The sequence below is a fragment of the Schistocerca nitens genome, chromosome 11 (genome assembly GCF_023898315.1).
Source record: "Schistocerca nitens isolate TAMUIC-IGC-003100 chromosome 11, iqSchNite1.1, whole genome shotgun sequence".
NCBI lineage: Eukaryota > Metazoa > Arthropoda > Insecta > Orthoptera > Acrididae > Schistocerca > Schistocerca nitens.
Window position 1 is genome coordinate 97165426 of NC_064624.1, and position 72089 is coordinate 97237514.

The 72089-nt window shown below is 40.0% G+C and overlaps 1 long non-coding RNA gene across 1 annotated transcript; it reads left to right on the forward strand.

Moving 5' to 3' along the window:
* The first annotated feature begins 21309 nt into the window (after positions 1-21309).
* LOC126212922 (uncharacterized) lies at positions 21310-59330 on the forward strand. Its single transcript, XR_007541002.1, has 3 exons — positions 21310-21415; positions 52716-52784; positions 59179-59330. It is a non-coding gene; the product is annotated as an uncharacterized LOC126212922 (long non-coding RNA).
* Positions 59331-72089: the final 12759 nt, after the last annotated feature.

Sequence of the window (72089 nt, forward strand, 5' to 3'; positions counted from 1 at the left end):
GTCCCTATCTAGGGGTCTGGATCGACCACAAGTTACTATTCCGCTGACATGTGGTGTATGTAACCAACAAGGGGCAAAATTTGACCAGGGCTTTGTACCTCCTCTTTCGCATTAGGGAACTTAACTTGCATACCAAACTCCGCATCTACTGAGCAGTTATCCTGCCTGCCCACACCTATGGCTCCGCTGTATAGGCCACAGTTAGTGTCACCAGGGTGCGGTCGTTGCAGCACTTGTAGAACAAGGTTCTCAGATGCAGCATGCATGCCCCACCACTCAAGAGAATTGTGACTCTCCATGAGGAAGCAGATATTGTCCCCCTCAAGACAACCATATGCAACAATGCACAGTGACTCTATGAGAAAGTGAATGCCCTGCGGTACGCTGTCCATGGGCTACGCCATGTTCGGACCACACTTATACACCGCTGGCATCGATATCTGGTTCCTCTAACCATCCTTGAGGAATCGGATACTGATCTTGGTTAATGATAGACCTGGCACACCCACTGCAGCTACATTCTTTGGTGGTACAAGCCCCAATTCTAAACCCAATGCTTTCCCACCCTACCCACCAATGAAGGGCTATGTTTTTCTGCCTGACTGATGTAGTACTGTCACCATTGGAGGGTGGTACAGTAAGTCCCACCATCACACCTCCAAAGTGTATTGCAGTGATGCAGCATCACTGCCGTGTGGATAAATTTACTGCCTCACCAACACAGTTAGACCTCGAAAGACCGATGGTGCTGTATTGTAATATATCACATATGAAAAAACATCCCTTACTGGATACGAGGGTTGGATCCCCTCAGTTGCAAAGAGTAGAATTACGCTGTTTGGGCTACAGTCAGGGTCTAATCGTGGCTTTGGAAGAGCCCCTGCCATTCCCATCTGTCTGCTGGCCACTGCCATCTGTCCGTCCGCTCACCATCGCTGCTACCCATCACCTGCCACCTGACGCTTGCCGCCGCTCTGTGCTCGCCACCATTGGCCCCTGTCTTAGTTCTTTTCCCACTTTGGCGACTCCTGTCGCCAGTGGACACTGCCTTCAATCATGGACACCCCCACTACCATCATCATCTACACCTCCCCTTCGCCTGCACTCACTGTAACCTCGTGGGCCAAACCCTTCTACTCCAGCTCCCCTCTTCAGTCTCCTCCCCTTCTATCTCCTCCTCGTTCCTGTAACACCATCAGTATGATGCTCCTGCTCCTGCCCCCCCTCCCAACTTCTATCGCCAACCGAAACGACTTCCTCCCCCCACCTGCCCTGCTACAACTACCCATGCTTCCCCTACCTGAGTCACCACCTGCAGCACCACAGTCGCCACCACATAGTGCCCCACCTCCATTCCCAGTGCTGTCACCTCACAAGAGGGGCCTGCATCCCACCACCCCATCCATCCAGTCCCTCACCTCACCTTCCAGGCCACACCCGGCAAAAAACCTCCCAAGCACCCAAGTGGTGACCTCATCTCCACCCCCTCCTCCAAAAAACCACTGCCCACCCCACTTCCCTCTGATCCATTCATGGATGCCACCCCTCCTCCTGCCTCCCGAGCCTCCACCCTGCATACCTTCATCCTTGCCAACTGAGATCCGAAATCCATAGATGCCCACTCCCCCACCCTTGAAATCTGAAAATACATCCCCAGTGCCCCAATTACTCAACTTATCCCACACAGAGACTCTGTTCTCATCAAATCCTCCTCTTCCTCTTTCCATACTGATCTCCTCTGGCACCTTCCCCATATCACCTTTGCCCCCATACATCCCTCACCCCATTTCTTACATCCTCTTCTCCTCAGCACCCCCAACCCCCTCGTCATCCGCCAACCCTCACCACTGTGATCACAAAACTCAGTCCTGTGATCACCGAGGCGGAGGTGTTAGCGGAACTAAAGACCCATCTCGCCCTGGAAATCCGCTCAGCCTGTTCTATTAACAACTTCTCTGGCACTAACTTCCATAGGCATATCTGTACTGGGTCCGCCTCCTCCATCAACCACCTCCTCACACAGGGAGCCCTGCTTTTCATCACTACCACCCCATTGACCTGTCCCGTTCCCCTCCTCAATCCTACCACTTCCAATGCTGTCTCCTGTACAATGACCACCTCACCAAAAACTGCAAGAACCCCCACCCCCACCTGCCCCCATTGTAAGGCCTGCCACTTACTTAAACAGTATCCCAGCCTCGCCTCTCCTCCTTCCAACGACACCTGTGAGCTGTGGTAAAATTTGCTGCTTTGAATAGCACGCCGCAGCGCATAGTGTGAAGCAGTCGTCCTCCATTTCTGGCGGTGGCGTCGCTGTGGCAATCACAGCTTTGGTGTCTCCCTCTGGTGGGAAAGGTTGCCTGTTCACGTGCATTTAAGGGGTGCTATGAGCTCGGCAGTCGGTCAGTCTGTCAGTCTCAGGAGTCTGGAGTTGGTCAGCCGGGTCAGTGTGTGGCAGTCAGTGTCTGTCTGTCGTCAGAGTACTAGTATGGCTGCATTTTGGATCAAACTTTAAAGCCGGAAAATGAGAGTCTTGACACTCCGTCAGTAACACAACTCAGCTAGTGGTCACCCGGTCGGGGATGTGTTCCTGCATCTGAGTCTGCGTGTTAGGCCACCAGTCTGCTCGAGTTGCTTGGGCAACAGTTATTGGTGGTTGGATCAGTCGATTGGTTGGTCACACACTGAGACACAAGATGACTAGTCCGCCTTGAGTGCCAGTGCATGTGAGGTCCCCACGTGAGTCCAGTGGGCCGCGCCGTATAGAAAGGGGTAGTGGCTTCGTGGTGGACACGAGAGCAACAAGAGTCAAACCATGACATTGGGTTGGCTGGGGCGAGCTGCGACGCCATGAGATGGGAGATCGGTGCACCTTCCTGCGTCCGTTGAAGCGGCTGGCAGCGGACGATTTGGGAGAGTGTTGGGGGTGCTGCGCCAGGTCTTCGACAGAAATCACAGTTTATTAGAAGTTAAGTGAGTGGAGATATGTTGTTTCATTTACTTGTTAAATTCTACTTGTTTTCTCGGTGAGGTCATCAGCCGCTTTGTTTTGGGGTTGTCCCACCATTCTTCTCCATTTGCCCACCTGCAGAAAGGTGGTTATTTATGAATTTGGTGGTCCGTTTTCCCTTGTGGAGTTGGGGCGTGTTAGAACAAGCTGCAGTTTGGGTTGTTCAGTAATCCCCCTGTCAATCTGCCATACGTTAATAGCTGCCTCTGTCATGTTTGTCAGATTCTATGTTAACGAATTTATAGAATTAAAGTGTAAAGGCAAAATTCTTGAAATATGTTTTTATCTTGCCTATCATCTTGGGAGGTGGTATATGTGTAATGTAGAGCATGTTGGTACACTTTATGTAAAACTGCATTTCATGGATTTTATTTAAATGGTCATTTTAGTATATAAAGTTGCCACCCTTCCACCGTAAGGGCTCTTTTAAACACAAGTTGCACTTTCAGTGGCAAATAATTTTTATTAGTATTTTGTACCATTTCCATCCCTCTTACAAGGTGCATAGTTTACGTGTTTGTGTGAGTTGTTAAAATTTTTAGTTTAAAGTAATCTGGTGTGTTGCAGATTTGCACCAGTGTAGCCTTTCATAGGTTGTTGTGAGTGGTCGTGACTACAGCTGTGTTAAAAGGGAGCGGCAAGGTTCTCAGCCCAAAAGCTCATACTATCAAAAACAAAAAATGTTATTTCTGCCTCTGAATAAATTGTAACTTGATATTTACAGGGTGCTTTCTGATTATAATTTTAAATCTGTTTAAAAAAAAAAGGCTTTTAGGAAAAAATTTCCATTGATTAAAAAAAATTAATTTGTGTCTTCAGTTACCATTGGCAACTACTTCCACACTCACATAGTGTGATTAAATGTGTTAATGTTCTTGATGAATCGCTAGTAAATAAAGTAAATTCTTAAGAAAATGTTTTGAAAGTAAATTCACGGTTCAATCTGCAATGAACCCCCACCCCACCTACTCCTCCAAATGGAAAGCCAAACCCACTACCACCAACCCTGAGCTCACTATCCCCATTCGCCCCATTGACCAGCCCATCCTCCCCAACAATTCCGAACGCCCTCCCCCTATGCCTGAAGACATAATCTAGTCCCAGACCATCATCCTGCAGAGCATCCACCACTTCCAATGCCCCCACACCCTTCAGCAGATTTCCCTTTCCGCCCGTTCTGGCCTCCATCTGAATACCTACGCCACCTACTCCCACAACCAGGCCCGCTTTACCTTGAATTGCCTAGACACCCTCGTTTAAGTCCCTCTCTCCTCCTCCCTCTCACATCCTGGTGCATCAACAGTATCATCTCCTCTATGTCAAAATTCGCTTTCTCCCTGTCAACAAATACCTCTTCATGCATACTCTATCCCAGCGCCAGGTCGACTCCTTCATCATTAATGAAACCTTCCTCCAACCTCACTATGTTGTCTGCACCTCTTCCTATCCTCTTCACCACACTGACAATCCTCACCTGAGGTGGAGTTGCTGTTGGCCACCTTAAGCATCTCCCTGTCCAGCCAGCCACAACCCCCACTCAGTGACCCAACTGAAAACCTTCTTCCCCAGCATCTTTCTTCCCTCCCTCCCCATCACCTGTGCCACCATCTATATCCGCAGCCCCTCCCCCCCCCCCTTACGACTTCATTTCCCACATTGATCATACCTTCTCCATCTATGTGATTGCTGCTGACGTCAACATCCACAGTTGTGACCCTGCCACCGTTTGGCAGTGGCATCAGTTCCTTGGCACTCTCCATGGTGACCTTGCTCCATCCATACAACACACCTGTCCTGAAAGTAACTCCACCCCAGATGTTCTCGACCCCATTGGTAGTGACCACCTCCGTGTCCTTCTCACTGTCTCCTCTGCCCATGATCCCCCCTCACAGCCCACTGCTAAGTTGCCCCTCCAAAGTTCATCCACAAGTACTGCCACACTGACTGGGATGCCTACTGGGAATCCATTGTCTCACGGGATGACAGAAACCCATTCACCTTTCCCCATCCTGCTGACATTATCCACGCCTCTTCCTTCCTTCAGAAGACCATCACTGATGCTGTGGGGGCCCATGTTCCTACCAAACTCATCCACCCTCACCGTCCTGCACTTCCTCCACAAGCTGTCCTCCTTCTTCGTGAATACTGCAGGCTCTACCGCTCCTTCCTCCACACTGATAACCAGGATACACTTATCTACCACCGGAAATTACAGCGACACATCTGGAACCTCCTTACAGCAAAGAAATGCCAGGACTGGCGCCAGACATGCACATACCTCCATCCTCCCTGTCATGTCCTCAAGTAATGGTCAGCCTTCCACCACCTTACTGGTAGCCATCCCACCCCACATTACCCTATTCTCCATGATAATCACCCCTTCCCTGAAAACCTCAGTAAGACTAACCATTTTGATTCCCACGTATCTGAGGTCTTCCCACTGTCCTTGACACAACTGATATCTCTCTCCCACCACTCGCCCCTAGTTTCAAGTACTTCATTTACTTAATGGAGCAGAAACTTTAAATTTAAATAGAAAGAGGGATATTGAAGAAATTCAAAAGAAAGAAAGATAGATTATCAGGAAAACATTAGGCTCACAGTTACTGATGGAGAAACTTATAGGCTGAGAAGTAATAAGGAAATACAAGACTACATGAGAAAACAAAGACTTAAATTTTATGGGCACATTAAAAGAATAGCACACACTAGGTTGACAAAAAACAAATTGCAGAATTCTATGAAAACAGAAGTAAGGCCAAATCTGAGCCAATTAAATGGATCACAGTAATTAAGGATCTTAAAGAAGCTGGTATAATTCAGGCATATGATAAAGATAGAAAAACATTCAGACAAAAGATATTTGATTGGAAAGCTGGTCAGAGGGAAATTAGAAAACAGACTGGAACACCATGGTCTGATGAAAGAAAGCGACATCATTCTGAAAGGATCAAACGAATTTGGACATAAAGGAAGGCCAACCATAAAAAGTGCCAAAGATGGATTGTACCTCACATAGTCTTATTGGACCTGTATGTGAATAATAATAATAATAATAACAATAATAAATAATAATAACAATAATAAAGTAAGTATAAAATTCATTGCTTGTTCTGCATGTTTGGCATAAACTTGGGGTGATAACTGTTTGTTGGCTGAATTATATGCCTGAAATTGATAACAGTGTTTGAAACAATTTTGTATGTATGTCAAAATAACTTGATGTGATAATTTTTAATTTTAATATCTAAAGTCTGTACTGTTAACAATGGAGTGATTGTTCAAAAGCAACTGTCAGAGTGTGAGTTAGTTCACTAGACAGCACTGTTAATCAGAGGATCTGTAACAGACTAGCTGTGCCACTTTGAGCAATGAAAATGTAATGAAAAGCATAAAGGGACATCTGTAACTTAATCCACATAGCACACTAAATGAACTTTAGAGCTGAATCCAGTTCTTGTGAAGAATTTCAGGATAATGAGCAAGAAAACAAGATAAGTAACCTAGTTACATCCGCCATACAGGCTGTTCACATTTCATCAAGTTTAAAATTGCAGCAAGCTCATATCTTTTTTTTTCTTTTTTTTCTTTTTCTTTTTTTTTTGTCAAGATGAAACTACATTTAGTTCAGAGAAAGAAAGAAGTTACTGCATTGAACCATGAAAATGCTGCTATGCCCCTTGCACTAGCTCCAGGCCGTAAACAAACATGTATGCCCCTTGCATGACTTCATATCCTAATCTCAGTATGCCTGGAAAAACTGAGTCAGCACCCCCAATGATGTAAGAGAAGTTGAGTTCAGGAGAGTGACAACATATTACTATGAAGCACTGTAGATCTTGGCACATGATTTTCTTGCAAAAACATTATATTGTGATCATACTTTTAGATTAAAGAAGACCACTCACCAAAAATCAGAAGCGCTTAGATGGGTTGGATTAGGTCGTTTGGGGGAAGAGACCAAACAGTTATGTCATCGGTCTCATCAGATTATCGGAAGGAAGTTGGCCATGCCATTTCAGAGGAACCATCCTGGCATTTGCCTGGAGTGATTTAGCGAAATCACAGAAAAAATAAATCAGGATGGCTGGACGCAGGATTGAACCATCATCCTCCGAGATGCGAGTCCAGTGTGCTAACCACTGCGCCACCTCGCCCAGTACACCCACACACAAAAAGAAAGGAAATGTGCTACAGTAAACACACACACACACACACACACGTGTGTAGTTTGCGTTACGTATGAAGAATGTTTATACTGTCTTTTTAAACAGATATATTTTAGTAACATTTTTTAAATTTATTTCATTATGAGCAATACTGTTTTGCGTTTGTTTCTCTGTGGTGAATATAAGTCCAAACTGGCACTTCCTCCATGATTATGAATAGAAGTGTTGGTGAGATACTGAGAAAAGTTTTCCCTGATTTACACAACACATTGGTAGATTTACTCCTTGGTGAGGTAAGGATACCAACTTTGTTACTTAGTTCCATACAATGAGGTTGGATTATCTGATTTTTTGATAATCCTGATGGCCTATGGTCTCACCTAGTCTAAATAACTGACGTCTCACTGTAACTGTGCTTTACTGGTTCATGAATCTGTACAGGAGGTAGAGTTGGGTAAAGAAAATATTGTCATTAATAGATTATGTGAGATGGTACAATGATTCCTGTCTAACATGAAGTGAGGCCACTACCTGTACCATCCCACGTTACATGGTTGCATAGAAAATGGAACTATAATACTATGAAACTGGTACGCGGAACAAATGCATTTGGTACATGAACAATAAAAATGGGAAGGACTGAACAGAAACAGCCAAGAAAGTAATGGGTCAGTCCAGTGAAACTGGAAGGAAGAGGTGAAGAAAGAACCAAGTCTGCATTTAATTCTTTACACTACAAGCCACCTTGCAGTGGTGTGTGGCAGAGGGTACTTCTGGGATCATTGTCAATTGTCCCTCCACCTGTTCCATTTGCAAATAGTCAAAGGAAGGATGGCTCTCAATAAACTTCTGTAGGAGCTCACATTTCTCTAAGTTTCTCATTGTGGTCATTTCACAACATGCATGTGGGAGTAAGTAATTCAATGCTTTGCTGTTCTTGGAATATACAATCTCACAATTTCAACAGTAAACACCTCCACGATCCACAACAGCTTTATTCTAGACCCCCCCCCCCCCCGGTCTCTCTCTCTCTCATTTTGAGGTAGAAACCACCAATGCTATTGCAAGATAGAGACATCGGTAGAAACCACCATTGCTATTGCAAGATGGAGAAATCTAATGGTATACTGAGGTACTTCTACAAATATAGTGCATTATCACTCGGTGTTTATTAACCAAAGTGGCAATTCTTCTGGAACCCCTGGAATTCTTAGGGAAAAATTTGAGGCATCTCATGGAATTTTGTAAAATGTTGGGGAATTCTTTTTTTTTTCGTTTTTTTATGCAGTACTGAATTTTAATTTTATTGAGTTTTATAAAACACAAATTTTAAAATACTTAGTTGTTTCTAAATGTGTTAATTATATGAATATTATTCCATATAAATTATTGATGTTTAAAAACTGCAGTTGAACAACAGATAATATATTTTAGCTGAGAAGAAAGGTACATCATTATTGTGTCCCCCCCCCTCCCTCCCTCCTGTTCACCATTGATTTATCACGAACTTCTTATGGCACCATCTTCCCCCCATACCTGGAATTCTCAGGGATCTTTTTTCCCAGGTATGAGTAGGCACTGTGTTAACAAAACTTGCTGTTCATATGTTTGGCGACTAGTTTCAACCAACTTTTTCATTCTCAAGGTTGACCTACTGAGGCTACACTGAAAGTTCCTGATCTTCATAAGACACATCCGAGTCGCAGTATGTGCTTTACAAAGTGATCGCAGATGACTCTCACACTCAACATGCCCCTACTTAGCATGTCAGAATCAAACTTACAGGCGATGTTTGTTGTGAAGATCAAGCACTTTCAGTGCAGTCTCAGTAGGTCAGGCTTGAGTATGAACCATCTGGTTTAAAACTAGTTGTCAAACTATGTACTGCAACTGTGACTGATCTGTTAATAAACACTTAATGAAATACCGAAAAAAACATTGCTCGTCATGTATCAACAAAATGTTGAAACTGAAAATTGTGCATTATACAGAATTTAAAGCACCAGTCAGCACACAGATTGTGCTTTGCTTTGGGACTGTAGGAGATTGCATCTCTTAAGTTATTATAATGTAACATTATCTCTCTCTCTCTCACACACACACACACACACACACAAACTGTATCTCTCTCTCTGTGTCTCTCTCATGCAACTCACACACATGACTGCAGTCTCTAACAACTGAAGCCACACTGTCATATGTGAGAGTTTTGTGTGTGTGTAGGGCCTATTTTCAATGAAGCCCTTGCTGGCCGAAAGCTTATTTGTGACAGTGTTTTTGTTGTGCCTATCTGCGACTCCGCATCTCCGCCATGTGGTGAGTAGCAACTTTCCTTCCATATTGTTGTACTGTAAATTTAATTTTATGCTACTGCTTTCACGAGTGGTTTCAAAATGAATTTATTACATTTTATGCCTAATTTTATTGTTATTTTGGACTATAGTTTGTTTTAGGCATTATGAGATCATGAGTGTTTGGAATGTCGGATCATGTCTAGGAAAAATGTGATATTGCTTTCAATATATCACTTAAAATAATGGGTGATTAAAATCATATGTCCCATTGGTTCCAAAGTGAAACCACCTGCTTAAAACAATTGACTGTTTACTTTTTACCCATTTCTTCTTATACTCATTGCTTACTGTGATAATAGAGATTAATTATATGAAAAATGTTTAAAAATTATATTCCAAAGTCAAACCACCTCTTGAAAACAATTCATTGTTTGCATTTGCCGATTTCTTGTCATATTTGTTGCTCATGACAACGATAAAGGTTAATTTTGTTTAAAAAATAGTTTTTTCGTATTGTTGGACTGATGAGAAAATAGTCCAGAATTGCTCATACAAATGTTCTGTAAGCCACTCCTTTCATGGATCAATCAAATATCCTTACTATTTTTTGAACGAATTTCAGCCTGGCATCAGGCTTTCCTACATTTAATTTTATATGGTCAATCCAGTTTAGGTCATTGTATAATGTTTGGTCTGTGGTATGCCAAGTTTGTTGATTTATATGGTGGCTTGTCAACAGTAGTGTAATTGGACAGTAGTGAATCTCTCTAGCTATTTACACACAGAATGGTGTTATTTGCATTCTGGGCCAACTGCAAGTCTGTACACCAATAATGGATTCATTGCAAGACTTCTTGCACTTTACTACAGCTTTCTGGCATTTCGACCTTCTTACAGAGAGCAGCATCATCTGAAAACAGTCTCACAGAGCAACTGGCATTATACAGTAGATCGTGATTGTATACTGTAAATAGCAAACATCCTTGGAGATTGAGCAGCTGCTTATGGCAGGTGCTGTGTCACATATTGGTGTGGACCCAATTGATTCTGTTAGCAGATGGGATTATACTAGGTACAGCCTTCGCCTCAGATAGAAACTCAATGGTAAACTGGCTGGTAAACTGGCTGGGCTAGTAACAGGGGACTTAAGGGGGGGGGGGGGGTCACACTCGTGAGTGGCAAAACACCAGTGCTTACTGGTGTCACAGCAGCACATTTTTTTAGGACAGGAAATTCAGAAAGAAATAGTTTTAAGAGAAGTTAGGATGAAAATAGACCTTCAGTTTAAGAAAGACACTGCATCAGCACAAACAGTTGTTGGTAAAAAATTTTCAGCAATCAGCAGAAATTTTATTTCCAACCACTTACAAAGGGCTGACAGATAAAAACTGAAAGCCCACTACAATGGGACCATGGAATGGTTCCATTCAAAAGTAATCACCTCACAAATCAAGACACCTATATATATACTAAGATGGTATCTGTTCTTTCAGACATGTCTGAAAGAACAGATACCATCGGTCACCATGCAGCTCGTTAGAATGAAGTTATAATCAAATGAACACCCTTAGCTGCTTACAGGCACTGACATACGTCAACGGGGACACATGAAAATGTGTGCCCCGACCGGGACTCGAACCCGGGATCTCCTGCTTACATGGCAGACGCTCTATCCATCTGAGCCACTGAGGACACAGAGCATAGTGCAACTACAGGCATTTATCTCTGGCACACCTCCCGCGAAACCCACATTCTCAACGTATTGTCCCGCACTACATTCGTAGTGCCCCCACCCATTATACTCATTTCTCACGGTGCATTGCCTATTCCTGTAAGAGTTCGGGCACTGTTTGTGCATTCGCACAGAAGAAGTTAAGGCTCACCGGCCACTTGACCATCTTCTTCTTCTGTGCAAATGCACAAACAGTGCCAGAACTCTTACGGGAATCGGCAGCGCGTCGCGAGTAATGAGTATAATGGGCGGGGGCACTACGAATGTAGTGTGGGACAATATGTTGAGAATGTGGGTTTCGTGGGAGGTGTGCCAGAGATAAATCCCTGTAGTCACACTATCCTCTGTGTCCTCGGTGGCTCAGATGGATAGAGCGTCTGCCATGTAAGCAGGAGGTCCCGGGTTTGAGTCCCTGTCGGGGCACACATTTTCATCTTTCCCCGTTGACGTATGTCGATGCCTGTAAGCAGCTAAGGGTGTTCATTTCATTGTAATTTCAAGACATCTATCACATTGGCAGAAAAGATCATCAATTCACGTTTCACAGAACACAGTGGGCTGCTGACATATCCACAACCTGACCCTCTTGCACTTCCTAGTCTGACTGAAACTGATGTCCACACGTATTTCTTCAGGTCATCAAAGATGTGAAAATCACAGAGTGAATTCAGAGAACCATAGCCTTCATCTGATTGGAGGTGTGGGGGTGGGTGTTATCGTGCAATAGGATGATTCGGTCAGACAGCATTCCTTGATATTTTGATGTTATAGCACGTCACAGTTTTGGCAGAGTGTCTTCCTGGCATTGCACATTGTTTGTGGTTCCACACTTGAGGAACTCAACAAGCAGAGGACCCAAGGAGTTGAAGGAGGAGGTTATCGTGACCTTACTGGAAATTGTGTGAACAGCTTTGGATTTCTTAGGCAGGGGAGACGTGGGATCTTTCCACTGTCTGTTTAACAATTTGCCCTCTGGCTGGAATCAGCCTTCTGCACAATAATGCCTGCCGCCACACCACCAATCGGACCAAAGCTGTGCCTCAACAATTTGGTTGGGAAATACTACAACATCCTGAACACAGTCTGAATCTTTTGCCGTAAGATTTTTACATCTTTGGCAATGCCTTATTAAGTTTGGTGATTACTTTTAAATGGAACCATTCCACGTGTTCAGTTTTCGTATCCCTTATATATTTAAGTCATCATATATTTGAGTACTAACAACTAAAATTAATGAACTACAGTACTTATCTGCCTTGGTGAATAACAGTCATCAAATCCATCTGACATAATTTACCTCTATGAACATTATGTGCCCACTGATACATAAGTGTTAAGTGTAACAGGATTTAGATTAGTCTCTTGCTTCTGTAGAGCAGAAATGGAAACAGAAGGAGCTGCTGCAATCATCAGGAATTGTCATCAGCCTAAAGCAGCTTGTGGAAGCATGCAGGACAGAACTAGAATTTCATATTAAATCATTTATAATGGTAAGGGTGTACTGAACGCCACTGGGTAATTTTAATCTGTTCATAGATCACATTGATGTTCTATAGGCCTATGTAACAGCAATAAAAAAAGATAAACAGTGATTCTGATAACTTTAATGTAGATTATCTTAAAGACTTGTCCAGTAAGGATTTATCAGTTAGTAACACTATCATTCACGTAATCCATACTGTCAACTTCCAAAATAGGGTAGCTAATTGCTCAAACACAGCTATTGATAACAATGCACTATTAATATTATCTGCAGGGTCATTTATATACAACAGGAACAGCAAGGTCCCAACACAATTTCCGCACATCTGAAGATACTTCTACATCTGACGATAAAATTCTATGACTTCTCTACCAAAAAGTCCTCAACCCAGTCATAAATTTTACTCGACACCCCATAAGATCGTAGTTTTGATAATAAGCATAGATGGGTTACTGAGTCAAATGCTTTTCAGAAATGAAGCAACACAGCATCTTCCTGACACCCTTGATCCAAAGCTTTCAGTAGGTCATGGGAGTAAGGAGTGAGTTGGGTTTCACATGACTCATGTTTTCGGAATACATGGTGGTAGGCAGTGAGGAGATCATTCTGTTAAAGATGCCTCATTATGTTAGCGTTCAGACTATGTTCTAATATTCTACAACAGATCAGTGTGTGGGATATTGGACAGTAGTTTTGTCGTACATTTCTACTACCCTTCCCATATACATGTGTGACCTGTGCTTTTTTCCAAGAACTGAGCGAGGATTTTTGTTCGAGGGATCTGCGATATATGAAAGTTAGACAAGTGGCCAACTCGGATGCGAGTGCAGTCAGACCTGCAGCGAGGAAGAGAGGAGACGAGGATGAAGGGAGAGATGTCAGAGAGAGTAGCTCAGGGATAAAGTGCACTGCCAGCTTCAGTGCAGAAATGACACTGGCACAGTTAAAAGTAAAGATAGATTAGAAGGAAGAGGAATGAATAGTACAATTAGGAACTATGACAGTATAAGGGGTGGACAGAAAGAGGGCAGGTAGGTAAGAGAGTGAAGGTGGACAATAAAAGGAGAGAAAAGCTTAGTGAAAAAAATTAGGAGGAGGGATGTGTTAATGAAGATTAAGATCAGGATAGGATGGTGTCGAAATGTGAGGATGTCACAGATGGGCAGCTCCAAACTATGGAGTCCAGGAAAACAGTACCAGGTGGGGACTGGAGGGGGGAAAGGGGGGGGAGGGAGATCCAAATGACCTGTGTTGTGTAGCACCCTTGAATCATGTGGTGGAGTATATTGAGCAACTGGGTACTGGATGTCCTAAAGGCAGAAAGTTCTTCCATGCACATTTGTATGCTCCACCAGTTTAGTGATGGTCAGGTATGTATATGACACAGTGCAGTGGACACAAGTTAACTGATAAACAACATGCACAGTTTTGCAAGTTGATCTGCCTTTGATATTGTAGGATTTACTAATGGTGGAACTGGAGTAGGTGGTGGTCGGTTGGTGCATGGAGAAGGATTTACACTATGACAATCCCAATGGCAGGAACTCTGGAGTGCGGGTAATGGTTTGAGAATGTCATATAGTCTGACTAGGATGGTACGGAGATTAGGAGGGTGTTAGAAGGTGACACTGGTTGGTGCGAGAAACATATAAGGGAGAGAGGATCCCATTTCAGGGCTCAACTTGAAAAAGTTGTAGCTGTGGCCTCATAAAGTAATACCCTATATTTGAGGCTGACTGCTAAATAAATCCACTGCTCCCAAAGTACATTTTCCACAACGTCCATGACGATAAGATGTGAGATATTAGGGCTTTTATTGACATTTTTAGGCAGTTGTTTTTTCCTCACTCTATTTGCGAGTGGATTAGTACAGGAAATTATTAGTATGGTAAAAGTTACCCTCTGCCATGCTCTGTGCAGTGAGTTGAGCAGTGTGTATGTAGATGTAGGAAGTATAGAAGCAGTTGAGGCCCGGGTGGACCTGGGCACGAATAGGGGTCCGTCGTCACTCTTTTGTAATTGAGAACTGCATTAATGAGAGGGAGAGAGTATTAAATTGCCCAGGAGATTTGTTCGTGAATAAAATCTGTGAGGTAGCTGTAGTTGAGGACAGTCTGAGAGAGACTGTCAGTGTCAGTGTTGAGGGATTTTGTGGTGTTGTTGTGGTCTTCAGTCTTGAGACTGGTTTGATGCAGCTCTCCATGCTACTCTATCCTGTGCAAGCTTCTTCATCTCCCAGTAGCAACTGCAGCCTACATCCTTCTGAATCTGCTTAGTATATTCATCTCTTGGTCTCCCTCTACGATTTTTACCCTCCACACTGTCCTCCAGTACTAAATTGGTGATCCCTCGATGTTTGAGAACATGTCCTACCAACCGATCCCTTCTTCTAGTCAAGTTGTGCCACAAGCTCCTCATCTCCCCAATTCTATTCGATACCTCCTCATTAGTTATGTGATCTACCCATCTAATCTTCAGCATTCTTCTGTAGCACCACATTTAGAAAGCTTATATTCTCTTCTTGTCTAAACTATTTATCGTCCACGTTTCACTTCCATACATGGCTACACTCCATACAAATACTTTAAGAAATGACTTCCTGACATTTAAATCTATACTCGAAGTTAACAAATTTTTCTTCTTCAGAATCGCTTTCCTTGCCATTGCCAGTCTACATTTTATGTCCTCTCTACTTCGACCATCATCAGTTATTTTGCTCCCCAAATAGCAAAACTCCTTTACTACTTTAAGTATCTCATTTCCTAATCTAATTCCCTCAGCATCACCTGACTTAATTCGACTACATTCCATTATCCTCGTTTTGCTTTTCTTGGTGTTCATCTTATACCCTCCTTTCAAGACACTGCCCATTCCATTCACCTGCTCTTCCAAGTCCCTTTCTGTCTCTGACAGAATTACAATGTCATTAGCGAACCTCGAAGTTTTTATTTCTTCTCCTTGGATTTTAATACCTACGCTAAACCTTTCTTTTGTTTCCTTTATTGCTTGCTCAATATACAGATTGAATAACATCGGGGATAGGCTACAACCCTGTCTCACTCCCTTCCCACCCACTGCTTCCCTTTTAATGCCCCTCGACTCTTATAACTGCCACCTGGTTTCTGTACAAATTGTAAATAGCCTTTTGCTCCCTGTATTTTACCCCTGCCACCTTCAGAATTTGAAAGAAAGTATTCCAATCAACATTGTCAAAAGTTTCTCTAAGTCTGCAAATGCTAGAAACGTAGGTTTTCATTTCCTTAATCTTTCTTCTAAGATAAGTCGTAGGGGCAGTATTGCCTCACGTGTTCAAACATTTCTACAGAATCCAATTTTGTGGTGGAGCAGATATTTTTGCTGCAGATGTGAGTGTTTATCAGAGATGAGAGTATTGTCATGAGTGCCCCAGGGAAGTGTAATCAGACTGCTATTGTTTTCTATATACATAAATGATTTGGCAGACAGGAGGGGCATCAATCTGCTGTTGTCTGCTGATGATGCTGCAGTGTATAGTAAAGTGTAAAAGCTGAATGACTGCATGAAGATTCAAGATGACTTAGATGAAATTTCTATTTGGTGTGATGAATGACAGCTAGCCCTAAATGTGGAAAAATGTAAGTTAATGAGGATGAGTAGGAAGAACAATCCTGTAATGTTCAGATACAGTATTACTAGTGACCTGCTTGATACACTCCAGTCAGTTAAATATCTGGTCATAATGTTGCAAAGCAATATGAAATGGAATGAGCATATAAGGTTTGTGGTAGGGAAGGCGAATGTTCAACTTCAGTTTATTGGGAAAATTTTAGGAAAGAGTGATTCACCTGAGATGGAAATCACATACAGGATGCTGGTGTGACCTATTCTTGAGTACTATTCAAGTGTTTGGGACCTGTACCAGGTCAGATTGAAGGAAGACATTGAAGAAATTCAGAGATGGTCTTCTGGATATGTTACTGGTAGGTTGGAACAACATGTAAGTGCTACGGTAATGCTTTGGGAACTCAAATGGGAATCCCTGGAGGGAAGGCAGCATTCTTTTCGAGAAATACTATTGTGAAAATTTAGAGAACTTGCATTTGAGACTGAGTGCCGAATGGTTCTACTGCCAGCAACATACATTGCGTGTAAGGACCAAAGAGATAAGATATGAGAAATTAGGGCTCATACAAAGGCGTACAGACAGTCGTTTTTCCCTTGCTCTATTTGTGAGTGAAACAGGAAACAAAATGATTAGCAGTGGTACAGTGTACCCTCCACCATGCACCATGTGGTGGCTTGTGGAGTATCTCTCTAGATGTAGATGCAGATGCCTGGGTTGTAGGGAAGGGAGCATTTGATGTAGACAGGGTGGCAGCTTTCATAAAGTGTAGGTATTGTTGGTTTTATATGGACTGAGGTTTGGATGTGAGCTTCAGTGAGGCAGAAGTCAGCATGAAAGGAATTTGCTTTGGGTTTGAAAAAAGACCAGGTGAATTTGATTTGGGAATATTAGTTAAGTTTTTGCAGGAAGAGGAGAAGAAATTGTTCTTCACCACGAGTCCGGACCACAAAGATGTTGTCGGTGAATATCTGTATCAAACCAGGGTGGGGGTGGGGGGGGGGAGCTTATAGGTCTTGGGGAAGGCCTCTTTCATGCACCCATGAAAAGGTTGTCATAGGAATGGGGTGCCCTGGTCCCCATGGCTTTGCCTCTGATTTGTTTGCAGGTCTGGTCCTCAAACGTGAAGTAGTAATGGGTAGGGCCGGAGCCGGCTTGTGTGACAATAAAGGAAGTTTTAGAAAGACTTTCAGGCAACTGTTGGAAGAGGTGGCATTCTAGGACAGAGAGACCATGTGTATGTGGGTATTTGTGTAAAGCAAAGTTGTGTTGATGGTACATAACAAGGATAGCACCCTGTGGGAGAGCATTGGAAATAAATTGGACACATTCCAGGTGGTGATTGGTGTAGGAGTTGGACACAACTATTGAGGTATTTGAGCAATTGGCTACACAGATTCTTAATATGGTGAGAGGTTCTGTTCAAGTTTATGGCTGGCTTCAAGGAGAACCACACTGAGTGTGTTAGCACATTAAGGGACTGAGAGGTAGGATTTTCAAGAGAGAAAGCAGGTGTCGGGAATGGCAGTTTGGGAGGCAGTTTATTTGTCAAGGGCAAGGTGGGTAAGGAGTGCAGATTTTTCAGTCTGTAATTTAAGGAGGGAATGGTAGAATAAAGGGTCACATCCAAAGATGGGTCTTGGCCTTTGGGAACAGAAACAAGGGTTAACCATGTTGGGAATGTGCGTCTCGCGGGGAGCATGCAAGGGGTAAGTGCCTGCAGGCGCACTATTCTCTGTGCCCTTGGTGGCTCAGATGGATAGAGCATCTGCCATGTAAGTGGGAGATCCCGGGTTCGAGTCCCAGTTGGGGCACACATTTTCAACATGTCCCCAATGAAGTATATCAACGCCTGATTACAGCTAGGGTGTACATTTAATTATCATTTCATTCTAGCAAAGCTGCATGGTCATCTACGGTAACTGTTCTTTTGGGAACAGATACTAACGTCATATATAGTTAAAAAATATGGCTTCCCGGCCCTCAACCTTCTTGTGTGAACGCACACACTATGCCCGAACTTGTACGGGACTTGGTAGATTAATCTGCCACGAGTAATGAGAATGATGGGCAAACATCTATTAGGCGCACTACGAATGTAGTGGTGTGGACATGTTGGGAATGTGCATCTCACAGGGAGCATGCAAGGGATAAGTGCCTGCAGGTGCACTATTCTCTGTGCCCTCGGTGGCTCAGATGGATAGAGCGTCTGTCATGTAAGGAGGAGGTCCCGGGTTTGAGTCCCAGTGAAGGCACACATTTTCAACATGTCCCCAATGAAGTATGTCAATGCCTGGTTGCAGCTATGGTTTCCATTTAATTATCACTTGATTGTGGAATTAATCAGGCCATAAAAATGAGTAATTTTGCTGTAGTGTTTCTAGAACAGTTTTGACATCTTGTGCTGAGTTTGAGAGCATTATCTTTATGAACAATCAGTAAATCACTCAGAGCATATTTCCTGACGGACTTAAATATGCTGTCACACCAATCTAGAAACTGGACAAACACAGAAAATCACTTTTAATTACAGAACTATATCACTCCTTCCAGGCTTTTCAAAAGTGATTGAGAAAGTGGCATGTGATAGAATACGGACTCAATTAACTGAAGAGAACTTGTTAACTGCCTCCCAGTTTGGCGTTTAGGATTATCCACACACAAAGCAATACAAGGCCTCCGAAATAAAGTCTTAGCTAGCGGAGCTAAACAAGAAAAAATCTTATTGTCATATTCTGTGACCCAACCAAACCCTTTGATTGTGTGGAACACAAAGTTATACTTTGCAAAATAAAGCATTACAGCATTAATGGTGTCTCTCTTGCATGGATGGGACCTTACCTTCATGACAGGAACAGACTGTACCTCAGGCTTGAAAATAACTTCAGAATTGAGGAACATAACACACGGAGTGCCACAATGATTGGTACTAGGCCTGCTCTTGTTTCTAACCTACAGACACTGATCAGCCAAACCATTATGACCACCTGCCAAATGGCTGATTGGTACCACATCTGCACACACTTCACCTCGGGTGATGAGCTCTGATTCCAGTTTCAGTCACATCCCAGATGCGTTTGATCGGGTTCACATCTCGAGAGTTGGGGGGCCAGCACATCAATTGGGCCTCGCCACTGTATTCCTTGAAACACTCGATCACACTCTTTTCATTGTGACATGGTGCATTATCTTGCTGAAAAATGCCACTGCCATCAGGAAACATGAACATCATGAACTATGTGGTCTGCAACGAGTGTACAATACTCCTTGACCCTCATGGTGCCTTCCACAAGCTCCACTGGACCCATGGATGTTTACATGAAAGTTCCCCAGAGCACAATGTAGTTGCCACCAGCTTGTATCCATCCTGAAGTATGGGTGTCAAGGAGCTGTTCCCTGAAAGACTGGGATTCATCACACTGTGCAATGCTCTTCCACTACCACTTCCAGTGCCGATGGTCACGAGTCCATTTCAGTCGTAGTTACCGACATTATAATGTTAACATTGGCACTTGCCAGGGTCGTCAGCTGCAGAGGCCCTTCGTTAGGAGTGTTCCGTCTTCTCTGTGTTCAGACACACATGTACTCTACTCAGATTAACGTCCGATGGCACAGGTTGCTACCTGTCCTCTTTTACGAGTCTACTCAGCCTACAATGTCCAACATCTGTAATGAGCGGTGGCTAGCCAACCCTCTGACATCTAGACTTGGTTCCACCTCAGTTTCGCCACATGTTGAAGACACTAATCACAGCACTCCTTGAACACCTGACAAGCTGTGCTGTTTCCGAAATGCTCGTGCCAAGCCTCCAGGCCGTTACAGTCTGCCCTCGCCCAATCTCAGATAGATCATGTACCTTCCCCATTGTACACACAGACAGCATGCTCACCAATACAACATATACCGTGCATGTGCTGGACTACGTTATTCCTCGGCAGGTGACACTGCTATCGCCTGGATAGATTTATATTTATAGTAGGTCGATAGTTTAGTTCTGTATCATTTTTTATGGTACAATCTACATCCCCCAAAATATTGTTCAGCCTTTTAGTAAGGATTCAAAGCTTTCTTAATAACCCAATAGTCCAAAATACTTTGAGCTGCTTTCATGCTGTGCCTCCAACCCATGTTAACTAAGTGACAGACTTCTTTTAGTCAATAACGATTTACCGTTGTAACTTACATGAAAGCCATGGCCGGTATGCAAGGATTTATCTAACATGATTACGTCTTTCAAGTTCACCTATATTAGTTTTCTGTGCACCTCATTCATCTCACTGTTCACTTTTTTCTATGGATTTATTTATGCATGACCGAGTGGACAGACAAACAGAAAAAGTGGATTGCTGGTGACACCACGATCGACGCAACTTGAACTAAACATTTCGCTTTCTGAAAATGATGTTTCTACTGCAAGCAATTCTGCCACAGGAGAATTACTTTGACGCTCCTGATCAAACAGTCGCGCATCGGACATAAATCGTGAGTGTTTAGAGTACACAGTGACCAGTGTTGAATTAATTCTCTGCACCGCAGTCTGCAAACCACTGTGAACGTTTGAAATGCATGACTCACTCTATACACACAGGAAGTTACACTGACATGCGTAAACGAAACAGATTTTCGGTATTCTAGCAATGACTGATGCAGCAAATGGGCGATCGAAAGAATTTGAAAAAGCAGTCTCGATATAAAAAAATTCTCACTTCCATGTCAGTGAGACAGTGATTTTCGATGAACTAAAATGAAGATACAACAGGTTCACGTAATTTAAACGCCTTTAGAAATAGAATTAATGTTTGAAACAACTTAAAAAAAAGAAATTTGTGATATTGAGGAGGGTGTAGTGATACTTTCGCGATTTTGATCTGCCTGCAGCTGTTGGGTAAGCAATAATTTGGTTTTTGTCGCCAAAGCTACGTAGTACGTTGGTAGCTTTGGGCTTTATTCATTTGTTTTAGAGTTATTCCGTAATAATGTGTGGAGCGGTATGATTGTTATTGGTTACAAACAAAAACAAATTAATAATAGTGTGGTAACGGGGTTACTGTGTTCAGTCATGCACGATTTGAATTCAAAAAACGTTACCGAAGATCTGCAGTTCTTGTACATTTTAATACATGGCTGTAAGTGGTTGTACATCACTAGTGTACCACTTTTGCTGTTAATCAAGGCCTGTGAACAAATAGTACAGTAACTTGAAGAATGAGCATGTAATGCGATGCAAGTATTTATCATCCTTGTTATTCGTTTATTTTTGAAACTATGTTAGGTACGTCACGTTACATTGAAAAATGCGTAAGCGTTGGCAGACAGACAGATGCTTTCAGTTTTGCCGTAATTGAAGCTCATAATATACATTTGAACTTCATCTCACTCATACCACTACTCTAACGCTTCTTCCATTGCCTTAATTTTGTACCCAGCGTAGTCTATACTATATCAGACAAATTTGATTAAGTTTTGGACCTTGATGTCTCAGTTGTGTCAGATTTTTTGAACATCTGACCATACCCAGGTAGTTAACAAACACCGCGAATTCCAGCAGCGTTTCCCTATGCTAGACTTTTTTCTTCGAAATCGTGAGAAACTGCGTGATTTTCCAAACTTTTGAGTAATATTTCTGCATATAGCTCTATAACTATTGAAGCTAGATAGCTGACTCTTGTCAGTTGAAAGCACCTGAAATATGCGTTAATTACTGTGACATTAAATTTTCCTTGCAAAAATCGAAGAGAAAATCTATTTGAAAATCTCAAAAACACACTTTTTATTTTTCTAAGAAAAATGTATTGCTGCCGTATTTCTGTTTGCCTTTGATAAAATGTAAAGGTGAGGAGAGGATGAGTAGAAAGGGGAATTGATTTTTAAATGTACAAGTCTACTGCACTACATTGATTTTTCTTAAGTTACGAGGGATCATCAATAATGAGGAGTGGAAGTTTTGGTGTAGCTTCTATTCTACCTTTAGATGATAGTTACCTGTTATGTTATTGGAGAGATTTTTTGGAAATTTGTGGTAAGGTCTTATGAGACCAAACTGCTGAGGTCATCGGTCCATAATGTTATTAAGGGGCAATCAGTTTTCTTATGATATAAGATGACTCACAAGTTCTCATAACCTATAATTTTGCTTCAAATTACTCATTTGTGCTTTGATCTATGAAATTCAGTCTTACCGGTGGACCGTCTGCCAATCCACAATGCATCCTTCGGTTGCATCCTGCAATGAGGATAATACTGAACTCGGATACATGTAGTCCTATTACACATAGACATTTTAGAATGCATAAAATGCAACACTTATATTTAATGTTTTCCATTCAACAGCCTATCTTAAAATGGCAGCATTCACAAGACTTCAACAATAATGAAGCAGAATTCACTGTCTTCTCCTAACAAATTGTAAAAGTGCTTATAGCATATTTATGGGCCAGTGACAACAGACTTTCTGCTAATGCAATGTTGATTTGAAAATGAAATTATGACACACAAACAGCTGTGCAATAATAGCTCAAGAAACCATTGTCGGAATCTGTTTTGAACAAAGGAATACCGGCAGAACCAAGCGATTCAGCGATTCAGAAATCATCCGAGGGACTTCCCTCTCTCATTCCAATGTGTGAATTTTAGGTTGCACTTAAGCCATATGCTGTGAATGATAAATCAGGTGCACAGACCATAGACCATTCCTAAACAGAAGACTTCTACAGAAAATGTGTCATTGAACCTCGATTGATTGCATCTGCTTGAACCAAGAGTAGCCTACCATTTTTCAAAGTTGACGGTATGTTGCTTGCCAACATTCAAAGAAATTAAAAGTTTGTGTTCTGTGCCCAAAAGGATCAACTGCTTCATTGTTTTTCCTTATCTATATCTTGAAATATCTTACAAATCTTAACTGGTTGTATTCTAGGGTAAGCTGAGCCCAGTACGGCCACTGGGAGAGTCTGTACTTTGATTTTTGATAAAATATCATAATAACCACTTTCTTTGTTCTTGTTTACAATTTGTTGTAAAATCCAAACGAAAGGCATCTTACAAATGAGACTTCAGGTAACATAGCTCAAGTGACTGCTTTGTGTAATCTTATTTTATTCATTTTTATTCTCTTGTGGGAGAAAAGGATTGCTTAAACCTTTCCAAACAACATGCAAATGATGTTCATTAAAGTCATTGTTAGCCTTTGTTTCTACGGTGGGTAACTTTTATTACTTAAATATATCATCATATTCATACTATATATATACGATTGATAAACATGTAGTTCAGTTCTTAGTAAGACTAATACCATAGCTTTGCTTCTGGAGGAAAGTTGTTGGTTGGTCGATTTGGGAGAGGGGACCAAACAGTGAGGTTATCAGTCCTGAAGAAAAGTCATCATTTCGCAGCTTGTTACTTAAACAACTTAAAATGTACATAATAGAATGGTCTTAACATTGTATCTCAAGTACCCTTGCTTTCTTTATCTTGAAATTTAACCGATTGTATGTAAACAAAAGGATTGTTTTTGACACTTACCAAACTTAAAAAAAAAATTGAGCATCACTTTAGATTTCTAATCAAAGCTCAAACCAAGACATTTACATTATTTATGTTGATGGTGATTGACAACTGTTTGAAATTAATTCGCTAAATAGGAATAACTTGGTACCATTGTATTAGGTACAGCTGTTGTATCTTCTGGTGTTATCTGAAAATATGTGCCAGACTGGGACTCGAACCCGGATTTCCCGCTTATTGCAAGGGGTCCTCTTACCATTAGGCTATCTGTTCACACCTCCTGGGCCGATCCAAACACTGCGTTCCTATACTGTAGTCTTACTTTCATCACTGAATGCCTGCAGCTTAATTCTGTATGCCTGCATTAGTGGGAATAAGACTGTAGAGAATAGAGACCTATTCATTATAATCTAGGGCCTGCACCAATATGGAGTATTACGTTAATAATGATTAACAGCCACTTGAATTCAGATCAAAATAAATTAACTGAATGTGAAATACTTGGTGTCAGCTATTTTAGGTACTAATGTTTTACCTGTTCGTGACATTTGAAAATTTGCACCGAACTGGGACTCGAACCCAGATACCTTGCTTATCGTGAGCGGTTGCCTTAGAATGAAGCTATCTGTGCACACCTCTTGGATCGACACAAACTTCTATGCGTTACGTTGTCCTCATCCCGACACCATAGGTGCTGGTCGGTCTGGGAGGCAAGTACAGACAGCCTAATCCTGAGGCGAGCACATGTGATAAGTGGGAAAACTGGGTTCGAGTCTCCGTCCGGCACAAATTATCACGTGACCATCTGGTAGGACATCCGTATTGTAACAACTGATGTCAAGTTACTTGGATTCGGTGAATTTATTTCAATCTAAGTCATTTATGTTAACATCAGTTTCAGATTTCTAGCAACAGTAGTTTTGAAGTTTCATGGCAATCTCAAAAAATGCTTCTCTTGCTATTTGAAAAACAAATAACCTGTGCTTCAACAGAATATTAAATTTATTAGGCCTACTTTTTGTTTACTCTGTGGGTATATACTTTAAATAAAAAATAATAAATACCTGACACTTTGATGTCAAAATCTTTTGGCGATTTGATATAAACTAGCCCACAGGTACCAGAAGAACAGGTGATAATTTCCACATTATCCATATTGGTATCATATATCACGTTTAATAATGATTACAATAAGATATGTAATAATAGTCCTAAGCCTCGATACTACTAAGAAGAGGAATTGACATTTTGTATTAAATAGTCACAAGGGGACAAGATCACAATAAAGCAATGGACAGCACTAGATCTGCTGTTCCAAAAAGCTGACAAAACAGAATGGGGAAAAATAGCACTGTATTGCACCACATGATCAAATAGTGTTCACTCAGTGACAAACCCCATTGCAGTGTCCTTGCTAATCAGTGAAATTACATTTTCATCTGTCAGCCCCAAACACACACACACACACACACACACACACACACACACACACACTCACTCACATTGATTACATTTTGTGTAATGTAGAATGGAGTATATGGGAAGCGGTCTGTTCTTTTCAGTAATCACAAAGTTTTTCCTGCTCAAATTGTAAACATTCTTAGTGTGGTATCCACATTTGTAGTGTCTCCCAACTTATCTTCAACCACGTTGTTGCCATTTGACCTGACTTATATCCCTAGCCGTATTGCTTAGCAATCTCCCACCGCAACCAAGATTTCAGGTGAGAAACAGTGCCTTAGTGTTGGCAGTAATAACTCACATTTAGAAGGGTGCATAAACATCTTCAGGAAGCTGTTTCTAGGAGTTCTATGTGACACGGTGGGGGTGGGTGGGACTAGTGAATATAAAAGGGGGGGGGACACCCCAAAATCACTGGAATTTCTTTGTAGAAAGCATTTACTTTATTGTTTGTCAAACACAACCTTGACCTCCTCCTAAGTACACTCCATTAGCATTAATGCACTTGTCCAAATGTTCATTCAAGTGTTGGCAGTACCTTTTAAATTCGTCCTCTTTGTGAAGTGCTAATACCTTCGTGGCACTGCGTCGTACATCTTTGATATCGGCAGAAAACTTCCCTTTCGAGTCTCTTTTTATCCTCAGGAACAGGAAGAAGTCAGAGGGTGGTAAATCTGGCGAATAAGGCACGGGGTGAAGGTAGTCGTCTTTGCTGAGGACAAAAACTGGTGAACACTGAGAGCTGTGTGTGTGTGTTAGTGTTGACAAGATGCAGGGACCAATTACTGGAATCCCACAAAGTTGGACGTTTTCACACCAAACTCCTGTGCAGACTTTTCATAACTTCCATATAGAGTTGGTGTTCACTGTATGGTATTGAGGGACAAATTACGAGTGTGCAATCCGTTTGATGTAAAAAAAAAAATTGACAGTGTCTTTACGTTCGATTTCACTTGCCGAGCTTTTTCTGGACAATGTGGGCCAGTTAACTTCCATAGAATTGACTATTGCGTACTATCTGGATCATACCGATAGCACTGTTTCTCATCACCTGTGATGATTTTGTTGAAAAAGTTTAGATCGTCTTTGAATGTATCCTTCAGTTTGTGACAGGCTTAAACGTGATGATCCTTTTGATCTGTGGTGATAATTTTCAGCACAGACTTTGCTGCCTCTTTACACCTCCCCAAATCAACAGTCAAAATGCACTGAATTGAGCTCCAGGACAACCCTGGCATGTCCTCAAATTGGTCAGTTGCCTGCATAGATCTTTGTTAATCAGATCACACATTTTGCTGACATTGTCCTCGCTTCGAGCAGTCGAAGGGCGATTGGAATGAGGCAGATCTTCAGTGGCCATTTCTCTGATTTTGAACTGAGAAAATTGTTTGTACACTTGAGTTTTACTGAGAGCATGTTGTTTGTGCGTTGTTTTAATCATCACATCTGTTTCCGTTACTTGTCAAGAACATAGCGGAAACAGCTATCATGATGCAAACAGCTCACAAACAACATGCTCTCCGTAAGACTCAAGTGGTTATGTGAATTTAGAAAATAAAATTAAAATGATAGTACTGATGAGGAAAATAATAAGAAATGATAATAGCAAGAAAAAAAATGCATATGTTTACCTTATGTATCAGGAACGTGTGCCTTTTAAAAAGCAGACATAATTAACATGAAAGTTTAAGTAAAAGGAATTGAAGAAAATATGTTTAAGCTCAGAAACTGATTATTTTCCTTGATTTCATTAAGTGTGGTAAAACTGTAATAAGCCTGATCATAAACTATTTGTACTGACATTGTTTCACTACTTCTGTGGACTACACTGCAAAGAGAGCCAATTAGCTGTTAGCATGTCATGCTTAATCATTAATCTTTTAGTTAAACCAGGTTAAGCAATTAATGTAACTACGTGAAGTAAGTTAAATTAACCTCCCCCGAAAATCCATACCAATTAATATTACTGCCACCCAGTATAAAACAGTAAAACCCAGTTTTGTCACGTAGCAGATGAAATATACAAAACCCATTTTAACTTATACAACATAAGAACTTCTTATGTAATTTGTTGTTGGAGAGACCTAATGATTTATTCACATAAAAACCTTAATCTACACTTGTTAAGGCACCAACATCAGTAAATAATAACTTACCTCTCATAGAGGATGTTCCTTTTCTTCAAGCATTTTGATTACTGTTAGCATTACCATTTCTGGAGGACTCTCCCTTCTGAGCAATTCCAGCCAAAAACTAGCCAGTGTCTGTAGCAGGGGAAAAAGGAAAAGAATTGTGTCTCTGCAGAGAAAAAAGGGTTTAATTACTATTAGATACATGGGTAAATCAATTGTTATCCACAATTTAGTTATATTTTTGTTTATTTTGGTAGTACTGTCATTTTACATTGATGACGCATACTTTGTTCATTGGCTGCTCTGCTGTCTATTTGCACCAAAGAAGAGCAACGTTCAGTGATGCTTTTATTGTGGTCAGAAGGCGTATCGGGCTGAAATCCATTGAAGACTTTCAGTACAGTATGAGAATAGTGTTTTGCCACAACGGAGTGTCTAGGAATGGATTGAAAAAATTCTGAAATGGTCGCACAAGTGTTACACATGATGAAGGAGCCGAACAACCGTTTACCGCCACAAATGAAGAAACCACTGAGCATTCATGTGAAATGATTCTCTTAGATAGACGATTAACTATTGATGAAGTGGCACATCATCTGCAAATTATTCACAGTCCTGCCTATGTAATCATCCACAACAGACTTACGTTTCATAAAGTTTGTGCCAGATGGGTCCCAAATTAACTCACACAGTTGCCTAAACGGATGCGGTTGGACACCTGCAAAAAATATTTGGATTGCTATGGTAATGAAGGGAACAACTTCTTAGACAAGATCATTATTGGTGACGAAACATGGATCCATCATTACAAGCCGGAAAGTAAACAGCAGAGTGTGGAATGGAAACAACCAAATTCGCCATGCAAGAAAAAGTTCAAGAGACAACCATCTGCAGGAAAACTGATGCTTACTGTTTTTTTCGATGCATAAGGCCCAATACTGGAACATTATGGGGAAAGGGGCACAACAATAAACAATGTACATTGTAGTGAGATGTTTACTGCCAGGCTAAAGCCTGCAGTTCGAAGCAAATGCCCAAATGCTGAGGATTGCTGTCAAAAGGTGTTGTGTTGTTGCACGACAAAACCCTTCTGAATACTGCTGCCCACACTGCTGAAACGCCCCAGAAACTCAAATTTGAAGTGCTGGATCATCCTCCATATAATCCTGATCTTGCCCGTTCTGACTATCACTTGTTTGGTCCAATCTAACAGGCATTAAGGGGCCGTCGATTTGCCTCGGATGAAGCAGTGAAAGAAGCGGTGCATTCCCGGTTCACAGCTCAACTGAGAACCTTCTTTTATGAGGGAATCAGGAGGCGTATACAACAATGGACCAAGTGTGTTGAAACGCAAGGAGGCTATGTCGAAAAATGATGTTCTTGTTAAGTCTCCTGTTTGATTACAATAAAATTTTATAACTACTTTGTGTATAATAATTGACTTACCCTCGTAGGTTCTTCCTTGTAGCAAGGGGAGAAAGATTTCGCACTACATTAATCTACACGGTGTAGGTGCTCACCCCCCTCCCTCTTTTTTTAATGAAAAGAAGGAAGAAGAAACATTACTTGACCTCAATACTAATTTTAACATTCGTTATGAATTTTTACATCATTTGGTTCATCATAATAGACCCTAACAAATGGTACCTCCTAATCAGGGCACAAAGTCCTTAGGCCACCATCCAGTCACACGTATACGGGGTGTAAATGATAGAAGCTGCCATAATTATACAGCAGGTACATGTCATTGTGCTTGACAAAAAAAATCTATTGAGATATCACTGTATCACATTCTTTATTTTTGTACTCCTAAAAGGCAGATATTTGTGGGTTTGATAGTTGATGCACTTCTGTTTACATTGTCATCTGACGGCATACAGCGTTTCTTGTCTATTACAGACATTGACACAGTGGTCAGAGAAAGGTAATGGATGAACCAGAGCAATGTAAGCATTGGACGTGTACAAGAATGCTGCGTGGTGTCTAGGTATTAAAATACTACCGAAACAAGCAGTTTAAACAGTCACTGGGTGGTTGACAACATATAATCCATTTTACATAACCAATGAATTAAGTACAACCAGATGTTTTCTCTTTTACAACATTACCATAAAGGAGGTCAGGGTAGTAAAGAAAAGCTACATAAAATAAAATGTGTTTCCCGTAGTACAAAATGAACCAATTATAATTTGTTGTGCATTAATTACAATCAACTGTTTTCTCTTTTTACAATAAAACTGCAATGAAAATTAAATTCAGGTTGTTTCCCTTTGCTACAAAAGTACTGTAATGAAACCCACATTACATTGTTTAGTGTTACACCAGTGTTCAAAATGCCCGCCATTCATTTCAACACGTGCTTCATGATGGCGAAGCCAGTCTTGTCACACTCATTCACACGTGTGCTCATTTGCCTTCACGGTATTGGTAGCATTGAATATCCTCTGTGTAAGTTCATCCACACTATTTACTTTCTGGACATAAGTAATTCCCTTCATAGGGCCCGAAAAGGAAAAAAATCCAGTGGATTTAAATCAGGACTGCATGCTGGCCATCAATGTGCACAAAAACATCCTATCCATTGTCCTAGAAATCGTCCATTCAAAACCTCCATACTGTGTGACCAGTGTGAGGTGGAGCACCGCCATGGAGGAACCATGTGTTGTGACATATGGCTAATGGAACATTTTCCAATGAAGTTGTTAGCAATGTCTCCTCTAGATAGTTTCGGTAATTGTTAGGAATCCATCATGCAAGTAAAACGTAAGGCCCAATAATTAAATCATCGATTATACCTGCCCGTACATTTACAGAAAAGTGGTACTGAAAATGTGTTGCTACTACTTGGCATGGATTGTGTTCATTCCTCGTGTGCACGTTATGAAAATTAGTTATTCTGTCATGAATCAAACACAGTTCAATCTGTGATGAGTATTTAGTTTACCATGCGATCTGTTGTTGCCTACCTGTTTCCGATTCACTCTCGCTATATCTTTATGCGCAGGGGCAGGGATGATCCTAGAAGTCGGTCAAGGGGGGTTTTGGGGGAATGGAATATCCCTTAACTAAACGAGAGTTGGGGTCCTCCACCGACAAATTGTTAAAATTTGGTGTTGCTTAAAGAAGTTTTTGGTAACATGTCTACTGAATGTGTGTGCTCGTGAAAATAATACGATTTGTCCCAGATGTCTGGGGTCAGCAGTTTGTGTTGGTAGGCATACCCAGCATAGGCCTATTTAGCTTCCTTGATTATTGTAAGTGGTATTCGTACGTTAATAATCATCTAGTGTATATTAATAAATAATAAGATGCCATTTTTAAGTTAATAATCATCCAGTGTATATTAATAAATAATAAGATGCCCTTTTTAAGTTAAATGATATTTATTGGTTTAGATAGTAAGCTATTTGCTGCTCTTATTCTTTTGTTAAAATGTGTTTGAAATACATTGCAACCTATATTGCTATATAATCATAAAAATGGTTGAATCTGTTGAAGTTATGTATTTGCTGATTTCTGAAGTCATTTTGTCCAGTGTAACATGATACTCCATTGGGGAGGTGGGGGGGGGAGGGCTATAGCCCCATAGCTAACCCCTTGCCACCGCCCCTGCGCAGTGGTAAATAATGTGAACCGATCGCTTACATAAGCGTACCTGTTTTGGAGGACGTGTGGGAAAGGTTCCCTTAGTTTTTGGTTCTCTTTAATGGATCCTTCCAGTCTACTATGCATAATGTTTCCACAAGTCACATCTAATCCGTGTGCGCTGTCCAGTGTCAACTTTTCCAAAAACATTGTCCCAAGTCGAACTCTTTTTTTCTTTCCTGGAACATTTGTAGGAAATGGACAAACATTTTACTAGATGTTTTAAATCATTTGGTTGTGATTTACTAACATGATTTTTTTTGGCAGCTTATACCAATTACATCTTGTATGTCGGTTCATATATGCCTAAAATACTTCTCCTTAACTTTCTACCAGTTGCTCATCTTGTTCCCATTGTGATAATCTAACTACTTCTCAACTTGTAGCAGACTCTTACAGTTAATGAGACAAATGTATTGTCATCTATGAAACTTCCAAAATAAATATAATCTTAAATAATTGTAGTGCCAGATGTTTTATCTGCCAAATGCCTAAACCTAGTCTGAAGAGCCAGTAGTTTACTCAGATACCCTGAATTTTGAAACTACGTGTTGGTCAGTTGATAAGACTGTCAGGTTTTCCATGATAATAGCTTACCCTTGCTCTTTGTAGGAAGGTGCTCCCACAAACAGTGATGTTATTTTATTCCTTATTTGTCTTCCGCATGTACACTACTGGCCATTAAAATTGCTACACCAAGAAGAAATGAAGATGATAAATGGGTACTCATTAGACAAATATATTATACTAGAACTGACGTGATTACATTTTCACGCAATTTGGGTGCATAGATCCTGAGAAATCAGTATCCAGAACAACCACCTCTGGCCGTAATAACGGCCTTGATACGCCTGGGCATTGAGTCAAACAGAGCTTGGATGGCTTGTACAGGTACAGCTGCCCATGCAGCTGCAACACGATACCACAATTCATTAAGAGTAGTGACTGGCGCATTGTGACGAGACAGTTGCTCGGCCAACATTGACCAGAAGTTTTCAGTTGGTGAGAGATCTGGAGAATGTGCTGGCCAGATCAGCAGTCGAACATTTTCTGTATCCAGAAAGGCCCGTACAGGACCTGCAACATGTGGTCGTGCATTATCCTGCTGAAATGTAGTGTTTCGCAGGGATCGAATGAAGGGTAGAGCCACGGGTCGTAACACATCTGAAATATAATGTCCACTGTTCAAAGTGCCGTCAGTGTGAACAAGACTTGTAACCAATGGCACCCTATACCATCATGCCGGGTGATACGCCAGTATGGCGATGACGAATACACGCTTCCAATGTGTGTTCACTGTGATGTCACCAAACACGGATGCGACCATCATGATGCTGTAGACAGAACCTGGATGCATCCGAAAAAATGATGTTTTCCCATTCGTGCACCCAGGTTCGTCATTGAGTACACCATCACAGGCGCTCCAGTCTGTGATGCAGCGTCAAGGGTAACCGGAGCCGTGGTCTCCGAGCTGATAGTCCATGCTGCTGCGTCGAACTGTTTGTGCAGATGATTGTTGTCTTGCAAACATCACCATCTGTTGACTTGGGGATCGAGACGTGGCTGTACGATCCGCTACAGCCATGCGGATAAGATGCCTGTCATGTCGACTGCTAGTGATACGAGGCTGTTGGGACCCAGCACGGCATTCCGTATTACCCTCCTGAACCCACCGATTCCATATTCTGCTAACAGTCATTGGATCTCGACCAACGCGAGCAGCAGTGTCGTGTTATGATAAACCGCAATCGCGATAGGCTGCAATACGACCTTTATCAAAGTCGGAAACGTGATGCTACATAATTCTCCTCCTTACACGAGGCATCACAACAATGTTTTACCAGGCAACACCGGTCAACTGCTGTTTGTGTATGAGAAATCGGTTGGCAACTTTCCTCATGTCAGCACGTCGTAGGTGTCGCCACCATCGTCAACCTTGTGTGAATGCTCTGAATAGCTAATCATTTGCGTATCACAGCATCTTCTTCCGGTTGATTAAATTTTGCGCCTGTAGCACGTCATCTTCGTGATGTAGCAATTTTAATGGCCAGTGGTGTAATAAAATAATCTTCAGTCTTGATAAATTTGCTACATGATCAAAGTCCAAACAGAAAAGGGTAATAAATTCCTGTAGTAATTTCTTGATGCAAATACTTAGCCTCCTCATGTATTATAAGTTTCAATACAGTCCAGATATCTAACTCCAAGGCATGTGATGACAAAAATATAGTAAATTTTGATTACAAATATGTGTAGCAAGGTGTTAGTAATTATTTTCTATTTCAACTGTCAAACCAAATTTCTTCCATTCCAGATTCATGTTACACTCTAGGACTGCCATGTGAGAGAGTCTGCTGTATGTAAAATCCATTAAAATTTTGTTACTCTTAAAGTATTTTCCTTTTCACTATATTCTTTACTATTATCTATCATTATTATTTACTCCTTCATACTGGGAAATAGTTATCGACAGAATTAGATAACAGAGTAGCTTGTTATATGCTACCTCTGTATATACATCAGAGCAACTTTTAGTACTCACTGTCAGCTTTTCTGTACAAGTTTTTACAGAAGCATTTTTGCTTGTAGCTTTCATTGACAGTGTCAGATATCTCTTACTCTGAGGCGCTCCTTAAGACATCCATGTAGAGTTGGTGTGACATAAAGGCATTTGCTGACAAATTTCTAATGCCACACACCGCCCAAGGAATACCTCAAATAAACAATAATACAACACAAATAAGTGTACTAATATGTAACAATACATGCAAAATGTGGGCCTATGTGCCTTACATTATTAATAAACTGCACAATTCCTCATTTTTAGAGTTCCGTATCTCAGCTGATAAAAATGGAACCCATACAGGATCACTATGTTATCCGTCCGTCTGTCTGCCTACCCGTGCAGCCATTTTTATTTTATTTATTTACGCGTAAAGTTCTGTAAAATCAAATTGAGGAGCAAATCTCCAAGGTCCTGGAATGTGTCAGTACATGACATTACAACATAAAAGTAATAACAGATAAAAATAAAATGTGTATAAGCCTGAAAAACGTCAAGCCATAAGTTTCAGTAAACCCAGTCAGTAATATAACGTAATAATCAGCTTAATTTTTAAGAAACTCCTCAACAGAATAGGAGGAGTGACCCATGAGGAAACTCTTCAGTTTAGATTTGAAAGCGCATGGATTACTGCTAGATTTTTGAATTCTAGTGGTAACTTCTTGAAAATGGTTGCAGCAGTATACTTCACACCTTTCTGCACAAGAGTTAAGGGAGTCCAATCCAAATGCGGGTTTGGTTTCTGCCGAGTATTAACTGAGTGAAAGCTGCTTATTCTTGAAAATAAGCTAATATTGTTAACAAGAAATGACAGTAAGGAATATATATATTGAGAGGCTAATGTCAAAATACCCAGACCTGTGAACAGGGGTCTACAAGAGGTTAACTTACACGACTTATTGCCCGAACCACCTGTTTCTGGGCCAAAACTATCCTTTTAGAATGGGAATAGTTACCCCAAAAACATAATACCATATGACATAAGTGAATAAAAATAAGCAGAGTAGACTAATTTTCATGTCGGGCGATCACTCAATTCAGATTGCATTCGAATCGTAAAAATGGCAGCATTAAGTCTTTGAACAAGATCCTGAGCGTGTGCTTTCCACGACAGTTTACTATCTATCTGAACACCTAGAAATCTGAACTGTTCAGTTTCACTAATCATATGCCCATTCTGTGAAACTAAAATGTCAGGTTTTGTGGAATTGTGTTAGAAATTGTTAAAACTGAGTCTTACTGTGATTTTGCGTTAGTTTATTTTCTACAGGCCACGAACTTATGTCGTGAACTGCATTATTTGAAACCGAGCCAATGTTGCGCGCAACATCCTTTACTACCAAGCTAGTGTTATCAGGAACAGAAATATTTTAGAGTTACCCGTAATTATTTATTTATTTACATAGTTTATGCCCACATTGGAGCACTAAAATCAAACATAATACAACAGAGTCTACAACGATTAAATTTAGATCTTAGCAGTCAGCAATTTCTTTGTTTTCCAAAACTTCTTCATTCGCAGTGATCTGGCTGCTCGTTCTTCTGCAGATATGACATATTTCTTCCATACTGATGGTTTGAATCTCAGCCGTGTGTATTTGTTCTCCAGAAGCAGTTTCTCTTCACTTTGTTGAATTTGGTGTGTGGTGATGTTCAGTTCATCCAGATCACTTTGTACTTCTTTAAACCAGATGTTTTTAGTTTTACTGTTCCAGAAGTAGTCTAAAAGTTGCTTCAGGATTCTAGTATTTGGAAGGTGAGATATGTGGCCGAAAAATGCAATCCTTATTTTCTGCATTTTATCAAAAATGGATTCACTTTCTTTGTACACTACTGAATTTGGCAAAAGTCTCCCCTGCCCATTAACTTGATGTTTCTTACTGATAATTGTTAGGAGTATTCTTATCTCAACTTTCTGCAATTTGTCAGTTGTTGCTTGAGTATTTAGTCAGAATAGTGTTTCACTTGCATATGTCGCTTCCAGTTTAACGACGGAGGAGTAATGTCGAAATTTAGCATATATTGAGAGAGATTTTTTTTTGTAGGTTGCCCACATTGTTCTCTGCACTCACTGAAGTTCTAATGTTCTACTATCTACTGATGCTCTTTCATTAACATTCCAGGTAATAATGTCACCAAGTTATTAAACTTTATTTTAATTTTTTGATCAATATGGAGCATGATATGGGATGTGTCAACCGAGAAAGCTGGGCATCATTTCTGTTTTCTCAAACGAAATTTGCAATCCGGTCTTTGCCGCTAGTCGTTCTATTTGTTCTGTCTGAACCTTTGCTTCATTAATATTGTTTGCTAATAGCGCCAAATCATATGCAAATGCAAGGCAGTTAAGTCGAATCTTTCATCCAGTCTTAACAGGTGGTGGGCGTATCTTGTTCCATTTACACATGTATTTTCTCCAGCACCCAATAGAACAATAATGGAGACAATCCATTGCCTTGTCATAGGCCAGTATGGATCTCAAAAGGTTTAGAGAATTCATTTCTGAACCTTACTCTAGCTTTAGTATTTTGAAGGGTGACTGCAACGAGGTTGACACATTTCTGATGTAAACCAAATTCTTTAAGAATTGACAGTAGAGATTCACGATGGATACTATCGTAGGCCTTTTTAAAATCGACAATGGTGATCACTAGTTTCTTGTCCCTGACCCTTTGATGTTTCATTATCCATATGAGACTAATAATTTGATCAGGACAGCTTCGTCCTGGACGAAAGCCTCCTTGATATTCGCCTAGTTCACCATCAAGCTGTTCATGAATTCTGAAATACCGAACCTTGAAAGAAATTTTATAAGTAATATCCAGCCGGGATATACCCCTATAATTATTTGGATCCAATCTATCTCCTTTTTTGTGTAGTGGAAGGATTATCGCAACATTCCATTCCTCTGGTAAATTCTCAGTATTCCAAATGTCAGAAAGATGTTTGTGTAAGTTCAGAATAATTTGTTCATTTGCATATTTCCAAAGTTCTGCCACTAGTTGGTTCTCACCTGATGCTTTATAATTCCGAAGTGAGTTAATCGCTGCTTGTACTTCATCTGGAAGTGGTGGTATAAGTCTTTCTAAATGTGTTTTGTTTCTTGGATAGGGGTCAGATTCAGAATGATGTTCAGGTTCCACACTATTTAGTAACTGTTTGAAATATTTAGCCAATATCATTCAATTGTCATAATTGTTGTGTGCTACCTTTCCGTTTGTATCCTTCATCATAAGAGTAGGTGGAGTGTATTTCGACTGGTACTGTTTGAATGTCTGTTAGTAATGTCTGGTTTTGTTGTGATTGAAAGCATCCTCAATAGATTTTTAGCGATTCCTTATGGAATTGCCTTTTGACCCAACTAATTTCTTTGGCAGTTGATCATCTAGCATTTATTAATTCCTCCCTGGAGCTTTCAGTTCTCTTTTGTTAGTAATTTAACCAGGTCTTATGTTTACATTGAATCAATACATCGCATTCCTCATTCCACCAAGCATGTTTCTTGCGTTTCCATACAGGAGCTACTTCTTCAGCTAAGGCTTTTAATCAATTGACAGTGGCTTCTAGATTGTCACTTAAAGGTATTCTTGATCTCTCGTAATATATTTGATTATTAATATTATAACTAGGATCATATGTTCTCATTGTATCTAACTTTTGAGGTTTGCTTTTTGTTTTAGGTGTCAGTTAGGTTTTAATTTTAGAAATGTGGTGGTCTGAATAAACATCAACGCCACGCAGCACTTAAAATAGACTTCCTTATGGTATTTCTGATCCATCGCCACATCTATCTGGAACTCTACTAGCTTGACGTTAGGACATTTCCATGTCATTAACTTATGTGATCTTCTCTTAAACCTTGTCTTAAACACCAATCCATTTGTAGTATAATATTCAATTAACCGTTCCCCATTCCTGTTCATAAGTTTATGAGCTGGCCATCGCCCCACCACACCTCGAAATTTCTTCTCTCGTCTTGTCTTCGCATTACCGTCTCCAAACAGAATTTTAATGTTAGTTTCTAGTATGGTCCTTACTAGTTGATCAAGTTCATCCCAGAATTTTTCTGTTCCATCCTTGTCAGTTCTATTTTTAACATTAGTTGGAGCATGAATATTTATCAGTGTGTATCTTTTGTTTTTCACCTTACTTGTTAACAATGCCATTCTTGGGGAATTGGACGAAAGATCGTCAATGGAATCAAATATTCTATTGTGTACCAAGAAACCCACACCAAATTGGGGAAGATTTTCTATTACCCTTTCTCCTGGTGGTCCCTTATAAATTCGATATCCCCCTGATTCGATAGTGTCCCGGTTAACTCTTGAAGGGCTGTGATAACTATGTTCTGTTGATCTAAGACATCTGTTAAATGTTTCAATTTACCAACTTTCCTTAAAGAATTAATTTTAGCACCTTCTTATGTGGAATATGTTGCTTGTTTGTTCATTCAGTGCATCGCTAGGTGCTCAGACTCGCCTTTGTACTCTACATGACACCCCACCGTATCCGAATGGTGTCTTCGCCTGGATAATCTCTACGTGACTGTCCAAACCGGTGGATTCTTTTAATAGAAGACTCCTCATATTTGTTTGATTATCTGATCAATGATTAAGTGTCTAACCAAGGTCAGGGCTTACAATTCCAGTTACCCGTAATACTAGAGGGCATATCATTTATATAAATAAGGAACAGGAGTGGCCCCTACATTGATCCATCTGTTGAGACTCCTTTTTTCCAGGAATGGGTACAGGTATGAAGTGTACCAAGTTGAAATTTTTTGTCAGCTACTATGGTTCCTTGGCAATGTAAAATATTTAAGCTTCTCAAAGTCCGTGCAGTATGGCCACTTATTTCGCATATTTGACACCCACAAACCCACTCGCTAAATCCTAAATTGTGCTTTACATTGACTTACAATAGTAAAATTTGGCAAGAAGCATGGTTTCACAGTACAAGTAAAGGAATAAAATCCAGAAACTGTTGAGTTCTTACTGTGTCACATAAAACAATATTTTTTGCTATTTATTGGCCCTAGTCTGCTGTTCGCCTGCCTGTCAAGACACCTTTTCCTCAGGAGCAGGTATAGGTATGACAATGAAAGTTATGTCAAGTACTAAGCTCTATGGTTGATTGACTGTGTAAATAATTTAAGTTTCTAATTAATTGCAATCAAAAGATATCACCATATATATATATATATATATATATATATATATATATATATATATATATATATATAACAGAGGGAAACATTCCACGTGGAAAAAATATATCTAAAAAGAAAGAAAGTGATGAGACTTACCAAACAAAAGCGCTGGCAGGTCGATAGACACACAAACAAACACAAACATACACACAAAATTCTGGCTTTCGCAACAAACGGTTGCAAATGTCTGCTTGTGTCTGTGTATATGCGGACGGATATGTGTGTGTGTGTGCGAGTGTATACCCGTCCTTTTTTCCCCCTAAGGTAAGTCTTTCCGCTCCCGGGATTGGAATGACTCCTTACCCTCTCCCTTAAAACCCACTTCCTTTCATCTTTCCCTCTCCTTCCCTCTTTCCTGACGAAGCAAGAATTTTGTGTGTATGTTTGTGTTTGTTTGTGTGTCTATCGACCTGCCAGCGCTTTTGTTTGGTAAGTCTCATCACTTTCTTTATATATATATATATATATATATATATATATATATATATATATATATATATATATATATATATATATATATATAATCTGTAGGTGAACTATCCAAGTACATGTTGGACCTGGTGGTTTAATGGTAAAGTGCATGCCTAAAAACCAAAAATCAAATCTCAGTTGAATAATGGCTTTTTCAGTCTTCATTTTAAAATAGCCTTCACCTCCCAACAATGTGAGAAGCCTCCAGAAAGCCCCATATCTAACTACAGTCGGGAATAAATCCGAGATTCAACAGTGGGACGATTGTGTACATAGCATACACTTATGACACCACCTCCAGCTGGTTCATACCAACTTCTGTCAAAAATATACACAAAGACAAAAATGGTGAACAGTTTAGAGTCAGAAAGAAAAAAAGTTGCACAAAAATACCACACTCAGTTTCAATGAAAACAGTTGGAATTTATGGATCTGCTATGTGATATAAGGCATGCGCATATGTAGTGTATGTGTGTTCGCAAAATGACTGGACAGAATTCACACCCACACTCAGAAATACACCTTCTATTATTGTAGTCATTCCAGGATTGGAAGGTAACTGTTGATGGTGAATACCTTGGAATACCAGCTCCACCCCAGAGAGCACTAGCCTCCTCCTCCAAACCCTACAAATGCTATCGGCCGACTCCTCGATTTCAAGAATTCCGAACTGCTTTCACCCGATCGATTTAAGCAACAGAATTCAGGCATTTCCATTGCCTTTTATTGACACCCACTAACAACACGTACTGCTCAGTAATTCGTGGGACATATATCGAAGAGACATTGATAAGAATATTTTCTCGATTGAGTTTTAATTAGAGTGTGATGGAGAAGTTGTCTGGTCCTGTATAAGGACAGTTTTAGAGTCATTCGAAGATAGTTTGACCACTGCACAGACCCTCATATGGAAGATACAATAACAGATACACTAATGCTAATTAATTTCAGTACACCCAATGAATGACATCTAGATTCTGTAGATAAGGTCTAATACCGTGGGTACGGTTCACGAAGCAAAGGAATAGTACAACAGTTGTACACATGTCATGATTTTTGTTTGTGGTCATAGAGATACAACAGTATCCAACAAACAATGTTGTATACATAAATATTATGTACCTATCTGATATGTTTGTTTACCTATTTGGCGGCAGACGCCGCATTTAGTGGACCTGCATTTTCCCTGTAGTGATGTGATGTCTGCAGCGAATGACAAACGTTGCTAAGATATGTAACGTGTGGTTCCTGCATTTCAGTTCCTTAGTGACACTGAAGTGTGCACACTGCTAGTATTGCTTCACGAGTGGAGATGTCCGTAGAAAAACTGGCTGGTATTGTAGCACTTAGCCAAGCAGGTTTCTCTATTCGCCAAATTGTGAAACAGTGTAGTGTGTCTGTAGGGGGGAGTGCAATACACCTTTCACTGCCAGGAGACAATAGGTAGCAATAAGGACATACCATGACCAGGACGACCTCGTAAAACAACCAAAAGTGAGATAAATATATCAGAATTACCAGTAAGAGGAACAGATTTAAAACAGCGCCCCAAATTCATGCAGAATTGGTAGAAGTGAACACGACAACAATATCTGTTGCAATAGTAAAAAGGAGACTGACTGAAATCGGGTTGAAAGGATATGTCATAGTAAGGAAACCCCTTCTAAGGCCCATAGATAAACAGAAGAGATTTGAATGGACTAGAAAACACCGTAGTTGGACACTGGAAGAGTGGCTGAAGGTGTTATTCACCGATGAATCGGAGTTAGAGATTTTTGGAACCAGAAGGATAATATTTGTTCGCCGATTTGTAGGGCAAACGGTAGCCCAGAAGTGTGTTCTACCTACAGTTAAACACGGTGGAGGTTCTATTATGGTTTTAGGATGTTTTGCTGGGGATAGAGTTGGTGACATAGTGAAAATAGAGGGGTGTATGGATCAGAAGCAGTACCACTGCATACTTCAGTATCGGGCAATATGAAGTGGATTGCACTTAATAGGGAAGGGGTTCACCTTAAAACAGGATAATGACCCAAAACATTGGTCAGCATACTGTAGAACTACATTGCACCAAAGGAAGATCAGAAAGTACTGAATGATATGGTATGGCTGTCTCAAAGCCCTGCTTGTAATCCCATTGAAATAGTCTGGGATGAAGTGTACAGATATATCATGGAAGTTAATATATCCAGCAAGGAATATCTCTGGAGTATTGTTAAGGATGTGTGGAATCATATAGATCCACAATGCCTACAAAAACTGATTGACCGCATGCTTCGACTTTGTGAGACATTCATTAAATCCAAAGGAGGGTACTTTAATGAAAGTAAAATATAATGATTGAGATTGTATTATATATGTGGAAGTTAATATAATAATATTTTGTGAGAAATAATGTTCGATTTGTGTTGTAAATATGAAATAGCAGGGTGTATCGAAAATAATGAGCGGTAGTGTACCTCTGGCATAGAGAAACAAGGGAAACAGCTGAAAACAAGTGTCACCAGGTTGGTTTCAAAGAGTACTCTATGGCATTGGTCCTGTACTTAGCTTGCATTTATCTTGAATCTCCTGCCCAACTCAAAGTCCAAAGTGAGTGGAAAAAAGCGTAAAGGGCTCCTGTATGTAAGAAAGGTTGAAGAACCGATCCACAAAATTACAGACTAATATCTTTAACATTGATTTGCTACAGAGTTCCTGAATGTATTTTCAATTCAAATGTAGTAAATTTCCTGAATACTGAAATGCTTCTGTCCTTCAGTCAGCACAGTTTTAGAAAGCATCACTCATGTGTCATGTGAAACTTGGCTTTTCCTTTTCCCACATGATATCCTTTGAACTGTGGATGAAGGGCAGGATGTAGATTCCATATTCCTAGATTTCTAAAAAAACATTTGACACAGTGCCTCACTACAGACTGTTAACGGAGATACGAGCATATGGAATAGGTTCTCAAATATATGAGTGGCTCATAAGTAACAGAACACAGTATGTTGTTCTTGATGGTGAGCGTGTCATCAGGAGTGACCCAGGGAAGTGTAATAGGAGCTATGTTATTTTCTGTATACAAAAATGATCTGGCAGATAGGGTGAGCAGCAATCCGTGGCTGTTAGCAGATGATGCTGTAGTGTATGGGATAGTATCATCACTGAGTGACTGTAGGAGGATACAGTATGACTTAGACTATATTTCTAGTTGGTGTGATGAAAGGCAGCTACCTCTAAAAGTAGAAATATATGAGTTAATGTAAATGAGCACGAAAAACAAACCTGTAATGTTTGATTATAGCATTAGTAGTGCATTGCTTGACAGTCATGTTGTTTAAATATCGAGGTGTAACATTGCAAAGTGATCTGAAATAGAATGAGCATGTAAGGATTGTAGTAGGAAAGGCAAATGCTTGACTCGAGTTTATAGAGAGAATTTTGGGGAAGTGTGGTTCATCTATAAAGGCGACAGCAAATAGGACGCTAGTGCGACCTGTTCTTGAGTAGCCTATTCTAGAGTGTCAGGGATGTGCACCAGGGAGAATTAAATGAATACATTGGAGCAATGCAGATGTGGGCTGCTAGATTTGTTACTAGTAGGTTCGATCAGCCTGCAAGTATTATTGAGATGTTTCAGGAACTCGAACTCAAATGGGAATCCCTGGAGGGAAGGTGACACACTTTTCGAGGAACACTGTTGAGAATATTTAGAGGACCGGCATCTGAAGCTGACTGCAGATTGATCCTACTGCCACAAATGTACATTTCATGTAAGGACCACGAAGATAAGAGAAATTAGGACCCTTAAGGAGGCATGTGGACAGTCATTTTTCCCTCACTCTGCTTGTACATGTAGAAGGGTTATGGATATTTCAGCCCTCTCCCTGGGGAACCGTAGCCCCCGTCGCCAGAATACCAGAAACCTAGTGTAGCACCCACAATGGCGAACACGACAAGGACACGTATGTGGCCAGGAAATGATACGCAACGAGGCTTTTTGCTACTGTGTGTTTCTTAAATATGAAAAGGTTTTTGGAATACTGCTACCAGTCACAAAATTTGTTGACTACTGAAATTATTTAATTACTGGTTATCACATTTAGCATTCACCAGTATAACGACAACTGCTACCTCGACTCCATAATGGATTATATCAAAAAAAATTATTTAATTAGCAACATACTTTGAGGTTAGGCATCATCATTGAGCTGCAGTGGCAGTAGAAAAATATTTAGCGCAAGGGTGCGTAGATGTTAAAGTTTATGTGTGTAGTCTTGGCAGCTGCTGTGGGCATCGTGCAGAGAAACAGAAGGATAGCTTAATAAGAGGTGATGCCTCTTTGTTTGTTGGTCTGCTGTTCACACGGAAAAATTTTAAATAACAACTCACTTTGTTCATCTGAAGTGGCTGTCTTCTTACGATGTGTTCAGCAACCTCCATTTCTATGAACATTTCTATGAATTTGTTAGCCATCGTTGGCAAATTCCTGAAGGTAACTCGAAACACGATATCGCAAAAGAACTTTACTGTGGAGCAAAGCAACATGGCAGTCAGAACAGACTGTGTTTTGATCTCCTATCAGTATGTCTACCCGGCTGTTGGCAGTCACTTGCGATGCATTCTACATATTATACTGTCACATCACTGATATTGCTCGACAACATATATTACAGAATGGGAGACTGTGACCATTTTATTTTAGAAATGACACTATAAAATTTTATTTTAAAGAATTTCAAAGATGTTGCTGGGACCTAGGTTTGTATATGATCTTAATGTGTATATATGTGTTCTATTGAATTGAAGTTGGTCAAGAAATGTGGGTTGTTAAACTCCACTGTTTCATTTACGATCTTGTTTTTCAACTTTTAACGTGGATGACTCGTCCATTTCCTCCGATATTGCCATTTTCCAGCTCTTTTTGAAATTATGCTGTTGCAACACTGTGGCCTGTTTTGTCCATGTGTTTTGCTGTGGCTGACTTCTTAGGTTCATCAAGTCTGAAACAGTCAACAAGTTCCTTAAAATGGGTTTTAAAATTTCTGCCCATTTGATCATTGTAGTATTACAGTAGTTGCAATGACTTCATATAGCTCTGTAAGTTTGTAATTTGCTCAGTTCTTCTGTTGATTGTGAGATGTCATGAACCAGTTAAGTTGTTGTTGGCAGAAGTGATCCTGATACCTCTGCTTTTGAACAGGTTGGCTGTTTTGTATAAAATGGCTCTGAATTGCGGTATAGTTATACAGTTGGGTTTTTGTATGTTGGCTGATGGCCCTGTCAGTTTGTTTTCTGGTATGTGTTGTGATAGCACACCTAGTTCATATTCATCATAGCCACTATTTGATTGTGTGTGTTTGTGGGTCATTGTCGCCAGCATGAAGTGGGAATTTCTGTATTCTGTTTAAGAAAGCAGTGAATGCAGATTGTTTTGCATGTGTGTGTGTGTGTGTGTGTGTGTGTGTGTGTGTGTGTGTGTGTGTGGTGGGGGGATTTGCAGTGACAGTGACTGTTTGCTTTGGTTTCTGTGCACATTGATGTTCAGGGTCTGCTTTGTATTTGTTATTGTCATGTAAAAGAAGTTTATATTGTTATCTTTCTGGTGTTCTCTCTGTGTGAAATGGCTGTTGTTATGAAAGCTGTGGAATTTACATAACAACATTTCTATTTGCCCTTCAATTTGATTATATATTATGAATGTACCATCTACATATCTGCTGATTTTGTTACTGTTAAGTCAGGTATATGTACAGTACTTAAGTTGCAACATAAGCAGTAGTAGCATGCACTAATAAGTACCCCATGTGCATACCAAAGGAACCAACTTTACTTCCCCACCAAAGGGGTGACTGAACAACCTAATGAGTAGCCGACAGTTCATCTACGGAGGGGAGCGGTTGTCCACCATTGCAGTTATGTCCTTAAGTGCACATTTTAATTTTAAACAAGTAGCCAATGAAATACAGTCAGTGAATTTTTAAAAAATACATTGAGTGATATATTTAAACAGCTGGAATCAGGGCAATTCTGATGAATGTAAACAAGACTTTTGAAACACTTGATTTATTCACAATATTTCAGATTTCGAGCTCTAACACCTCGACACAGGATTCGTTGACACCAAATATAAAATGAAAGATGAGATCTTATGATATCAAGATGCTGGAACTTGTTCAGTATTATAACAAGAACAAATGAAATAGGCCAAATGACTTAGTCTTTGGATAAACTATATATGTGAATCTAAAAGAAAAGTTAAGTCGTGCACAAAAGGATGCCATCTACTGATACCTCAGAACCACTGAACGAAACACTGATATGTTTCAGTTTGAACATTAAAACATTAACTTCCAAAATTCTTTACTCAACACTCGTGCACGAGTAGCATTTTGCTGCCTAAACAACATTACCAGATTGGCGTCCACTTACAAAAGTCCCCAAAACACCTCACATGCTCTCGGCTCAGCAAGTCACCTGAGCAAACTGCCCTAGTCAGAAGTCCACTGTGGTCAACCACATTTGGTTGCAAAAAGTCATTTATGCTTAACATTTAAATTACAGACTATTGAAAATTATTAATTACAAATATTGAAACATCCTTTCATTTCATGCTTAATTGTTATAAAACTCTCTTATTTTTTTATATCATTACATCACTGGAATACACACAGTAGACAAAACTCTTACTTTAAAAATGAATTAAAAACAGTTTCGACTGCAATAAAACATTTGTTTACAATGTTATTCAGTTTCGGTTGCAATGTGACCATCTTCAAAAGATTTATACCATGATGCTAGGTAGTGGCAGTGAATGGAGCTGGTGTTATTACTCCATGAATGTCAAAAACTCACTTTGTGGAGTCATAACACCTGCCCCGTTCAGCACTGCGCCACCGCCTACCGTCGTCATATAAATGGTCTGAAGATGGTCACAATCTGACTGAAACCGGTAACACTTTTAAATAAATGTTTTATTGTGGTTGAGACAGTTTTTTCATCCATTCTTGAAGTACTGTTAGCCAGTCTGATGTTTCTCCATGAGAATTGTTCTCAAAAATTTGTAGAAGTCTTTACTAAGTTTACTCCTACCATTTCCAAACTGTGTTATTCAAATATTATCTTTATCATACCAATTTCCAAATTTTTGTTCAATAAACATACAGTCAAATCTTGTCAGGATTAATGCAGAACCGCAACTCTTTCTTGGTGGATGACTTGTCTCGGCACTTAAATTTCGAAATCAGTTTCCTCTTCTCTTCTCGGAAAATTCTCAGTAAAATTCACACACATTACACAGGGTCAGTGGACAGCAGTGCCACAACTATGATAGCTTTGCTACGTATTTTGTTACACTTACAGAGTCACTTTCTAAAAACAGCTATTGAATTAAATTAAAACTTAGTTTCTGTAGGGAGTAATTCAACTCTTAGAAAATGACTTTCCATGACTGCTACACGAATTACAACTCTGTGGTACTGACAAGGGGGAGATCGAGTCACTAATTAAATTGCCGAAGACTAAGGATTCCCGTGGATTATAATGGGATGTGTAGCAGAATATGTAAATGCTGTGGCACATATGTTAGCCCAGTAATTAGCCACATTTGTAATTTTTGCTTTGGGAATGGTCAGTTGTATGAACTGCTCTATGAGAAAGGGATAATGTAGGGAATTTTATGTGTGTTATCTGAAGTTTCTAAATAGGATGTGACAAACAGCACTTGATTTTCAGTGAGCTTTAAGAGCACAGAGGGAACTCACAGGCTGTGAGTTTGTGAATGGGTGTAGAGGCTACTATGACCATCACTAGGAGGATCGGAAATGGGGGGCTGGGTAAACATCATTGAAAATTCCGATATTATCAGGGTTGACACAGATTATGGAAATCAGGGAATTTCAAACACATGAGGGAAATCTGAAAAAAAACCACTGGAAATATTTGGTTTTTGTCTCAGAAAATGAAATGGTTGGTGTTTACTGAGGTGTCGTGCATCATCGCGGCTGGGTGCAGCCGAGTGTGTGTGCCACTTCCTTACTTCCTCATTCCCACTGCTTCTTCCCTTCCTACCACTCCCCTCAGCTTGCTGCCACCACTTCTTGCCCCTAGCCTAGCAGCTGCCAACGAGAGCCAGGGAGGCAAGAGTAGTAATTTATTTGGATCTGATGCTCAGAAACTGCAGATGCCGTGGCTGGAGACAGAGGTTATGTGTGACTGAGTTGTGTCTGAGTGGAGAGAGAGAGAGAGAGAGAGAGAGAGAGAGAGATAATGAGTGTGTGTGTGTGTGTGTGTGTGTGTGTGTGTGTGCGCGCGCACTCTCATTTTGTGACAAATACTTAGGATGAACATTTAGTTGTGAGAGTGTGATTGTTTTTCCTACATGTCTGTCTGAGCCTCAGCAATCATCTTTATGGTGAGTTACCGTACTACCTATCCTCATTATTATTGATTCTCAGAGTATTTGAGCAAGTTACCTGTTGCACGGATTGATCACCATGGTCTCATTTCTTCAACTAGCTGTCTGTTGCTCATGAAGAGCTGGCCGTGTGCGGGATTTCCGAGGTGGGCCAAAAGTGCAGGCTGCTCCTGTGGGTATCTGTAATGGATCAAGCCTGCCGACCTAAAGCCATTTGGTTCCCACTTTAGGTGCAGGCCCTGCCTGTCGGATCTAGTCTCACCGACCTGCCCGCAGGCTGGGTCTGTTTGTGTGTGACGTAATGCAGCAGATTTTCGCGGATTATCCGTGGGCCTAGGACTGTGGTGTTCGCCGGCAGGCCAGAGGCCGTGGGCGATGGACTTCAGGAATTACAACTGTCTCGTCATAAGTATGTTGTACAGTGTGGCATTTTATAGACATTTTATTTGTTATAGTTCATTTTGGCGCTTAAAAGTACTGTATATGTTAGAAAGCGTGGAAAATAGGAAGAGAAAGATTATGCCAGTTGCTGGCGGTTTGTGCTTATATATTTCTCGAAAGAAAAATCCCTGAATACCTGTAAAATAATAGATGTAGCACAGTGGGTAATAACCGACAATAACAAACATTGTAGAACCGATATTTCATTGGGGGTCCCCTGCAGTGTTGCTTTACACAATTCTTTGCCACCTTATACACTTCTTTCAAGAGGCCAGCTTTTTCCTGAGGTTATTTCTGAAATCAGTGAAGGTATTTTAAATCTGTCTTGCAACTCCAAGGAAATATGCATTTTTATCACAATGTGTGTTTCGTTTTATTGAAGTAAAATAATATCAGTGGTCTGAATGAAACACACATACCATTTGGCTTGGTTTCTCCATCTAAAAGCAGTTCATTACAAAAGAGTTTGATGTTAGTACTTAAGATTTTTGCTCACATCAGGAAACCCCATCTGATTGCTAGCTTTTTAAAATATTTCCTCATTTGCACTATTGTACCATAGCTGCAAAGACAGATTGTCAACTTACGTCTTAACTTACCTTTGAGATCTCAAAATTTGTCATGGAAAAGTGCTAAAACTTGTCCGGAAATCAGGGAAATATCTTGGAAATTTGTGGCAACCCTGATTATTGTCTGTTAGTATTTGGTGGCTGATGTATTGCACTTTTAGTTACAGTGGAGAATGTTCTAGAAGTGTTGAAATGTAGAAGCTTTTTTCTTTCTTTCTTTTTTTCTATTGTGGTATTTTCTGAGAAATTGTTCATCTTCCTAAACACAAAGAGGCACAGGTAAACCTACATTTATACTGCATCTAGTTGATACAGGGTCTCTGTTAAACAAGAAACTATAATCAAGTGGGGAAGTTGGTTTATTTGAAAAACTATATGGTGTGTCCTCAGATGGAAAACCAGTCGTAAGCAAAGAAGGGAAAGCTGAAAGGTGCAGGAGTATGTATAAGGTCTCTACAAGAGAGGTGAACTTGAAGGCAATATTATAGAAATAGAAAATGAAGTAGGTCAGATGAGATGTGAGATACTATACTACGAGAAGAATTCGACAGAGCACTGAAAGACCTAATTCGAAACAAGGTCCTGGGAGTAGATGGGATCCAACTACTGGTAGCCTTGGGGGAGACACACCTGACAAAACTCTATCTGGAGTGCAAGATGTATGCAACAGGTGAAATAACCTCAGACTCCAAGTAGAATGTAATAATTGTAGTTCCAAAGAATGTAGCTACTGACAGGAGCGAGAATTATCAAAATATCATTTAATAAGTAATAGTTGTAAAATACTAACAGGAATTATTTGCAGTAGAATGGGGAAACTGGTAGAAGCGAACGTCAGGGAGGATCAGTTTGGATTTCGGAGAAATGTAGGCGCACACGAGGCAATACTGACCCTATAACTTATCTTAGAAGATAGGTTAAGGAAAGTCAGACATACATTTATAGCATTTGTAGACTTAGACAGTGTTGACTGGAATACTCCCTTTCAAATTCTGAAGGTAGTGGTGATAAAATACAGGGAGCAAAGGGCTATTTACAACTTATACAGAAAACCAGAGAGAAATTATAAAAGTCTAGGGGCATCAAAGGGAAGGAGTAGTTGGGAAGGGAGGTAATGTTGTAGCCTACCCTCGATGTTATTTAGTCCGTACATTGAACAAGCAGTAAAGAAAACCATAGAAAAATTGGAAATAGGAATTAAAGTCCAAGGAGAAGAAGTAAAGACCTTGAACTTTGTCAATGAGATTGCAATTATGTCAGAAACAGGAAAGTACTTGGAAGAGGAGTTTAACGAAATGAGTGGAATATACAATGAACAGCAGCAAAAGCAAAACAAGGATAGTGGAATATTATCAAATTAAATCAGGCAATTGTGAGGAAATTAAATGTAGTCAAATTAAATCAGGTGATGGTGAGAAAATTAGATTAGGAAACAGGACACTGAAAGTAGTAGATAAGTTTTGCTATTTGGGCAGAAAAATGACTGAAGACTGTCATAGTAGAGGAGATATAAAATGTTGGCTGGCAATGGCAAGAAAAGCTTTTCTGAAGAAGATTATGAAAAAGAAAGTTGCTACTCACCACAAAGTGGAAATGCTGAGTCACAAATAGGCACAAAAAAAAAGACTGTCACAAGTAAATAAAACATATCTGATATATGGTGAGTAGCAACTTTGCTTTTCACAATACTGTTACATTCAATCCTGGATTTTCCATTGTTGCATTTTCTGAAAAAGAGAAATTTGTTAACATCGAATACAGATTTAAGTGTTAGGAAATCTTTTCTGGAAATATTTGTCTCGAGTGTAGCCATGTAGAGCAGTGAAAAATGAACTGTAAACAGTTTAGACAAGAATACAAGCTTTTGAAATGTGGTGCTACACATGAATGCTTAAGATTAGATGCGTAAATGATGTAACTAATGAGTAGGTACTGGACAGAGTTGGGGAGAAAAGAAGTTTGTGGCACAACTTGACTGAAAGGCACAATTTGACTGAAAGAAGGGATCAGTTGAGGGGACTCATTCTGAGACATCAAGGGATCACTAAAGTGTTGTGGGTAAAAATCGTAGAGGGAGACCAAGAGAGGAATACAGTAAGCAGGTTCAGAAAGATGTAGACTGCAGTAGTTAGTATGAGATGAAGAGGCTTGCACAGGATAAAGTAGCATGGAGATGTCCATCAGACCACTGTCGAGATTGATGACCCTGACAGCAACGTGTTGCTTCTGTAAAATTAAATTTGCCCAAAAATTTATGTATTCTTCTCCCAGAGAGGAAGCTAAAAATATTGTTTATAGTCAAGTTTTATGTTACAGTGCATTGAGTGTGTAAAATATGTTGCTTTATAATTGGTAGACAGTACTTGTACTTTTCAAAATTTGTTTAATAGAGGACTTGCATAAATAAATAACTGTGCAGTGGTGAGTAATCAGCTGGCTTGTTATGAGAATGATAAGCCTTGCTTTAGATATGCCAGTGCCTTTTATCAGAGCAACTAAAATATTCAGTCCTGTAAGTTCAGGTTTTTTAGTGTTAAATGAGATGGAAGAAACCTATGCAATATAAGAAAAATATTTCAACAATTAAATGCTGCCAATCAGACTACTGGGTGTCGTACTTGTCATCAACATCTACATCAACATCTACACTCCGCATACCACTGTGAGGTGCATGAGAGAGGGCATGTCCCATTGTATCAGTTATTAGGGTTTCTTCCTGTTCCATTCACATAAGTAGCATGGGAAGAATTGCTGTTTGAATGCCTCTGTGCATGCAGTAATTATTCTAATCTTATCCTCACGATCCCTGTGTGAGCAATACTTAGCGGGTTGTAGTATATCCCTAGAGTTATCATTTAAAGCTTGTTCTTGAAGCATTCTTATTAGATTTTCTTGAGATAGTTTATGTATATCCTCAAGAGTCTGCCATTTCAGCTCCTTGTGTATCTCTGTGGCACACTCCCGTGGATTAAACAAATCTGTGACCATTTGTGCTGCCCTTCTCTGTACATGTTCATTATCCCTCGTTAGTCCTTTCTGGTACGGACCCCACACACTTGATCAATATTCTAGAACCAGTTGCACGAGTGATTTGCAAGCAATCTCCTTTGTAGACTGATTAACTTCCCCAGGATCCTGCCATCTGCTTTACCCGTGACTGAACCTTTGTGATTATTCCATTTCATATCCATACAAAGTGTTGCACCCAGGTATTTGTATGAGCTGGCTGATTCCCAACAGTGACTCACTGATGTTATAGTCATAGGATTCTACATTTTTTTTCGTTTTGTGAAGTGCAAAATTTTACACTTCTGAACCTTTAAAGCAAGTTTCCAATCTTTGCACCTCTTTGAAATCTCGTCAAGATCTCACTGAATATTTATGCAGCTTCTTTCAGACAGTACTCCAACATAGGTAACTGCAGCATCTGCAAAAAGTCTGATGTTACTATTAATATTGCCTACTCACCAAGCGGCGGCAGGAGAACACACACACAAAAGGATTTGACTTTTGCAGGCTTTCAGAGCCAGAGGCATTACATTGTATTATCAATAATAGATTATTTCCATTGTTATATTAATATTGTCTAAAAGGTCATTAATGTACAACACATATAGCAAGGGTCCCTACAAACTTCCCTGGGGCATACCCGAATTTACTTTACATCTGATGATGACTCTCCATCCGAGATCATACGCTATGTTCTCCCTACCAAAAAGTCCTCAATCCAGTCTCAAGTTTCACTTTATACACCATATGATCATACTTTTGACAATAACAACAGTCATTCTTATCCACTGTACCCATTGAACACTGTGTAAGAGAATTTGTAACTTCATATCTAAATGCCCTTATAATATTGTGTAATGTTTATTTCTTTTTTATTTATTTATTTTTTAAAGAAAGGGAAAAAAAAGAACAACAAAACCATTTGTAAGATGGCTGTACGAATAAAACTAATTTAAAGAAAAAAAAGAGGAAATAAAGAAAAGAGGACATATAATTGAGTGACCTTTTTTTTCTGCTTTCAGATACCTGGCAAATGAGATGAAGTTGTACCACTTCCATCAGTCCCGACATTTGTCAAAGAAGTGCAGTTTGTAAGTATTTTGAAACATTGACTGTCGAGTACCCACTGCAGTTATGTGAATATTGACTAAATTCTGTCATGTTGAGAACTTGGATGACGCAGTCTGTGTTTTGTGAGGGGGAAAAAGCTTTCATTAGCAAAGATCACAGAAGTTAGTCTGTATTGTTGACAGTCGGTTTCAACAGTTGGAGCTGTCGTTTTCTGGTCTTAAGAAATTTCTGTGATGAAACATGTGCCATTGTGAATTTGTAGCTTATGGATAAAACCCAGCACATTATACATAGGTTTTTCAAAAACAAAACCGTTTACAGTTAAAAAAGCAGCTTGTGCACACGACCATGTTCACATACATAGCACTCGCAGAGGCTTGTTAAGTCTTAAAAGTGTACAGTATACATTAAACTGTAGTTGCACCATATACTTTGGCTGAGGTGTGGATCCACAATGTGTGGAACATTTCTGCAAACATAAACAGATGTACATTTTGCTGTATATCATGTGCTTCAAGAATTAACAAGCCTCCGCGAGCACTACTTATGCAAATGTGCTCGTGTGCACGAGGTGCTTTTTAACTGTAAATGGTTTTATTTTTGACAAAATTATGTATAATGTCCTGCATATTAAGCAGTGCAGTGACAGTGTGGCATAAGGTACAAGCTCACAGTGGAACATGTTTCATAACAAACTTTTTTTGAAGACAAGAGGATGACAGTTAGAACTGTCAAAACCGGTTGTCCACAATAAAGACTAATTTATGCAATATTGGGTATTCAAAGTTTTTCTCAAGGAATAAATATTACTTCTGTTCCTTATAGCTATCACAGAGAAGCTGTATGGATGCAGTTTCATATCATGTTTGCTACAGTGAAAGACTGAAGTTGAAACAAGGCTGCTGGATAGACACAGGGTGTATATACCCCAGGCTAACTGGGAAATCTGGGGAGAACACAGGAATCTTTAAGATTTCTGATAATTTTTCATTGTTTTAGTTTCCAGTTAAAATTTTTGTAATTTTGACGAGTAAGAACTGATATTCGTAACAAAAATTTTACTTTGGCCCACTACAGCAGGATAATATTGCAGAAAGAAAACATAAATGAGAGAATAACACCAAAATGAAATTTTAGTTGCAAAGAAAGTGCGCCATTTACTACAAAACAAAGTGCACACACAAGTGTCTGCCAACAGCAAAATGTGTTGAAGGCTTTAGGATGAAGACTGTGTTATATTTTGTAACAACAAACTGCTTTCAATGAGTATGATGTCACAAAAGTTTACTTTTATAACAGGTCATGGGAAAATATTGAGGATGGTGGTTTGAGAAGCATTATTTACGAAGTAAATTTCCTATTATGCAAGATGACTTACGTCGCATGTGAGAATCTGTAATTAATTTCTTAAATCACAGAACGTTTGACTGTCACTCAAAACTTAACACTTTGAGGGACAGACGTGTAGAAAAAGTTTGAATCTAGAAGACCAGCCATTTATGCCATTATTTAAATATTTACAGCATATTAGACTGAGTAACACCTTACAGTGGTTAGCACACTGGTCTCCCATTCGGCAGGACGACAGTTCAGGCCTGCGTCTGGCCATTCTGATTTAGGTTTTCCATAAAAAAAACTCTCCGAACAGGCCTCGGAAGGCTCATCGGTACCGAACGGCCGCCGTGCCATCCTCAGCCCACAGGCGTCACTGGATGCAGATATGGAGGGGCACGTGGTCAGCACACCGCTCTCCCGGCCGTATATCAGTTTACGAGACGGAAGCCACTACTTCACAATCAAGTAGCTCCTCAGTTTGCCTCACAAGGACTGAGTGCACCTCGCTTGCCCACAGGGCTCGGCAGACCAGATGGTCACCCATCCGAGTACTAGCCAAGCCCGAAAGGGCTTAACTTCGGTGACCTGACGGGAACCGGTGTTAACGACAGCAGCAAGGCCATTGGCTAGGTTTCCCATGATTTCCCTAAATCGCTTCAGGCAGATGCTGGGATGGTTCCTTATAAAAGGACATGGCCGACTTCCCCACCCTTCACCTATCCAATGGGACTGATGATCTCACTGTTTGGTCCCTTCCCCCTAACCTACCATCCAGCCAACCAACCAACCAATCAGCGTATTTGTGTTTGATATATCTTGAAAGGTAACACACTAAAAAAGGACAAGCTTAGTTTTTCATATCTGTTTTATTTCTGTCATAGATTACAAATTATGCAATAATGGTGGCAAAAAGTAAAATTATCCTTCAAAAGCAGTTCGAGGTGAAATCTTGAGCAATTATCCATGTAACTGGCTTTTCAATGGAAAAGTTGGAGTCCTTGTCAAAGGATCCATCGTATCCTAAAAAAAGGCAAAAAGCTTTTGATGACTGGTATATTGTAGGTGATAGCTTATCTTTTCATGTAGCTATACTGAATGTATATTAATTTAAACCATTAACTTTTCCTATTTGCATATTCACTCTACTTAACAGTGATGTTGCTATCGGCCGACTACAACACAAGTCCTGTGCTCTGAATATCTGCTGTCATTGGTTGGGGAGCACTGTAACTTGAGCTATGATTGGTGGCAATGGCTCATCACAATCTCGTTTTCGGTGCTTCAAAAGATACCGTGCTTTAATTGTTGGAATTCGTATTTATACTTTTGTAATTTGAAAATATGCGCTGTACATGATGCTGCGCATCAAATATTTTTCGAAAACAAGTTTTTTTTGCTGAAGTACCGGGAAGTTCTATGCTTGTATACAATACCTTTACAATTCAAAGGATTTGTCAGTTCGGCAACGCCAAGGAAAAGTATATTGTCACTTAACACAGGGAAAGTTTATTTTTAACTGGGAAATTTGGGAAAAAATCCGTCCCCCCCCCCTCCCTTCCTTGTCAGCGTATATACCCTGAGACAACATTGGCCCAGTATTACTGATATGTTTGAGAGCGCCAACCATTATATAATTATTGCATGTGCTGTGCAAGATATATGAGACGGACAAACTATCAGTTTAATAACTCATGAAAGTTCCTGGCAGATCAAAACTGTGCGCTGCACCAGGGCTCAAACCAGAGATCTTCGCCATTCTCAGAGCTTTACCTCTGCCAGTATATCTCCTTTCTTCCAAACTTCTCATTCAAAACCTGTGGGACTAACACTTCTGGAAGAAAGGGTGTTGCAGAGATATTGTTTAGCCACAGCCTTACTCAGGAAGTTTCCTAATGGCATACACTCCGCTACAGAGTGAAAATTTGTTCTGGTTAATAATTCATGATATTGTCACAAATAATTTACAGAAGAATGGAAAAATTGGTAGAAACCGATCCCAGGGAAGGTAAGTGCGGGTTGTGGAGAAATGTAGCGGTATGTGAGGAAAAAATTACCCTGTGATTTATATTAGAAGATTGGTTAAAGAAAGGGAAACCTGGATTTATAGCATTTGCAGATTCGGAGAATGCTTTTGACAATGCTGACTGGAATATACTCTTAGAAATTCTGTAGATAACAGGGATAAATTATAGTGACCAAACAGGTATCTGCAACTATTACAGAAATCAGACGGCAGTCACAAAGAGTTGAACAATGTGAGGGGGAGATAGTGGTTGGTAATGGAGTGAGGCAGGGTTGTAGCCTATCCTCGATGTGTTTCAATATGTACGTAGAGCATGCAGTAAAGGTAACCAAGGAGAAATTCTTAAATGAAATTAAAGTTCAGGAAGAAGAAATAAAAACTGAGGTTTGCCTAAGACACTGTAATTTATTCAGAGTTGACAAATTAGTTGGAAAAGCAGTGTGGTGTGGGATGTGTAATGTCTTCAACAGAGGCTGTAAGATGAACACCATCGAAGGTAAAACAAGGTCAGTGGAAGGTAGATGAATCGTGATGTTGAGGGAGTTAGATTAGGAAATGAAATGTGTTTTTCTATCTGGGCAACAAAAAGCTGATGATGGTCAGTGAAGGAGAATATAAAATGCAGACTGTTAGTAGCAAGAAAAGTGTTTTGGGAAAAGAGAAATTTCTTATCATCAAACTAAAAGTATAAGTGTTTGGAAGTCCTTTCTGAGGGTATTTGTCTGGTGTGTAGACCAATACTGAAATAAAACATGGTTGATAAACAATTCAGACAAGAAGAGAATAGAAACGTTTGAAATGTGGTGCTGTGGAATGATACTGTAGATAAGGTGGATAGATCGAATAACTAATCAGATTCGCGAAAAAAGAGTTTTGTGGCTCAGTTTCACTAAAAGAAGGGTATGGTTAATAATACTCATACTGAGCAATCACCAGTTTGGTAATGGGAAAGCAACTGGGGGGGGGGGAGGGTGGTTAATAATTGGAGATAATGACCAAGGTTTGGCTACTGCTAGCAGGTTCTAATGGATGTAGGTTGCAGTATCGTGCATAGATGAAGAGGCTTGCTTAGCATGGACTAGCATGGAGATTTGCATCAAACCAACCTTTGGACTGAAGACTACATCATCAACAACAACACACTTAATATTGAGGAAATTTAGAAACCACACATTATAATAACAGCAGAGTCTTCTTTTTATTTTTGTTTCACCCGACTTTGCGATACGTTAAATTAATCACTTTTTAATGTTTTGTGCCTTTCTGTTAGCAGCTCAGTATTGTTTCATTCTTTTGACCTTGCTTTCCTATCTTCATCAGAGATGTGGATGTTCATTTGGATTTGATTTTGGACCTACCCCCCCCCTCCCCCAACCTCTCCTTCCCTCCCTCCCTCCCATTGTGTTCTTTTCCTCCTCTCTCTTTTTCTCCGTTTTATTTTTGAACATAGATCTTGTGATTTGGAGTTATCTGAAGTCCTTTTCCATTTCAGTAATCCATTTTTTTCCTGCAGAAGTAGTCATAATTTATTCAGTTGATCTATTTTGGTTCAGAATGAAGATGTATCCATAAAAATGAATTCTTTTTGTCCTAATTGTGTCTGAGAGTTTTTCGGTAGTTTGGTAAGGGTTTCATTTTTTGGTGCGGATTAATTGTTGTGAAATCTGGGGTCAAGAAATGTTTCTAATATCTTTGTTTCTTCTATCTCCAGTCTTTCAACTAGGCCATGGTACGTGATCGTGTTTCAGCTGCATACAGGGCTTCTGGTTTGACTACTACACTGTTACAATGCTTATTTTTGCATTCTGTGAGAGGGGCCTTTTGTTGTATGTGTTTTTTGCGAGATAGAAGACCAGATCAACTTCACTTCTAATTTCCATTGCCTTTTTCTTGAGCCCATTCCAGCCGATGGATTCTCCAAGGTATTTGAGTTCTTTGATTATCTCTACTTTTTGCTGTCCCACTTTAAAATGTTGTGGTGGGTTTTTTATGTTTGTTGTTACAATGGTCTTTTTAAGGGTTTTGAGACCTGTTTTTTCTGTTCAAGGGTCTGTTCTTTGGCTATTTCCCAGGTCCCAGCTAGTAGGGTTATATCATCTGCAAAGGCTAGATAGTTGGCTTTGATGCCTTTTGTTTTGTGCTCCTAGGCAGATTCCACTATCTCTGTGTTCAAGTCTCCAACAAGTTTTTCTTGGGAGCACTTAACTAGCAGTGGGGGATTCCATCTCCTTAGCTTATACCAGTTTTTATTTCAAAAGGGTTAGTGTTCTCCCATGAATTTGGCTTTGGAATATGTGGTGATAAGGGTCTCTGTGATTGGTTTTATATTTTTTGTTATCTATGGTTAATTCTTTTAGTATATATAAGGGATTCCTGGTGTATTGAGTTGCACAATTTTAAAAACTCAATGACAGTCATAACATATCATTTTGCTCTTCATTTTTGGTATGTCATGAAGTTTTTGAGGTTTAGGGTTTGTTTTGGGCAAGCTGTTCCTTTCCTGAAGCCAATTTCATATACTTCAAGTTAATTGTCTAACTGGGATTTTGCTCTGTTTAGTAAGACTGTGGAGAGTATCTTGTATGTTATGTCTAGGGGGAGATTCCTCCATAGTTGTGATCTGCTTGGGACACTTTCTTATGGAGTGGGTGGACGAGGGCCGTGGCCGTCTTCCATTCATCAGGGGTTTTTCATGTATTCATATTTCTTCAAAAAAGTTGTGGTGAGCGTCTGTGACATTTTTTCCTCAAAGTTCAGCTTGATTTGGTCTCTCTGAGACCTTGTGGTTTTTGAGATTTGAAATGACTGTAATTCCTCAGTGAGGGACGGTTCAGAGTTAGGGCTGGTTGTCGAGCTCTTCAAGACCATTTTTCTGTGTTCTTCGTAGTTGAGATGGTTTTGGAAATATTGGAAATTGTTTGCACATATTTCGATTTCTGTCTTCAGTTTCCAAGTTCAGTGGGCTGTATTTGGTTATTTTTCGTTTAAAATTTGTATAAAAGTTCCTTGTGTTGTTTTTTATGAAGATCGTTGACTAATTTGTTTTCCACTTGCAGATAAATGACCAAGTGGATGAAGCAGCCACACTCTCACCGGTCCAGATATTCCTCAAAGAAGAGGAAGGTGTAAGTATTCATGAAATACTGACTGTCAGTTACACACTGAAGTAATGAGATAACTGTTAATTGTATTTCATTTACCAGTAGTAGAAAACGCATATACATAAAATTTCTTATATACTATAGTTGAAAGTCAAACTGGAGAATACGCATTATAATAAGCCACAATTGTACTGTGTATACACACACAGATTAGGTAGATATTTCTAAGGGACTCTTTGCAAATGATACAGTTGTGTACAATGATTTCACATAACCAGAAAATTATTGTTAAATGCTGGAGGACTTGATGATGATGTGCATGTAGTTCAGGGACAGGCAAGTGAAGTACTGTAGATGTGTAAACAGATGAAAAGACTGTCGTTACTCAGTTACTGGAAAAGGACACAACCAGCAATAGCTGCAGTTTCAGGAGAAATCAGATGGCAGAAAATTCGTGCTGGACTGGAACTCAAACCCGGATCTCTGGGACTCAAACCCGGATCTCCCGGTTTATGTGTTAGGTCGCCATAACCACTTTGGCTATCCGTACAGGAGTCATGACAAGAAACACTTCCATATGTCGTCAACTGTGCGTCACAATCTGCACTCTTGCACTTAATTTATAGGGATTGGAAAAATTTACGTTTCTGCTTCAAAATGCAAAATTACGTTTTAGATGCTATTTTGTGGTAAATTGTATCCAGATGAACTATTTTGTTGTTGTTGTTGTGGTCTTCAGTCCTGAGACTGGTTTGATGCAGCTCTCCATGCTATTCTATCCTGTGCAAGCTTCTTCATCTCCCAGTACCTACTGCAACCTACATCCTTCTTAATCTGCTTAGTGTATTCATCTCTTGGTCTCCCTCTACGATTTTTACCCCCACGCTGCCCTCCAATACTAAATTGGTGATCCCTTGATGCCTCAGAACATATCCTACCAACCGATCCCGTCTTCTGGTCAAGTTGTGCCACAAACTTCTCTTCTCCCCAATCCTATTCAGTACTTCCTCATTAGTTATGTGATCTACCCATCTAATCTTCAGCATTCTTCTCTAGCACCACATTTCGAAAGCTTCTATTCTCTTCTTGTCCAAACTATTTATCGTCCATGTTTCACTTCCATACATGGCTACACTCCATACAAATACTTTCAGAAAAGACTTCCTGACCCTTAAATCTATACTCAATGTTAACAAATTTCTCTTCTTCAGAAACGCTTTCCTTGCCATTGCTAGTCTACATTTTATATCCTCTCTACTTCGACCATCATCAGTTATTTTGCTCCCCAAATAGCAAAACTCCTTTACTACTTTAAGTGTCTCATTTCCTAATCTAATTCCCTCAGCATCACCTGACTTAATTCGACAACATTCCATTATCCTCGTTTTGCTTTTGTTGATGGTCATCTTATATCCTCCTTTCAGGACCTGTCCATTCTGTTCAACTGCTCTTCCAAGTCCTTTGCTGTCTCTGAGAGAATTACAATATCATCGGTAAACCTCAAAGTTTTTATTTCTTCTCCGTGGATTTTAATTCCTTCAAATTTTTCTTTTGTTTCCTTTACTACTTGCTCAGTATACAGACTGAATAACATTGAGGATAGGCTACAACCCTGTCTCATTCCCTTCCCAACCACTGCTTCCCTTTCATGCCCCTCGACTCTTATAACTGCCATCTGGTTTCTGTACAAATTGTAAATAGCCTTTCGCTCCCTGTATTTTACCCCTGCCACCTTTAGAATTTGAAAGAGAGTATTCCAGTCAACATTGTCAAAAGCTTTCTCTAAGTCTACAAATGCTAGAAACGTAGGTTTGCCTTTCCTTAATCTTTCTTCTAAGATAAGTCGTAAGGTCAGTATTGCCTCACGTGTTCCAGTGTTTCTACGGAATCCAAACTGATCTTCCCCGAGGTTGGCTTCTACCAGTTTTTCCATTCGTCTGTAAAGAATTCGTGTTAGTATTTTGCAGCTGTGACTTATTAAACTGATGGTTCGGTAATTTTCACATCTGTCAACACCTGCTTTCTTTGGGATTGGAATTATTATATTCTTCTTGAAGTCTGAGGGTATTTCGCCTGTTTCATACATCTTGCTCACCAGATGGTAGAGTTTTGTCAGGACTGGCTCTCCCAAGGCCGTCAGTAGTTCTAATGGAATGTTGTTTGTTCCCGGGGCCTTGTTTCGACTATGGTCTTTCAGTGCTCTGTCAAACTCTTCACGCAGTATCGTATCTCCCATTTCATCTTCATCTACATCCTCTTCCATTTCCATAATATTGTCCTCAAGTACATCGCCCTTGTATAGATCCTCTATATACTCCTTCCACCTTTCTGCTTTCCCTTCCTTGCTTAGAACTGGGTTTCCATCTGAGCTCTTGATATTCATACAAGTCATTCTCTTATCTCCAAAGGTCTCTTTAATTTTCCTGTAGGCAGTATCTATCTTACCCCTAGTGAGACAAGCCTCTACATCCTTACATTTGTCCTCTAGCCATCCCTGCTTAGCCATTTTGCACTTCCTGTCGATCTCATTTTTGAGACGTTTGTATTCCTTTTTGCCTGCTTCATTTACTGCATTTTTATATTTTCTCCTTTCATCAATTAAATTCAATATTTCTTCTGTTACCCAAGGATTTCTAATAGACCTCGTCTTTTTACCTACTTGATCCTCTGCTGCCTTCACTACTTCATCCCTCAAAGCTACCCATTCTTCTTCTACTGTATTTCTTTCCCCCATTCCTGTCAATTGTTCCCTTATGCTGTCCCTGAAACTCTGTACAACCTCTGGTTCCTTCAGTTTATTAACTATTTTATCAGAGATAATTTGAAATATCTTGATTCCCGCATAAAAATATTGAAAATGTAACCAGTTTTGGTTAATGGTATTGTGCATCTTCTGGTGAAGGCCAATTTGTAAAGGTAATGTGTATAAGTACCTTTCTGCAAAATGAATGTGTACAAATGCAACGACATATCAGTGCACTAAATGATCTGATGCCAGGCCAGTTGTGGGCAGCTGAATGGTCTATTTAAGATACGTGCTGTGTAATACAATGTAGTACTCAGCTGTGGGACCTAGTATTTTATAACAAAGAAATGTGTACATTTGTTTGTTAAAAAAGCCCAAAATATGGTTTAATGTGGACATTTCTAAAGTGGCAAATTAGGTGGAGTATGTTTTGAGCAGTGGTCGCATCGAATACTGCTAGATATCAGGCCTGCACTGAGTCGTTAACAATAGTCCGCTAACATCAGCGAGCATTTGAGCTGTAGCTTTCCCCCAAATATTTTGTGTCACGTGTTGCTTATCGTTTTCTGATTTTGAAATAAGTGAAGCTACTAATCCTGATCTGTTACGGATTTGGATTACGAACCTTACAACGTTAGAAGAGATGGGTGATCCCTTTGACAATACTGTTGGCTGTTGCCATGTGAAAGGGAGGCGGGGTTTGTTTCTGCACACCACTCTTCTTCCCTCTGGCAGTCAAAATTCTAGTTTGTTTATGCTTGTGATCATCTGTCACTATAGCCTGTAGTGTCTGCACTATGTGCTATAGCAAAACAAGATTTGTAACATTTTTTGACTGTGCCAAAATTCTTCTCCTAATGTTAACATAGCATTATGATATGTTCAGTTCTGCTTCTATGCTAACTGCCTTGTCTGTTCTGTCTGTAGCATTGTAAAGCATGGGTCGCACACCTACCAATGCCCACAAAAGATAGAAATTAATAGTTTGTAGATTTTGTTATCATCGAATTGTGCAGAAAAGAGAGATAATGTCCAGAAACACCTTAAATTACAGACGTATTCAGCTCACTGTCAGGAAAAAGCTGTGGCTTTTCAACAGAACAATCATTTTTAAATTCTTAAATATAGCCAAATGAAGAAAACAAAGGCTAGTTTGGAAGAAAAAGGTTTTGGAAGTTTTTGCAAAAGCAAACATTACTGTCACAAAGTTCCCAATCAGCACCTTTCTGTAGCTGTCAGTTTCAAAGAAATAAGGCTTTGTTTATTTTCACTCACGTGACAACCTTTGAGGTATGTGCATCTAATCATTAAAAGAAATATGAATCTCAACAAAAATAGATGCGAATTTTGCCAAAGAGAGAGAGAGAGAGAGAGAGAGAGAGAGAGAGAGAGAGAGAAATTCCAGTACGTGGGGTACATATAGAAGTTTGGGCCTGGTCAAGAGTTGTGCACAGATAGCCAAAACAATTAAAGTGACCGCTCGTGTAAAGCAGGAAACCTAGGTTCGAGTTACAGTATGGCACAAATTTTAGTTGTTTTCATTCCATTATACAGCTGATGGTTGTCCATATTAGTAACTGCAAATATGTTTTGTGTATTGCATGTGGGCTGTGGTCAGCACAGTGCTTGTTCTTTTGGGCATGCATGTATGTCCAAAGGAACATTGCATCATACTTTTAACAACACAGGCACTGCAATATCATAATATGTCTGTGTTTATATAGTGTCTGCATCGTCACAATATAATGCTCTTCAGACACGCATGCCTAAAAGCTGTGGATTAACATTATGAAGTAAATCTACTTATTTCATATCTGCATTGATGTCAGCATTTTGTTACACACGAAAGTTTGTGCCGGACCAAGATTCGAACTCAAATTTTCCACTTGTTACGAGCGTTCACCTTAACTGCTTCAGCGATCTGAATGTTCCCCCAGGACTGATCCAGACTTCTATGCATCATGTAGTCACATCCCGTATGCCCACACAATTTGCGATTCTCGTGCAGGGAGAGAATATATTGTCATTTTAGCCTCTCATTGGTGCATATTTGTAATATGCGAACTTTTTCACAACATTATATTAGTGTATATAAATTAGTTGTCAGTTGACAGCTCCCACCAGCAATACACGAATGGGACCTGTGCTGGTTTTGCAGGCTCCAACCCTGTTGGCAGTTCCACTGTGCAAATCATTGTTCTTGCTGGTACTCAAGTAGCAAATGTATTTTAATGCGAAAATGTTGTCTAAATGAAGAAAAAATGTAACCCTGGCCCTAATGACAATTAACAGCACTACGGAGGTCTAGATTGTAGTCAACTTTGAGAATTTTTATGTACTTTTTGTAGGAAGTACAGACATCAAACTTAATACTTGTTACGAGTTAAATGTTGACAAAATTTCAAAACGATGTCATCCTCGAGCATTATGCACGAGTCTCTATAGACCGTAAGCTGAAGCTGTGGCGCGATCCCAACCGAGGGATGTTTGGTGAAGACTAGGGACCGTATTATACGCATTTGCATGCTGCATATGCATTTGCATATTTCGCTCCTTTTCACCAGTTATTGCATATTTTAATAAAAACTGGTGACGATACATATTTCACTCTGTTTACAATATTTTAAAAATTGAGACGGGTAGTCTCTAGCTCTATCTAGTTTTTACGTCTCACACATTCACCGCACCTAAAACTGCGTGTAATAGCTAACCGAAAGCCCACTGCATGGCGAAATCATTACAGAATAGGAACAGGAAGAGGCGTACAGAGTCAGTGCTCCTGCGCCTGTGCCCCCCGGTTAATCCCCCCCACTGTCCCGCCGTATGCGTTCGCAACAAATAAATTAAATTACGCGAGCTTTTAGTCGCATATCCGTTGTTTCAGTTTAGCTTTCTGCTTACTTGTACACAGTTGAACGTGTTAATGATGTGCAGGGTATAACGTGTCATGTGCCATACCACCCGAAAAAAGAATGGTCGTTTCGTGGATAGCTGACCGTCCCGGAACATTTACATATGATGGAATTATTTTATGTTGTCAAGTCTGTGAAAAAAATCTTTTGTGCAAAAAAAAAAAAAAGTTTCAAGTAGATCAGCATGTCCAGACAAATCTTCCTATCACAGGAATGCAGAAGGAAAGGTGATGACAAAAATTTCTGATAACAGCAAGCTGCAGTAGCAGGGACTTGTCCAGAGGTAACCAAAAAAGTCTGTTTAACATGGATCTGTGCAGAGCATTCATTGCAAGCAATATTCCTCCTCACAAACTTATAAACTCTATCCTCTAAGGCTTCCTGCAGAAATATTGCTTAAATCAAAATATACCAGATGAATCGACATTGTGTAAAAATTACATACCGACAATGTGCGTAAATGTTCTGGAAGAAATACGCAATGAACTCGAGGGCAACATGATCTGGATTTCAGTTGACGAAACTACAGACAGTTGTGGCCTGTACTTTGCAAATTTAATTGTTGGTGTTTTAAAAGAAGAGCCTTCTTCTTCCTATTTAGTGTTCTGCAAAGAACTTGAAAAAGTAAATCATTCTACGATCACTAGATTTGTGATTCAGGGTATTAGAAAAATATATCCAGAATCTTCTGCAAATGCAAGTGTGTTTGTATTTATTTGAGATGCTGCTCCCTATATGATCGAAGCAGGAAAAGCCCTCAGAGTATTTTATCGTAATTTGATTCATGTGATGTGCTTTGTTCACTGTGCACATCGCCTTGCTAAATGTAAGTAAACTGATTTCAGCCACAGAGAAAGTGTTTCTAAAGGCTCCTGCTCGCATCAAGACCTACAAAGAAAAACTACCAAATGTGCAATGATTATAAAGAGTTCGCCTCGATTGCAAATAGAAACCGGATGTTCGCCTAGGTTTCGGAGCAGATAACCACGCCTTCTTCAGAACACACTAAAACTACAAACTGCCTAAATAGGCATCGCCCAGCATTAATACAGTTAGTAGTTTTAGTGTGTTCCGAAGAAGGCACGGTTATCCGCGCCGAAACCTAGGTCAACATCCGGTTTCTATTTGCAATTGAGGCGGATTCTTAATAATCATTGAATTATTCCAGTCGTAACTCATTGGAGTACGTAGGTTGAAGCTGTGTCATTTTACAATGAAAATTTCAAGGCCATTAGAGGGGTAGTAAATGACTTTAATAGTGCAGAGGCTTTGGCAGTTTGCCAATCCAAGAAAGCCTTTAATGATTCCGGTATTAAAAAAGACATTGCTGTGATTAGCACTACTTTTCCCATATGCCTGCAAGTATTAAAAAGCTTGAAACTCAAGGTTTGACATTGAATGAATCTATTCAGTTAATGAATGAAATTATTCTAGTGAACTGCTCATTGCCGGAGGTATTCCCGAGAAAACTTATAGAAAAGTTTGAAAACATTTTATACAATAACCCAGGCTTTGAACCCTTGTACCATATTGATAGTCTTATTAATGGGACGGGTGAACTTTTACCAGAAACAGTAAGTGCCAACATAGCACCCAAATTCAAATACTGCCCAGTCACCTCAGTTGATGTAGAACGGTCCTTTTCTACTTATAAAAAATGTTTTGAGTGATCGAAGACACAATCTTACCACCAAACTTTTGGAACAGTACTTGTTTATGTGTATTTACAATAGTAGAAAAATGTAAAATAAATTTTAAATGATGCTTTGGTCCAATAGTATTAATTAAAAGTTAATGATGTTAAAAAAATTCATGATTGTGTGTTGTTTTTTAAATAAAATATTACTGGGTTCTTGAGTGTGCCACAGCTGCGTGCAGTATATCTCGAACTTGGTCCTGTACGTATCAATTGTTTTGCCGTGACTCAACTCACATCGCGTCTGTTTGTTACCGACAACAATAGTGAAGAAGGAACAACTCTTGAAATACAGTATGAGTCCCCATTTTGCAAGTTTTTAGAAAATAATCCCAGAAAGCCTCCCCCCCTTTCTAACCTCTACCAGAAATTATTCAGAAAGTGATATCAACATGATATCAACATTCTAAATGTACCGATGTTTGGCATGGCTGGCACTCTTCCTCGTAATTGATATGCACAGGTTCGACTTTGAGATGTAATGCACGCAGTAACTCCTATGTTTTTTTATTATTTGATTTTGCAGATTTCTGCACTTTGTGCATTTTTAAGCATTTTTCATGCATATTTTAAGATTTTTATGATGCATATAATCCAGTGATGACACACCCACAAGAATAGCATTTTAGAGCAGTTTTGAAAAAATTGTAAGCTTTCATCAACCTGAAGGTGGTTTTGAGCAGCACAGTGCTCTACTAGGGACAGTCCTACTCAAGGCCATACACCATTGCCCTCCTCTGACCTTTGAACTCATTCATCTACAGTTTGTCAACTCCAAACTGTGTTGGAACTTGCCGTTTTCCACAATAACAGATCCATCAGGAGGTTAAGGAAGTGATTAACGACAAATAAAAACGTGTAGCTACCTCAGCTCTTACACCACTCTTCACATGTCTGTCAGCGATGTCGTGAACGACCGACGGTGGAAAGATGGTGTGCTCCAGCAGTCAGTACCTCACTACCTGCCATGGCGCGAGCATCAGTGTGTGTGCAGATAATGGATGTGTGTTACTTAAAATAGCAAGCGGGACTATGATATTACGTGTGCTATCAGTTGCTTGTCTTATTACTGTGCTGACTAATAAAACATTATTATCTCGAAGTGTAGTGTTTGATTAGCTGCAAAGGTGTTACTCATACTGGCACGCTGCCAGCTTCATACTGTATTTACTTGAGTGTAAGACGCCCCTGAATATAAAATTTCCCAGTTTTTAAAATTTTTTTATTTATTAATTTTTTAATGAAAGGCTCCTTGAGAGAAATTTATTTTTAACAGATTCTGATTAACTAGAATTACAAACTGTTTTATTGACATAAATTATCTGCCAAAAAGGTAACCTTATAACTATTCTAAACTTTTGCCATTTATTGATTGTCTAAATTTTGATAACACTTGGAGAAATAAAATAAAAACAAGAAATTGTTCACATGAATTTTTGGACTGGTTTCTTTTCTGCCTTTTATGATTACAATCCCTGTAGTGTGTGCTACCACTATCTTGGGTCATCACCATCATCAACCTAATGGCACAGCCGTGAAATTTATACCTTCATTGTCACAAACATATGGCTGTTTCTTCAGAATATGTGGCTATTTCTGAGGTGGTTGTTATGTTGGAATTTGAGAACACAGCTATTTTTTCCTGTATACATACCAGATTTCACCTCTATCCTGAAATGAGTATGTTATAATCTCACTTCCAAACATGTCACCTCCCCCCACTCTGTGTAGAACCACCTGATATACCCCCTTTCATTCTTGTCATACGTCACAGAGAGTGTTGACAACATTGCAGCAAGAAACACAGAAGTAAATCACTTGCCTAGATCTAGGCTTTTATTGTCTTGTGCAGAAATGAATACTATTGTTGAGTATTTGTCCAATTATATACAGTTATGGAGACAACCTCATGAATCCATGGACCCTGCATGCCAGCAGTTGACTGTTCAAGCTGGTGGAGGCTCTTAATGGTGTGGGCCATGTGCAGTTTGAGTGATATGGGACCCCTGATAAGTCTAGATATGACTCTGACTGGTGACACATGCGTAAGTATGCTGTCTGATCACCTGCATCCATTCATGTTCATTGTGCATTCCGACAGACTTGGGCAATTCCAGTAGGACAATACGGGGCAATTACAGCAGGACAATGCGACACCCCACACACCCAGAATTGCTACAGAGTGCCTCCAGGAACACTATTCTGAGTTTAAACACTTTTGCTGGCCATCAAACTCCCGATCATTATTGAACATATCTGGGATGCCTTGCAACGTGCTATTCTCAAGAGTTCCATCCCCTCACACTCTTAGGGATTTGTGGACAGGCCTTCAGGATTCCTGTTGTCAGTTCCCTCCAGCATTACTTCAGGCATTAGTAGAGTCCATGCCACGTCGTGTTGCGGCACTTCTGCGTGCTCGCAGGGGCCCTACGTAATATTCGGCAGGTGTACCAGTTTCTTTGGCTCTTCAGTGCAGAAAGCAAAAGTACTTGGTATAGATTACCACGCATAACAACATGATGAAATTTGCTGCGGGCTCAGTGCTTCCCTCCATGCAATCATCATAGCTCTCAGTCAAGCTGGTGTCACTGTTCTCCTTCCAAGCTTGAGTAACTGTCAAAAACAGACTGCAATATCTGCTAGTATGCAGGTCATATGTAACAACACCAACTAATATGTAAATAAAAGATTGCATTTAAGATTCTGTTCCGCTCTCGAAGTTTTGCTGAACCCGCGATCTACTGACGTCTGTCGGTACTATCTCCACAACGGGTCTTGCGACTGTAATTTATTTTTGCTTTGACAATTACAGTCTGTTTAATACAATCTACTTCCTTTGTTAGCCACATCATTCTATATTAATTTTCCTTCTTGTTTCAACTGAATTTCACCAACGTGGTATACAGCTGAGTAAACTCAGGTAATGTTTTTACATGGTATTGTAATACATGAACAGTGGTCAAATTTCTGATTTGCAATCTACCTAGTAAATCATTACAGTGTCTCATAACCAAATAAAATTTTGATCTGGTTTCTAAATCAACTAATGTTCTTTGAAGGACAAAAAATTCTATATTTGAATGTTACCTTTACTTAAAAAATTGCATTAATGTTTGTATAGAATATTTATACATGTATGAGAATGTTTATTGGAAACCTGTTAAAATACAATAAAAGCTTGTAAGTTGATAGACTTTAATTCTATTTCCTCCTGTGTTTCACAAAACTGTCAAATGTCAATCAGTGCAATAGACTGTTGTGGCTAGTTCATTATTTGTTGTGTATCTCTTGCACTAGTCAGTGTCACGTGATCGTTCGAGGAACGTCGATACTGTACCGAGCACTTCGGTGTATCGGGAACTCTCGAGCTTGTCGGAACGTATCATTTGCCGAGCCCTGCCCTTCAGAATTATTTAAAATAAAATTGCACAAAGCTTCATCTTCATGATGACCACTGAAAATGTAATACTACTACTGTGCACATTACTAAACAATGTGATAATGGTGACCTCAGAAAAGTAGTTCAATCAGCCAATTTAAGACAACCCTGTAGCTTTTGAATGACACATTTGGAAAGAAACCTCGTCTTATAATTATGTAAATATTCTAAATGATGCAAGGTTTTCAATATGTTATCTGCTGATACATATTTCACCATGTGTGATATGAAGATGATTGTGTGGTCAACTGAAATTATTCTTCACATTTTAATGTTTTATAGTGCATGGGATCTAGACAGTAAAAAAGTTTTTACTGACTTGAGCTATTAATACCTGCTGGGTCGAAATGGAAACACAGTTTCCTTCTGTAATGTGTTTCTGTTGTTTTAGGGGAGGAGACCAAACAGCGAGGTCATCTGTCTCATCGGATTAGGGAAGGACAGGGAAGGAAGTCGGCCGTGCCCTTTCAGAGGAACCGTCGTGGCATTTGCCTGGAACGATTTAGAGAAATCACGGAAAACCTAAACTGGGACGGCCGGACGTGGGATCGAACCGTCGTCCTCCCGAATGCCAGTCCAGTGTCCTAACCACTGCGCCACCTCACTCGGTGTGTGTGCTTCTGTCGTGGCCGGATGACGGTGGGTCGAGTGGTGTCGCTAAATGACTGCCGCATCTGGGAGTGTGGTGGCTCATCAGTTTGCACGAGGGCCACACTGTTTTGGAAGACTTGCAGTATTGTGGGCTGCAATGTGGCGGGAGCTCTGTGTCTAGTGGTAGCCTGCATTGAGGTAGGCTGGCTTGCACCAGGACGTGGACAGTGCTGTGTCTACCCCTTTAATGTGGAGAGTGAGTGTGCTAGTGTTGTGTCCTGCGAATGGATTTGAGCCTCAGAAGGGCGGTTCTAGTGCTCCACGCAGTGGACCGTGTCAGAGGAAAATGTGGTACGTCATTGCCAGCTCTCTGAGAACAGAAGTAGCCTGTTTTCAGTGCCGTGTTGTTCCACTCGGTAAGTAAGTGTGGAGGGTAAGAATTGTAGAGGGAAACCTAGGCGTAACTACGGGAAGCAGGTCCGAAAAGATATAGATTGTGGTAGTTGTGCGTGAAGAAGAGGTCTGATAGGGATACACCGATGTGGGAAGCTGCTTATCTGTTGCAAAACCATTGTACAGCAGGCATGTGAATCGGTACTGAGGATGTTATGCCACCAGTTGTCAGATGTGTGATACTTTTACCGCAACATGTTTGGGACTATGTTACCTCATTATTGAGTGCTATAAAATATGGAAACCAGTTAAGAAATCACAATACTACACATACTGACCCATATAAAAATATTTATATCTCCCTTTAATGTAACATACCATAAAGCTTCTGTGCCATTAGGCATCATCAGCAGTAAAATCCAGCAGAAAATGTGCATTGTCATACATAAAACTCTTCTCAGAACATCTCATATTGGCACGTTACACTCTCGAGGCACAGTTTGCGTGTTAAATTGGACGACACTATTGTCACTTTAGCGATTTCTCCTTAGTGAACAGCAACAGATTTATTCGAATTAGCGGCATTAGGTTTAATATTTTCAGTTGCCTTCCATAGGGATGCACACAATGAAACACAGGTGTAGTAATTGTTTTTAGAATTTTTAGAACTTTTGATTTTCATAAATTTTACAGTAGAAAGTAACATTGTTGAGGGCTCTGACATATGCTTTGCAGTTGAGTGCTATTTTTGGTAGGTGACAGCAGCAGCTTTAGTTTAACAACTGTGCCTTGAGTGTATAACATACTAACATGAGATGTTCGAGGAAGAGTTTTATGTTTGACAGTGCATGTTTGCTGTTGCCTTTTGCTATTGATGATGACGCTTAATGGCACAAGAGCTTTGAGGTACATTACACTGTGGGCCGACATAAATATTTCAGTATAGGTCAGTAGGTAGAGTTTTGAATGAAGACCACAGCAACATACAGTTGACATTGATGAAGTTATAATAAGTGACAGACAATTATTATTCACGTATGGGCCCAGTAAGACCACGAAAGGTACAATCCATGAATGTCACGTTTGATG